We start from the raw sequence: 60,948 nt of genomic DNA on the forward strand, positions 1-60,948 counted from the left end.
CAAAACCATAAATATTTTGAAGCTCAAAAAGTGTGCATGCTAGGACAAATCAAGCATAGCCAACTCATTTTTTGTTTGAGAAAAATAGGCGCAGGTGCTTTCCACACATTGCTACAATTCCACTTACGCTCTCACTCACCACAAATTATTCATCTATCCAACCTAAGGTATCATCTTTGAATATGCTTTATTTTTCATTGAGAATGACTGGATTGACTGCATGGAAAGGAATCTCCGCCCTCACAGGAAGGGGCCGTGTTTTCGGCAGCTGCCAGGAAGAGCCTATTATAATGTGCTGTGGAGGGTTGAGGACGGTGTCAATGCCGAGTGCCATGGCACATTCCCTATACTCACGGCTGCGGAGCTGGCCGGGGGAGGCCAGGCTTGTTGTTCTAGTCCATATTAGTTGGAGAGTCTGAAAGTGATTTGCTCTAGGTTGTTATTCAACCCCGAGGTGAGAAGTACAGAGCTGCATTTTAAATGATCATTATCTCCTTCAAGGTCAATCAAAGATGACAAAAGAGTTGTCATGCACTACTTATTATTTACTGCTGTTGCTACTTAGACATACTATTATTGCAGCTCACCTCTGACAAAGATGGGGTCTATTATATCGAACAGAAGTGCAAGAGTCAGGGAGTATGTTGGCCCTGAAATACATAACAAAAATATGTATGCTTGTTAATGTATTTTTGGTATGTTTACATTTAATCAGTTATAATTTGACAGCCTCAAAAAATTGAAAAAAGAGAAATGGAAGCAAGCTACTTAGACAAACGAAAAGTGATCCTTTATGAATAGTCTATGATATGATTACTGGGTTTGTGTGTTGTGTATATGATCAAATTTGACATAATTTTCATATAGAATGCCAGTCCATCTTTTATATTAATTTACACAACTTCAAGAAGCAAGAAATAAACTGCCCAGTTGTCATTTCTCAACGTCAAGAGCTAAAAAAAAAGCTCAATAATAATGTACAGAAAACCCCAGCTGTTCTCTCCAAAGAGCCAGAGTTCTGTTTATTTACCAGTAGGGTGGCAACAAATATTTGTGGAATAAATTACTATATTCGGGACAAGGGCTTTGAACAGCTCATGAGGTAGTGTCTGAGAATGTAGAGTAAACATTTATTTGCCTAGCTATTTGAGGGTAGCCAGGATTCTAGCCAGTAACTCAGAGCGGCACAGAGGCCCCGCCTGATTACAGTGAGTAGGCACTCACTCTGTCTCTTTAGCGCTGTCTCTGTCTTTCTCTCTCATTTTGTCTCTGTCACTCTCTCTCTCTCTCTCTTACTCTCTCTCTCCCTCACTCTCTCCCTCTCTTGTGTCTTTCTGTCTCTCTCTCTCTTCCTACTCTTGTAGGTATGTTTTTTTACAACCTATGTGCTTATGTGAATCACAATCAGTAGATCAGCTATTACTAACTAATCTTATGTCTTATTAACCATTCATATATACGTGTTCCTATGTTAAACTATTTTGTTTTGATGACAGTCACATTTATATGATGTAGTATCCTGCCTGCCTATAATAACAAACACCTATTGGCTGTATATTATCTTTGTTTTTCTCCTTTCACTAATAACACCGTCCTCTGGCCTTCATGCCTCAGAGAAACTTTGCTAGTACCGCTGTCTGAACTGATCATTTTATGTTGAAGTGTTTGTTAAACTCTCTCTCCAATCTGTAGATACAGATTTATAAATACTTTATGAACCCAGAACTCAACTGAACTCAGTCATTCAGTTATGGAAGAGATGGACAGAACACTTTCTTTATCCCTCTCTCCCTCTCTCTTTCACACACACACACACACGCACGCACGCGCACGCGCATACACACACACACATAAACTCTCTCTCTCTGTGTCTCTCACTCTACTGCTCTTTCTTAGTCTGTCCTTCTCTTTATCTCTCTCTCTCACACACACACACACACACACACTCACTTACTCACTCTCTCTCTCACACACAAACAACTCACTCACTTTACTCACTCTCTCTCTCTCTCATTCTCTCTCTTTGCATGTGACTAATATGAGCAGTGCATAGTATTACAGCAAGGCTAGTTACAACTCAGATGCGTGACTGTTATAACACAGCACCATCAAGACAACTGACCTGACCTTAAATGTCTGCATATGTTTGTTTCTGACTTATGTTAATTTCTCTCCTTTCATTACGTAAATTGTTTGATTTAAGGGAATTCCAGAATGTGAGAAAGTAAACAGAACCCCGGTCCCTCTTGTTTCGAGACAACATGATCAACATCCCCGTGACTTCACACAACTGCCTTGGTCTAACCAATAATCCTTCTGGAACTAAATTAGCTAAATGAATCCAAGATTTGTTATTTTTGGATGCAATTAGCGTTTTCAGTGACTGTTCTTTATATCAACCCTGTATTTACATAAGTAAATCAATGGAATTATATGAAGCACACGATGGAGCTAATTGATTCATTGGGAAAATGGTGGGGTAGTGGATTCAGTTATTGAGCATGTTTTATTGTGTATTATCAATAACTCATTCACAACAGATCCGTAAGAGTGGATGGGAAATCTACAAAGTCAAATTGGAGCTTTGAAAGTCCCTATTCGAAAGAGAAACATGGATCTCGGGCTTGAGCCTAACAGGGTTTACTCAGCCTCGAAAAAAAGGCAACCTTCAATGAGGTATTTCAACAAACCCATAATCTATCTAATTGGGCAGGTATAATGAAAACCAGAGGTCCTTCTGCCCTGGGGAGCAGAGTTGCTCAACATGGCTTAATTTACTGTGGAACGCAACAACAGCCAGCCATCATGACATAAGGCACATTTCACATTTTCCTCTGCCAGTTGGTTTATTTCCATCAACTGTCCCTAGGCAACCATTGATAATAAATCGCAGAAAACCTTGCAATGGACAGGACAGAGAAATAAGTCAGAGTGTTGGTTGACACTTTTGTTTTGTTTTAGCTGATATTTGTTTTGCCAATCTGCACAATAACTTGACGTGACGTGATGATAAGATTGAGTTTTCAGCCTGGTCACGGTTTTATGGATTTACTGCTTCAAGGTACACACGCACTCACACCCTCACGCGCACATACGCACACACAAACACACACAAACACACACACAAGCAGACACACACACCTAACAGCTGACAACATGAAACCCAATGGCCATCATGTTACATTAATGCAATCCATAAAACCAAACGTAATTGTCAAACTTTTGTGGGTGCACACGTTATGAGTCACCTCACGAAAAATGTTTGGGATTTAAGTTGTATTTGTGACGGTTAATTCATTTTGACAGTTGGAAATGTTAAATCCTTGAGGGCTTAGCACACAGTCATGGCTAAGTAGGTTAAATAAAATGGAAGCTACTGTGATCAATTTCAGACAGATATCTCCATGTTGTGTTAACTGTTTGTTATTTCAACAGCCATTTAATGACCAGACTAACAGTTAGGTTTCTTTGGAATCAATGGCATGAGGTAGGCAAAAATTCAAAGTCAAATCAAACGTGTCAGTATAGTGAAGTCAAATCATGAATAGGGTTTTCATAAGAAAGCCATGACACAATAGAATAGTAACTATACTTCATAAGTGTTCCTGAGAGACATGATTCAGGTTTCACAGGGGCCAAACGTAGAAGAAATATTTACATATCAGAGCAAGTTTCCAGATGTCAATAACTCAAGTCTGGGGGGACTGAAAGAAACCCCAGTGATGAAACTATGCATTTGACACACCGAAAAAAATTCTGAAAATCAAGAACCCCAAAACGTTGTCCTTTAAACAGAGCAATATTGTTGTTTTCTGCCTTGTTAAAAGTGAAACAAAGCATGAAGTAATCAAATGTGATTTGCAGCATCTGAATTCTGTGCATTACTGGAAAGGCGCGGGGGTGCTCATGCAGCCATAAAGTAATTGCATACTGAACTGCAGTTAATCTAAAAATAGGCATGTATACTTCTTACAATTTAGGAGTAAAAGGTCATGGTTTCCTTTTCATGCTTTTATTTCATTTAAAAAGCTGACCCAAATGATAATAGTCTCCACAGAAGAGTAAATAGGGAGAATTCATCGAATGAGATTGTTTCCCCACATCTGTGTTATGCTTCCTTCGAGTGACAGATGAAGAGAGCCCCTGCGTCACGATGACAAAGACGCGTGGACGCTAAGATCCTTCTGACTCGATGTTTTCATTCGTCACAATGTTTTCCAACAGCGACGATTACGTTGAAACAAAGACTTGGTGTTTTTGTTTTGACTAAGGAAGGGGCGAGAGAATAAACATGTGTTTATTCCTAGAGGTTAAGAGAATGAGCAGGCCACCACATCCAGCCTGAGGTGAATGTCGACTGCCGGGAACCAATTGCTTAGTCAACATTTAAAATGCCGTTTTTAAGATGACACATTGGCGTAAACATCTTGGGGGAGGCCGGGGGGGGGGGGGGGGGGGGGGGGGGGACATCAATCAAACGAGCCAAGTGACCAGTAATATTATATTGTGGATAGGATTTATAATGATCGGCACAACCGTTCACATCCAGACCGTGGGCTACTGTCTTCACAGACTCAGAGTGGAAGGAGACACATCGAGATTTTGAAGCAAGTAGACCGTTTACTATAAAACCCCAACTGATGCATCATCTTTCTGGGTCATAAGGATCTTCTGTGTAGTGGAGTTGTAATCAGTTGTAAAAAGCCAAATGATACAGCCTGATGATGTGTCATTTCTCAAATTTAGCTCAAACCTACAGCCTGCATAGTGTATGCTTAAAGAGTCTCTCGTGAACGTCTAATGTGATTACCCTGAAAATCCTGCCACCCACATCACAGTGAGCAAAAGAGAGAGAGAGAGATCAAGAAAGAACAAAGAGCAAGAGAGAGAGGGAGAGATAAAAGAGCGCGAGCTAAAGAGCAAAGAGAGAAAAAGACAGAAAAATGGTCCATATCTTGAGGTACTTACTGAAGCTGGTGCTCAGTGCTAGGGCCCTGCTTGAGAAGCAGAACCAGTTGGCAGTTTGCTTTACTATGCAGATCCCTGAAGACGTTGCTTTCAGTAAAGTCATGTCTGAGACTGGTGTCCTCCATGGGGTTAGAATGCGATCTGTGGGGATGACTTTCATCACGTGACACTGGACAGAGAGGTCTGCCACTTTGTCAGATGAAAGGTGATCCCTTGTATGCCAGTGGATGACCTGTCACTAGCTGCTGTCGCTGATGTCACAGACAGCATGCCAGACAGAGACGAAACACTCATCGTGAACTCACTGTCACTGTGTCACCCAGTGACTCCCGTGGGTAGGCGTTTCATGACCTGAACCATGACATCACGCAGTCTGTGACACGTTTGCCTTTCACCGCCTGTCTTTTCGAATGACAGCTTTAAGTCAACATAATGACGATTATATTTTTTTTGTTTTTTTGCAAGCAGTATGTAAACATTTATGAGCAATGGGTGATTTGCTGGATTAATCCAATGCTGTTGTAGCAATGTCAGTGTGGACGAATACTCAGTGATGATTGTTTCTGAAGCAAGTTGCAAATGGTCCACACTGCCACACGAATCACCTTTAAATACCCGATGTTTGTCCTGAAGGTAGCCGCTTTACTGTACATGACAATGTGTTGCCATGACAGCCTCGAGCATACCTCATAGAGTTTGGTTTGTTTCAGTGAGTCAGTTGTGAAAATAAGTAGTTTGTGAATGGCCATTCCACTCATGACATACATGGCATATAATTTACTTGTCAGACATTGCATAATGTTACATGCAGTCACTCACTAACTGGGGAAGTATTTATATAGCTGAGGTTTTATGCTTTGAATATCAAATATATATGTACAGTTGACTGTACTTACCTGTGTTCATAAGGGCCCTGAAAGCTCTAGATGAAACGTGTGTCACCTCCACACTAGCTAATGTCTGCTGGCAAGACAAACATAGGAACATGTTTTTACTTAGAAGCGTTGAGGGCTTGTATGAACGTTTGTGGTTGCTGTCAAATCGTTCTTCTTATTCTCATTCATGAACCACTTTGATGTTGAGGGCCAAAAATGTGTCAAATGAATTTGCGTTTAGATTCAAATTTTATTTTTCGAAATCAGCTTCAGTGTAGATGCTCTGCAAGTTTGCCTTCACGGCAGATTGTGAATATCAAGCCTAAAACTTCAAACAGTTCTAAAGTACAAAATAATGAAATGTGCATGATAGTGATTATAGGACCCCGAATTTACAGTAGGACCTAAACTATGTATTGAATCTCAATGACCAATGTCTATCACACACACATACTTAGACACACACACACACAAACTTAGACACACACACTTAGACACACACACACACACACACACACACAGTAATCACTCCTCCGTGGAACATCTCAACCTATGAACATCTATCAACCCATTCTGTATCATTTAGAGACAAAACAAATACATCTTTTGAGCCAGAGTGGTGTGGACCAGGTTGTTGGACTCTGACACATGGCCTGGCCACCTGTGGGCAGGCTTCCCTCAGACACAGGAGGCCGTGCTGTGGTAGAGACTCACAGACGTCAGAGAGGAAGACTTCAGTCAGGTGGTAGCATCCAGATGAAATGAACGCCATTTTGTTATGTTCGGAGGGTAGCGAAAGGGACGAGGCTGGCAGGTTGACTCAGAAGTTTAAGGTTCAGTGGCTCTTGACTGAGACGTCTGCGCTGGTTGCACTTCCTTCTGATTTGAGGAACAAACAGTAGGCGTGTGGGGCCATGCAAGGTCTGATACACTTTCATTTGAAATAGTTGACATATTCTACATCATGTAAGTTGTAGTGAGTAGTATTATTGCTTGATTTTGTGGGGTTTAAACAGGAAGAAAAAATTAGACTGTCTTAACCTTCAAACTATTCTGGTTAGACCATGGGAAATGACCATGTCTGCTGGCAGATGTTGTTGAATTTCCACCCACTAAAAGTAATATGTGGAAATTTTGTAGACAGATTTAATTAATTCGGCATGAATGCATTCTTTAGGGCAGGCCAAATCCAATAGTAAGTACACAACCTTTTTCTATGAAATTGAGTTTGGTTGGAGAAGACAAAAATGTATTTCCTTTGCTTCCGTCTACAACCTGAATGTCTCTGAACGGGATCTGGTCAGAAAGGCGCTTATCAACCCTGCAAGTCTAAATATCCGAATCCTAACTCTATAATTGTGTCTCCCCTGGCTATGCTCAGAGAAGGGAAGAAGTAGCTTTAAAACCAGCTCACCATGGATACTTACTGGTACTTCACAATAAGGAGGCTGGACCACAACAACATCCCACGCTGAGAGTTGAAGAAATCCCCAGAGAACGAACACACCTTCGGAAGTCTCCTGCTGGATATATCTGGATCGTGCCCTTGAGTGATTGTTAACGTTCAGCTGATCATGAGACGTTGACACTTTGGAAGAAGAGTGTCATCTTCAGAAGACGTAACACTCGGCAATGTACAGTAGGTCAACACAAATGTAAGGTTTCTACACAGCAGGTTTCACCACCACAGCCCGTGCCCCTGCTTAGTTCTCCTGGTTTTCCCTGCACTGCCTGTTTTCTGTCTGTCTCCCTGGGTGTGCGTGTGTTTTTCTGGTCCTGGTCCTGGTCTTGTCTGTCTGTCTGTCTGTCTGTCTCTCTCTCTCTCTCTCTCTCTCTCTCTCTCTCTCTCTCTCTCTCTCTCTCTCTCTCTCTCTCTCTCCCCTCTGTCTCTCTTTCTCTCTCTCCTGGCTCCTTGCATCTCCTGTCTCTCATTTCAATCACCCAGCTGTTGTCCATGTGGGATCACCCTGCCCTGTACTAGCGCTTGCTCCCTATGTCAGTCCTCGTCGGTCGTTATTGAAGGTCATGTGAGCATTCCTGCTGTGTTCCTGTTCTGCCAAGTAAAGTCCATGCTCTTGTCCTCCTGCCTCTTTGTACTTTTTGGGGTCCGTCCCCTGCACTCACCCGTGACAGTAGGTAGTTTCTAGAAGGGGGTTTTGAGCCACTAGGTTTATTCCCTCTCCATTTTCTGGACGCAGACATGTTGGATATCACGTAAGCTTGTCTGGTCTCATGAGGTCATTTCTTTTCTTACTCGTGATTCAGCATTGGTTAGACACTCAATGTTGACTTAGTGTTGCCAGGAAATGTGTTTAGCATTCAAACAGTTACTTTTAAGGGATCCATTTAGTTATTTATTTATTTACACTCTGGAAAAACCATAACTTTGGTCTATATTCTGTATGGGAACATATTTAACACGTTTACTGCATTCAATGTCTTAACTTTGTTCACTGAAAAGTTAGTGTTTAAATGTGGCTCCCAAATGTACATGGTCTGGAATTCCATCCAGTCCACGCCTCCAAAGGTACCTCAGCGATGCCCTCCCCGCCCCCACTCCAGGGCAGTAAATAGGAGGCAGATGAGCCCTAAGCCCAAGCTGCTGGGAGGTGATGCAGGGGAGGGAACAGCCCAACGCTCTGGGACTTCCACCCCCCACCCCACCCCACCCCTACCCTTCCTCCCAGGAAGCGCAGGGAGCGCCTCTTGCTTGGGGTGTGACTCGTTCTTTTAACCGGGCTCGATGAGCTCACCAGGCACCCCGCCCACCCGGGGGCAGGGAGACGGGCGGTGACGGGGGCCCGGGCTGCACCCTGTGGGACACGGCGGTGACATACGAGCCCCCCTTTCAACTGGAGCCAAAGACGTCATCGGAAACGCCTCGGATGGGTCACGCAGCACCTATCTGTGTCTGTAACCTGGGAACGATTATTGTTCACCTCCAAGCCATGCTCTTTGCAGTGTTTGATCACTGGGGGATTGCCGGCCATCAAGTGGAGGAGAGAAGGTTTTAAGGACGCCCGAAGCGCCGAGGGCTTTGAGTGACGTCATCTTGTCGGAATTCAAATACTCTGTTTTCCTATTTCCAGTGGTCCACATGCATTGTGTTCGGCAGCAGTGTCGAGTATCCAAACATCAAAGGTGAACATGACCTGTCAGTTACGTGTGTGCAGCATCTCCCCTGGATTCACCCAGTGTGATTTTCTTAAAATATCAGACAAAACATCAGGCCACCGGAATCACTTCTCGGTGTTCAGATTCACAGAACACATCCACTTTTTGGTGTAATCAGCTAAACAGTTTTTCAAACCTCAGCTCCACACCCTGGCTGACAACTCATTACGGCGAGTGGAATCGTTTGACGGCATAGGGCTGCTCTAGCCACTCTGACAGACAGGTCCAATTTGGTGGAGAGCACTGGAGTCATTAGAAGTTGTCATGCGGTAACTGCACAACGATTCATTTTTGTTTTCATCGCTTAGCAACGCTCCGTGTGTGTGTGTGTGTGTGTGTGTGTGTGAGTGGCTGTAATCCTTTTTTTCCCTGCCTCTGGTTTTATGCAGCCCCGGTGTGCAACGAACGCTTCGCTTTAATGGGTACCCTGCTTCACGTGTAGCCTTTTAATGACTCTCATCCTTGCATCCATGTTCCTGTGGTGGGAGAGGAAAGCAGAGTGAGGATTAACGTTATTGAAATCGCATTCATGTGGCGGCCATGATGCCAATGGAATGCAGGATGGATTCCGTGTCAGCGACAGACTGGAAGGAGAAGGGGGTCGAGCTGCACATCATCGCCACCATTTCCAGGACGACCGTCCTTAAAGTCCTTCAGCCTCCCCCTCGTGTAATTGAGCGTGCGGCAAGACGCTCGCAGAGGAGGAGGGAGCTAATGAGGTCTTACATCGACGTTCAATTTAGACGACAAATGAACTCAGCCGTCTAATTAGCCTTAACAGGCCACTGACAGCTCAATAGTATCCGGTGCTGATCTGCTCTCTTCATCTGACAGACCGAGGGGGCCCGCGGGTTATTTTTTCTTCTCCCCTGTGAATGTTGACGTTAGACATCCATCTGTGTGACGTGCACTGTGTTGCTGTCTCTCTCCAGTGTGGTGGCAGCACCTGTAGACTGTCGTAAACGCAAGTTCAGTGGGATGGGGGGAGAGCCTCTGGCCTCCTCGTGGGTTGGAGGAGAAGAAAAAAGGTTCTTCCCTTTTCGAAATCGTGCACTGCCCTTGTAGCCGAGGGACTTTTCATCGGCTGTCCTCGCAGGCCACTGCTCGGTTAATTCATCTCATTGATAGCACACAGGTTGGTGGAGGACTTGTCACTCGCGGTGGCTGTCATTAGGTAGGTGGCCCCCTGGTGAAGTCTTCTGCTGGGGGTGTAGGGGGGTGACCGTAGCGTGTGCAGAGGGGGGTGAGTAAGACTGTGTCAGACCCCCTCCAGGCCTGGGGCCACATGGGCAGTCGTTTGGGGCCAGCTCACGAACACAGCAGGGCGGTCACCTCCATGGGAGACACACTTGCGCCACAAGTCTGAACGAGATTAGGGGGTAGGGTAGGGGTCAGATGGCTGAGCGATTAGGGAGTTGGGCTGTTAATCAGAAGGTTGCTGGTTCGATTCCCAGCCGTGCAAAATGATGATGTGTACTTGGGCAAGGCACTTCACCCTACTTGCCTCGGGGAGAATGTCCCTGTACTTGCAGTAAGTGGCTCTGGATAAGAGCGTCTGCTAAATGACTACATGTAATGTAAATGCAGCCCAAAAAAATGTTTCTTTCATGTTTTCCTCCTCGGTTGAGTTTCCCTCGACATGAGCAATCGACTCACGGCTGATCCGAATTGCTGCAATGATGATCAAATACCCCAGGTTTCATCCAAAGACAGCAAGAGAAAGAGAGGAATGGGGAAAGAGACTGCGAGCGAAAGAGAGAGAGAGAGCCCTGATTCATGCCATTAGGGTCTGGCTTGGTGGAAGACAAGCATAGCTGTTGTGCAGTGGCTCCAGCGTGAATCACCAGCCACGAGCGAGTTCTCACACAAGCCAGGACACATGAGGCAGTGGCAAACCCACATAAAGCAGGGAAAAGGTAGAGCGAGCTGAGCGGGGGTTCCTACGGTGTATCGTCTCGTTCTTTGGCACCCTTAGCTATGGAAGGCCAACCCTGCACGCCCACGCAAACACACCCAAACACATACACACACACACACACAAAGACCCACACAAAGACACGCACACATAATGGAATGATGCAGATGGCTTCCACCCCACTTCTGACACCTGCTGATTCACCAGCAGCACACTCACCTTAGTCATTTAGTACAAATAAACACGACGCACTGTGTGAGAGAGGGTGTGTGCGAGTCCTGATTTCTTCTTCTCTCTGGTCTCTCTGTCTTTCCCCTGTTCCCTTTCTTTCTATTTGGGCTGTCTGCAGGTCCGCTCAGTCAGGGCAGGTCTGGGTTCAGGTCTGACAGGTAAAATCCTTTTCTCATTATGCTTCATGGTTTATATTGACTTTAGCTGATTAGGTGAGGTTTTACTTCATATTGTGTGCCTAATGTTCACCGGAAATGAGTTTATTTTACAGTTGAAATATTAGGATTGCATTTTAATGAGATGTTAGATTGTGTGCTGGTGTCCAGATTGTCTGTCCCAATTGAGTGATATGTCATTTATTTATTTAATATATTGTTGGTTTGGTGTGACGTGTCACTAGCTTTGATAAGTGTTACATAGGAATTGGCATGTTGAGGTCAGGCACAGTTCTACCTTGAGATGTGAGGGCTTACATTAATGTTGAGGATGCTGTGATTTTGACATGGAACATGTGTTGTATCCTATGGTTTCTACTAAACAACAAAAAATGTATTTCAAGTCAAATATAACATTTACAACACTTGCATGGACAACAAACTATGAGTACCTGAATCTGCTATACAGTCTACAACTTTGAGTTTCTGAGGGGATTTAAAATGCATAAAATGGGTCTGGGGAAAAAAAATGATTTAGTCAGAGAAATGTCAGAGGACATGAAGGTCCTTGAGGCAGTTTTTGAACGCACCTTCAATATTCAACCCTACGGAGATGTGTGCATCCCAGTGTGCCTTCTGGCACTGGGATGCAGACCCTGCCTAATATCCCATGTAATTTCCAATGTGGAATGAGGAATTTTTAAATAAGCCCCACAGGTTGCTTAGCTGACAAAATCCATTTAAGCGTTCAGTGATAAGCACACGTTTTGGCATTCAGCAAACTGAAACAACATCAACACAAAGTGGACCAGACTGGAGTTTGTGTGACGTTAGGAGAAGCTTTCAGAGGTGTCCTTTATACGTACACCTATGTGTGCCTGTGTGTGTGTGTGTATGTGTGCCACAGAGGTATTTGAATGAAAAATCAGAGGATAAAAACAATTCATATCTCAAAAAAAAAATAGATCAAATGTCGACATACTTCATAGGAAGACATGCACTGCTATTACATCACAGTGTAGTGTGCAATCGTCTAATCTCTGATTAAAATATAATCTCAAGTTATGAAATGTCTATAATACTAGAATATTAAGTAAGTACAGCAGGGTGTACTTTTTGGGGGTTGTGTGGCTAATTGTCAAACCAGGTTGTCAGATAATCAACAAATGTTAGTAGTAAACCACCCTAAACGTTTTTTAAGTGAGTGTTCTGACTCAGTTAAAAGGGAAAATACACATTGGTTGTTGAGGAACATGATGATCTGTTAATTGCTTTTTCATGTGATGTGATCATACTGATTCAAGACTGGAATCAGTCATCATGAGACGGCATGAAAGGAGAAGGTCCTGAATGCTGTGTTTCTCTAAGTACATGAATCAATTGGAATACACTTCTTGATGCATTTGTTTGTGATGCTGATGAGGCAAACCTGGAGCTTGCGATCATGTTCATGCTACACATATCACAAGAATATCAGCTTTGTGGTTCATTCCGGTTCTTTCTAGGCTTTCTTTCTCTTTACTTCCCTGTCTCTTTCTCTCTTTCTCTCTCTCTATTTCTGTCTCTCTCGGTCTACTTTGTGAACATGCAGATAGCGAGACACACACACAAAGAATTGGCCAAATGTGCGCGCACGCACGCACGCACGCACGCACCCCAAACACACGAGCGCAGGGAAGTTTTCAGCTGTGTTTTTGTTTTGCCTCGCGCTTCCATGGCGATGTCCTTCTGAGAAGGGCAAGTCCTGTGAATGCTGTGCTTGGCACAACTTAACACTACTGGTTTTTTTTAAAAATAAGAAACGAAACATGACCATGGACCATCTCCCTCACTGAAAACAGACCCTCTGTTCTGCTGTTCACCCGGCTCTGTTGTCACATGCATGAGCGCCATTCCGTCTCTATGTCTTTTCGTTCCAGTCCTGGAGCTGGTCCTCAGCTGCCTGGCTGAAGCCCACAGCCATCTGACCATGGGAGGGTGTAGCAGTGTTGCTCAGAGGGGAAATGCTGGAGGTTGATTATTGGCATTGGTGGAGGTTTGTGATGACTCAGGTACTCCTCCCCCAGAGAGAGTGACTCACCACGTATCGTGAAGTGATATTTGCTCATTAGAAAGTGTTCTGTATGTACTCTCTCCGATGAACCTGAGAAAGAACCCACTAAAATGTCACAACACCGAGTGTGAGGTGCCATCTTGTTTTTGTTTTTCTTCAATCGCACACACCTTGAAGGTTACAACATGGGTGTGCTCGGAGCTAGAACTGGACCAAAGCGTGTGGCTATGCCCTCAATTTGATTTCCTGCCTTTAATCACAGAATCCCTTAAGAGGATAGGATCCTTGGTTGTCCATGTTTGTGAAGAAGTATGTGGTTGTTCATACGCAGTCTTGTTGAAGGTGGATACTGTGGAAAAATACGAGTCAAGTGATACGTTTGGATGTGCGTCTTCGAAAGCCAAAGCAGCCTTGCTGCTCTTGTAAATAGCTGATATACACTTATATTGTAACTCATACCTTATGTAGAGAGCACATATGTTAAAGGTACAATAGGTTAAATATTTCCAGGGAAAAAAAAGACTTTTTTATCCCGTTAACATGTTGTGCAAGCTAATGAGGCCCACCAGAGAGTTGTTTACTGTTGTTTAGAGTTGTCTAAGTATTGGCAACACAAACAGCTCAGTGCCAGTAGAATATCAATTTCAGATGAGCTGTCCGCTACCTCCCAACCAATAGGGTTCCAGCAAAGCTGTTTCAGCCAACCCCTGTCAGAGGCAGGTCTCCTTGCTTACGTTGTTTTGTGTAACCACTGTCAATCAAACTCAATCTGGAGGAAAGTGATGCAGTTCAGTCAAGAGTTGGGGGCATTTCTCAAATTAGAATGTATTTTAAGATTTTACCTATTGCAGCTTTAAACACATCAATTATTTGTCTATGTATACTGTACGTGGCGAGTGTAATATTTTATATCTAGGACATAGTATGGGCCTCTAAAGGTTCTTTGCGTTAAAAACAAGTGGGAAGATGCATTAGCCTCATACTGACCCTTCTTTCACACCAATTTTCTGCTCTCTGTGCAGTGGCCTACAGTCAGATAGCCTGGGCTAGCAGTAATTGAACTTTTAATGACTTGTTTACCATTCAATTTCGCTTGCCTTAGTTAAGCATGTCTTGAGGGGGTTTGTGGCGTTTCAACGGTTCATCAAAACAAGAAAAACACTTCCAAGAGTGGGTGTGTACTGAACAGTGATGTGTGTGTGTGTGTGTGTGTGTGCGTGTTTGTGTGTGTGTGTGTGCGTGCGTGCACGTGTATCCATGTGCTTGCTTCTTTGTGAGAGCTGAGGAAGAAAGTGAGAATTACACCCAATCATTCGCTTTCGTCTTTTGCAGTGCTTCACACGACCACAAACAATTCCCCACACTTATAGTTATGAGGTGTCTGCAGAACCCGGCGTAGTCAACTCTCCTGGTTTAAATGCATCTGCATTCAGCCTAATCACAAGCTGAACATGAGGTTAAAGCAGAGGGAAGTCTAAAACCCGTTTGACGGGATGTATCTGAAAGCTTCTCTTAGCCGTTGATCATACGCAGGCTCAGAAGCAATGCTGAGAGCTGATCACGCCACTGATCGCGCCAATTCTATCATCACTCCCATTTGTCAAGATGTATACGTACAAACATCATCAGGCCACAACATGCCTGAGGCAACATTTAAGATAGCTATTACGTTTGAAAGAAATCTTCAGAACCTTTTTGTGGGACGTTTTAATTTATAGCAGAAGCCATTCACCATGTAATTATAAGACAGAAACCTACTCTGATGGCTTCAATATGACAACTCACTTAGATTAGGGGGCAAAGTTTCAGATTCCCCTTTTGGAGCACACAGTATGCATTCTCATGTTATCAGCTTCTATTCGACAGTGTAAAATCATCCGTTTTTGTTTGGGAAAAATGTTCCCTTCTCTTCGACATTGTGCCCCAACTGTTAGTTCTCGCGTGGAATTGACTAGCAAGTGAACTCGCTTTGTATTCCATTATGTTTCATCTCATACTCCCTCCATTAGCCTCCACAGAACAGCTGAAAGTGCTTTGGCCCACGGTTACCTTGCATAGATCAAGCAGGAAGATATTACACATTACTCACACCAACGTTGCATTTATGCATATGGATAAACGAATTGTATTGTTTCCTTGTGGCTCAGTTGAATTCACATGCAAACCTTAAGTAGTGACAAAAACACGAAATACCATCGTCTTCCGTCGGATAAATCTTCGATTGCAAAAAGCCACGACGTAGAGTGGCTCTTAACTTTGGGAATGACAGAGGGAGAGGAAAAAGTGCTTCAACAACCAAATAATCAAATGCCCTGAGACAGGCAGCCACTGAGACAGCCAGCCTGTCTCTTCAGTGTGTCCAAGACTCTTCCCTCCTGATGGGTCTGGTCACATCAGGTCAAGGCTCAACATTGTGACCTGACATGTCTTCTCCGTGCAACAAGCCCTCAGGTGAATGCTTATGAATACCTAATGAACTGGTAAATGTATGCCTCCCCCCCCCCCCCCCCCGGATATAAAAATAAATAAATAAAATAAATAAATACATTTATGAGGGTTTTGTTGACTTGTGGTTAGATCTTTTTTCTTTGAATCTATTTATGTTGATCATTGACCGAAAACTAGTATTGGATTGATGTTGTTATATTGTATCAGGCTGTGTATTATGTTGGAAGGTATTTTTCCTAAATTACAACAGGTTCCAACTGTGGTTGACAGAGGGGTTTCTGAAGCAAGAGAAGAACAAAATAAATGGATCAGTAGACTTTCCAAGGGAGCCCCTAAGCATGTTCTTAAATCCCAGACAATTCAATATTGGAGGCTCTACTCCAAAACTGGAACAGAAACGGCAGTACACGGTCTAGCAAATCAAGCTTCTCCAAAGTTGCTGCTTAAGCTTCTTGTTCCAGAATCCAAAATCTCTTGCCAGTGCTGTGCCCACAGGAAAAAAAATAAGGTGGAATGGATTTCATTTGGAGGGCGTTGGATCAAAGTAACAAAACACTGAAAGTATTTTCCTCTCTGAATTCCCTCTGGTAAAAAGCTGAACAAACAGCAGTGACTAGATGGATGGATGAAGATGGAGGCACATCTATAAATATACATCTGTCTTCATGATTACAGTTTCAATCCAGGATTTAATCCTCTCCTTCAAATCTTCTCGATTCAAGGATTATTCTCTCAAAGGCTATTTTAGACTCTCTCTGGAAGCACGATAATGGCAGTGGATGTGTTCCTTCATTAATTTATGGATTAATTTTATTAAAATATTAACTATGTTCAGGAACAACAACTCATGTTTACAGGTAAACTTACAATCAGATGAGTTTGATCGAAACCTGCTCATCCTCACACATGACACTAGGAATGGTTGGATATACAGTTTTAATACAAACCGATTCGTCACGAGAGAATGCAGTGTACTTCACATACACAGACAGAGACGCACATACACCTACATTGAAAAATATTTTCTGGCAGTTCTGACCATATTCATTTACATTTCACAGATATACACTGGCATGTAATACCTTTCTAACTGTAAAATGTGTCTGGCCCGACACATTTAACAGATTACAAGAATTCAAAATAGGAATTTCATGATAATAATTGTACAACAATCATAATCCACAAGAATTGACATTTTAGGTAAAGCATGTAACAGGATTTCCACAAAAAAACGTTTGTTTTTGCATAAACAATGTATATACAAATTGTTGTAAATCTGTATCCAAATCTTTCTGTCTCCATCTCTGTCCCTCTCTGTTTTTTTGTCTTTCCCCCTCTATCTTTCTGTCTCTTAACCCCCTCTTCCCTTTTCTATCTTTCTCTGTCTCTTAATTTGGTCCTAGGTGTCCTCTGGTTCTGATCCTGAAATGCAGGAACTCTGAGCGGTGGTTTGGTTCTGAAAAGACAAACCTAATTCTTCCTCGTCTCCTGATGCCAGCTTTATTTTCAGCTTTCAGTTGGGACATTTGAATAAGCCTCATGCACACAAATCCAAAACGAGAATTTTTGATAAGCATGGATAGGATTAATTATAGAAAAATAAACCCCATTGCTAATGTCGAGTGTTAAAACCATTGCTAATGTAACTGACAGAGGCGTAATTCTGAGACCCATCCCAAGTAGAAAATAAAAACACTTCAGTAGAGATGATTAAGGATTCCTCCCCAGGGTTCTCTCTTGGTCCTACTAAGGATGCCATCACAACTTGAAAACTTTGTCTTAAGCTTTGGAAAAAATCTTTCTTATGAGACCCAACAGCACATCTTTGGTCTTGCTATCATACAGTAGGTGACTTGTATTCCCTAAGGGATTACTATAGGTTGGTGTTACAGCTGTTTGTTTGGCAATCAGAGTCTCTAACAAATGTAAAGATTGAAAAGAAACACGAAAGATTCAAGACAACTTGCACAGTATGTCCCTCCCTGCTCCACACAACCTCTGCTCTCATTATAATGGGGACCATATACATGGACTATTCCACAATAGCTCTACCCTCAGTGCGGATAACTAGCATGTCATACCAAGGTGTGAGAGATAGGGCAATTCTTTTGCCATGTAATGTCAACCACAATTTAAAGATCCAGGTGTGACGGTTGCTAACATCATGTGAGCTGCCACTCAGTGTCGGGATTGGTGAGGGTGCGGTGCTGTGAACAGGATGCTGATTGGTCGAGAGTGCCGGCCGGGCTCCGGGCGTCCAACGTAGAGCCAGAGGAGACTGGAGCTGTCTGTCTGAGTTGCCGTGCGCTGCTCTGGAGAGCACAAATATGCAATCAACACTGCTGCCCTTGAACACAATGCTCGGAATACAACAACATGTTCGACATACAGGCTTTTGTGCAAAGGTGTAATGAGAGGGTCAGTGTGAAAGATAACGTGCTGAACCTGGACTTTTGTGGGAGCTCTGCTAGATGCCATTCTTGTTTCTAATTGTTTATTTTCAAAATGCAAAATGCAATTGCAGAAGGAGCCATTTAACAAGCCGATTTCAAAACATTAAATCAGGGATTTGATTTAACCACTCGATATTATTGCTCCAGAATTTAGCCAGTATTTACTTTATTTTACTGTCTTTGCCAGTTGCAAAAGCTTATCAACAGAACATAAACTGGAGAATGGCCAAAATGGTTCACGTCTTTGCAGTGATGGATTCAACAGAGCAAAAACAAAAAAAAAAGAGTTATTTGCATTGTCCAAAACCAATGCATAAGCTGGGTATGATTTGACATGAAAGTGCTTGTTGACGGTGAAGGGCTTTTGCCCCCGGCTGATGCGGAACCTCTTAAATGGTCATCAGATGCCACCATATGCAACAAATTAGATGAGAATTATGGACAAGCAGTCATTGTTGTTCAGCACTAAATGGAAATTGATCTAATTCTTGGAGTAAAAAATGGCAGGAATGCTATTACAGCAATGCATTACTTGTTGTTGACCTTCAATTCTGTATATGGACTCAACTGAATTGATCCAAATACAAACAAAAGGTTACATTTCTTACTTCAGTATTGATACAAAGTCATTAATTACCATAGTACGAGATGTTCTAATAAAGAAATAATAGTTTTGACAGAGATCTAGCTGTTTAGTGGGCATTCAGCTGTGTGTAACAAATGTCATCGTTGGAATGTTGTGAAGAGAAACGCCATACAAACAAAGACTCACTGTTCCCATCCCTTCTCCTACAATGACATCACACTGAGGGACCACGCCTGGACGGCAACACAAAGTTGTCCCGCTACTTTTTTGTTGTTGTCATTCCCCCCCAAACTTTTTCTTCAGTCTGTTTACCCTATTTCCTCACTTATTTTAGGACATCACGTGCACATCTGTCAGTCTGCGAGGATGTTATATAATGTGCATATTTGCAGTCATTTGAAATGATGCTTTGATTCTCTCCCTCCCCGTGTGCCCGCGTCAGGGGCTTGACAGGTGCAGGCAGACTATGTCAGACTATGTCAGAGCCCATTTGCCTGTGATGTGGTGACTTGTTTACGGAGAGCGAGCTCAGGGCTCGCAAGGGCTGCTCCGCTCCTCCACAGAAGAGAGCATTCACCCTGGACCAATCAAAAGAGTTTCTGCCCACACAAAGACAGGGGTCAATAAGCCGTGCATTTATATTTACCACAATTTTCGGAGCACTGAGGGATACTGATGATTTATTTACCTGAACGGGATTTCCAAAAACAACTTATTTTTTGTTTAATGAAAAAAGGTAGGTTTATATATATATACGGTATATATGTATTTAAATATATATATATATATATATATATATATATATATATTTATATATGTATATATATATATATATGTATATATACTGATGTGCAAAAAAGGATTATATTCACAATAAAATCATTATAATCACTCTATTACGTATCTACTAAGCATCTATCAATGTATCCATGTTCTATATCTATCTTTGCATCCAATCTATTTATCCATCTATCTTATTATCTATCTATTAGCATGGCTATATCCCACCCTCATTTCTATTTGCCCCTCTTGTGCTGTGTGAAGCTTGCACTAATTCTATGCATGTTCTTTATTCAAATGGGTCTCCCTTGAATCTTGCCCCCAGGCAGCCTGGGAGGAGGCCTCCTGGGGAGGATCTCTCGACACCAGGCGCCCCTCATGGAGCTGCTGTCGGGCTCTCACTCTGTGGTAGGAGGTGGGAGCTTCTGATCAAACATCCCAGAAGAATCTTTTGCTCCCAGACGTCAACATGTCTGTGCCACATCAATCTGTTTGGGAAGACTTTGACAAAAAAACCTTGAAGTTTGACGGAACAGCGCCTTTACTTTGGAAACTGCCCACGTCCTCGACACGTTTTTCTACTTGGCCGTGGCGGTTCTGTAAGGTGGGGGCAACGGGGGGAATTGATAATTACGCACTTTGTGTTGGTGACTGACTGGGTGACATGAAAACACAGCTGATGCCACCTACAGCACAGAGAGCTAACACTCTGCGACCTCTCCAACGATGAGAAAGTGTCTCTGCACGGCGACATGAGGTGCGAGGAAAAGTTCAGAGTCTTCTTCCATGAGCATAGTGCACACTTGGTTGCATGGGGAAGGGAAACTTTCACTTCCTGGCGAGTACCGTACTGAGGCCTTGTCGAGGAGGACAGGAGGGGGTAAACTGGAATGCTCGGGTATTCCGGTTCCTGAAGAAAGAAGAAAGCAATATTTCCTGTAGATATTTCGAGGGTTTACAACCGAGAAAAAGAGCCTTTCTTATTTTTGCTCGTTTTTTCCAATCCTTGCCGTTGTTAACGAGCACCTCATGCTTCTCAGTTCCCATGAGGTCCCTTGAAGGACCTGATGGTGCTCTCATTATGTATGGGTCCCTCGTATTAGCAACGGGATCTGCCCTGAGCCATGCAGAAACCCAGTGTACATAAGGTGACCCCAATGTGTTGTTGATATATGTCTATTTTAGATCTGCTTGTAACACGCTCCACAACTTCAAATTCACGTTGCGAAAATCCTGAACATAGACGTGTGTGTTTTCATTTGTGTTTCTTGCCCGTACATTTCTTACCCCGACATCAGTGGAAGACAACAGATTATCCAACCACGTGTAATGGAACAGTGCAAAGAATGGTGTGTTGCGATTAGAGGAAATTCAAATTAGATTAAAAAAAAAATTGATACGGTTTGATATCTTGTCTTCTGTGCCACAAATCCCAAAAAGACCACCACTCGACACCATCTCCTTAGTACGTCAACTTGTCTTAGCAGATGTCACTGTTGCCCGGGAGACCAGTGTCACATCAGTACTAGTTGAATCAGTGATAAATATTGCTCATCGCGCCATTCCTCCTGAAGGGATGTGCGGTTCTATAATTACATCTCTGAACCTTTTGCTGATCAACTTTAGGGGCCATGGCATTTGCCATTCACAGTTTATAGTTTCCTAATTTGTGGTAATTGCTGACTCATGTTGGAATGTTGGATGTATTTACTGGGATTATAATAGTTGCTTATCAATTATTTCAAGGGAAGATTTAAATAAAAACCATTGTTTTTATCTAAATGAGTCTATTTAGTCTTATTTACACACTACAGCAGAATAGTATGCTGTTTGTTATGTTTTAAATGTAATTCAGTTTAATAAGATGAATATCTCTGCTGACCCGGATGAGACCTGCCTTAATTTCTGGAGCTTTCCATTCAAATTCCAGCTAAGCATATTGCCCACAGCTGTTTTTCCTTTTGATGTTTGATAGAGGATGTATTACCGTGTATATAAATATCCAATGATAAACAGGAGACAACATACATAGAGTTGTTTCCACATCATCATTATCTCTCGTTCGGTTATCCAACCTAAAAGGAACCATTTCAATATGAAGACTTATCCTTTGATGTTTCAGATTTTTACAATGATATCCAAGCCTACAAAATATCTATCTAGTCTGTCTTTGCTTTTTAAAAGACGGATACAAAGAACACGACGGCATTGCAGTGAGTCATTTAGTGTGATACACCTGTTCAGTGCACATGTGTTTTCCAACTCCCAATTGTTCATCCATTCATCCATCCATTCACACATGAATCTAATTCATTAATCCATTCATTCATCCATCCATTCACACATGAATCCATTTATTCATCCATTCATCCACTCATTCATCCATCCATTCACACATGAATCCACTCATTCATCCATTCATCCATCCATTCACACATGAATCCATTCATCCATTCATCCATCCATTCACACGTGAATCCATTCACACATGAATTCATCCATTCACACATTCATCCATTCATCCATTCATCCATTCATCCATTCACCCATTCATCCATTTATCCATTCATCCATTCATCCATGTATCCATTCATCCATTCATCCATCCATTCACACAAGAATCCATCCATTCATCCATTCATCCATCCATTCATCTATCCATTCATCCATCCATTCATCCATCCATTCACACATGAATCCATTCATACATGAATCCATTCACACATGAATCCAAGCCACTTCTCAATCCATGGAGGGGTAGTTACCACCATGCTGGTTACCACTACATATTTCCTCAGCCTGCCTGCTTGCCTGCCTGCCAGAGCTCCAATCCCTGGTCTCCGGACCAGAGACCCTGGTGACTGCAGCACCATGGACAGCAGCTAATCAGTTGGCACAGTCTCACACTCCCAGTGTATTGCTAAAGGACTCTTCTCCGCGGCTCGGCACAGCATAGCGAGGCGCTTAGATACAAATATAACCTTTGAAATTGGCCATGGATAATTCACGAGGATCTTCACTGAACGGCTGAAAACAGTGGCGAAGTGAAACTAGAGCTATCTACTGCCGGGTTCAAAAACATAATTTTGCCACAGATTACTGGTACGGAATCGAAACAAAGTTTGCAAAGTTCTTCTCACACTGGTGTCAAATGTTGCTTGGTGTGATTGGTGCATCATGCCCATAAGAGACTGATAACAATGACAGCCCCGCGCTCCCAGTCTATCTCCCACAACACAGTTACTGTAATACTCAAGACCTATAAATGATCTTATTATGAGCTTACAGTTGCCTACAGTGACGCAAACCATGCTCGGCTAATCCCCATTATGGTTATCAAGTGGAGATGGCCATCTGCAGTCTCCTCTGGAGTGTCTGCCCTTGACGACCTAAATGAGTTCACATGATGACGTTCACGTCTGATAGACCTCATGCCATGCCACTGTCATCGTTCGCCACGTTCAGATACTTAGGTTCCCATGAAAGACACCAGAGAGTCCAGCGTCAGATGCTTGCGGGTGTGACTGTCAGTCAGCGGGAGAAGCCGAAAACACTTGGCCACAGCTGTGGGGTATGGATGGGAAGATGAAAAGGTTGCATTTCATGACCGATGGAATTTGATCAGCTTCGTAAACCAGAAAGTGGACCGCATGCGTGTACGGCGGCTGTGGTCTGCATCGCTTCCAATTTGACCCGAATGAAACATTTACATTTAGCCATTTAGCAGACGCTCTTATCCAGAGCGACTTACAGTAAATACAGGGACATTCCTCCCGAGACAAGTAGGGTGAAGTGCCTTGCCCAAGGACACAACGTCATTTGGCACGGCGGGGAATCGATCTGGCAACCTTCTGATTACGAGCACAACTCCCTCACCGCTCAGCCATCTGACTCCCCTGGCGGTCGGGGTGTTTTTCTAACCACCTCTGGAGCTGCAGTGGCCACAGGGGCAGCTCTTGACCCTCACGCACGTACTGTGAGATCGAGGTCTTTGGGGACCTCCAAAACTAACCAGTTGTTTCTGACTTATCCGAAACAAACACAGAAGTTGTTATGACTCAATCCTGCCAACCTCAGACAGAACAGAAGCCCACTGATTCCACCGTCTCTCCCACGGCGCGCTTGAGCTTGATAATGTATCCGAATACAAATGTTATTTCTGATGTACTGTTTCTGTTTTGACAGATTCTTTCTTCCGCCAGAAATGTCTTATTGATGGACAGGTCTCTGGCACAGTGGAGCAATGTACAGGGAGAAACACGGGGTAACATCCATTCAGCAACTGCTCAAACTCAGGCCACATGCTCCTCCTCCACTTGCTATCACAAAAAGCTTTTTCTTTGTGGGTAATTACCTTCTTAATAGAGAATAGGATTTTTCCATGCCTCATGTGAGGTTAAAGATTGTGTTGAATCTCTGACTGCATATTTAGCTTTGCCCTCCTCCAGGCGTGGCTATTGCCAGCGTGTGTCAGGATCATTAGGAAAGAAGAGAGCAGATCAGAGAGAGGTTCACTGGCTGCTTCTGGCTGGCTGCTTCTGGCTGGCTGCTGGGTGCCCTCTGTCTGTTTGGGCAGGCCTCCAGCTGTGGAGCAGAGGCGGGGCCGCTGTTTTAAAAGAGGGATGCGAGATGCTTCAGGACATGCCTGAAATTACATTAAGTTCACGTTGCCCAGGCCTCTGGCTGTCCTCGCTGGCCCCATTAGAAAAATAAAGGCACTTCTCAAGATTGAACTACTGGCTCTGACAATGGGGGAGGCGAGAACGCGTTTGGGGGGGGGAAGGCTCACTCCAAATGTGAAGTTTGATGTTTCGACGAATCACGGTGAATGGAGACGCAGGTGTGAGCGCTCGGTTGCCCCGCCGCCCTTTTTGCACGTTAAAAAAGCTTTCGCTTTTAGTCACATCAGGAGTCTGAAAGCTCATCTTTTCCCGAATGTCGGCGTTGTTGTTGCGCTTGCAAACGTAAGCTCCGAAAAAGACGGGTGCTTCTCAAAATGGATCGAGATGGGATTTTCTCGACTGAACAGGAGGACAAATCAAATGGAAATGTTTCTTTTGAGGTATTTCAAAGGGAACGCCAAGCTAAGGCGCAAAACAGAATGCACTCAGAGCCTTTGTAATACATGCATGTGGCCACACAATGGGAAATAACTCGTTCTCCCACAGCCACACCTGAAATGTGACTGTATGAAACGACTGTGTCAACTGACAGTTGGAAGTAGGCGCCTGTTGACAATAAAAGGAATAAAGAGGATAATAAAGAACTCAGCAAACCTGATCTCACCCCTGAAACAGTTCACGAGGATGGCCAGTGCAGGGTTCACCTCTGGCAGCTCCTGCTCTGCTATCTTGCAGTGTTTAAAACGATAAAAAATAGGATATTTCATCACTCATGTCACCGTGTCAGTAATGTCATTCTAGAATGGAGGAGAACTAGGCCAGCTGTATGAACACTGGACTGTGTCTAATCCCTCTAAAACTGAGAAAGGGAGTCACTGAGGTGTGGAGGAGAACAGTGGAATTATAACTGAACACATCGTGTAAATGTGTCCACTGCAACAAAGAAATAACCGTTTCTACGCAAATATAGATAATCAACCTCTGGCGAAAATGGTTTGCACACACTTCAGTACATTTCCATATCTTGTTCTGTATTCATGCAGATATACAGTGCCCTCCAAAAGTATTGGAACAGTGAGGCCAATTCCTTTATTTTTTCTGTAGACTGAAAACATTTGGGCTTGACATCAAACGATGAATGTGAAACCAGAGATCAACGTTTCAGCTTTTATTTCCAGGTATTTACATCAGGATCTGATGCACAAATTAGAAAATATCACCTTTTTGTTCGAACCCACCCATTTGTCACGTGAGCAAAAGTATTGGAACATATGACTGACAGGTGTGTTTTGTTGCCCAGGTGTGTCCTATTACATACATTATTCAATCAATAAATACCACTGAATGTCTACACTCAGGTTCAGATTGGGTAAGATAGGTTTTGTCTATTCAGACTGTATTCAGAGGTGAAAACAACATGAAAACCGGAGCGCTGTCTTTGGGTGAAAAACAAGCAATTGTGAGTCTTAGAGAAGATGGAAAATCAATCAGAGCCATTGCAGAAACATTGGCCATAGCCAGTACAACCATTTGGAATGTCCTGAAGAAGAAGAAAACTACTGGTGTACTAAGTAACAGACGTCGAACAGGTAGATCAAGGAAAACATCAGCAGTTGATGACAGAAACATTGTGAGAGCTGTAAAGAAAGACCCTAAAACAACTGTTAGTGAGATCAGCAACAACCTCCAGATGGCAGGAGTGAAGGTATCACTATCTACTGTTCGCAGAAGACTTCATGAACAAAAGTACAAGGGCTACACCAGAAGATGCAAACCACTCATTAGCAAGAAGAATAGGAAGGCCAGGCTGGAATTTGCCAAAAAGTACAGAGATGAACCTCAAAAATTCTGGGACAAAGTTTTATGGACTGATGAGACAAAGATTAACTTTTACCAAAGTGATGGAAAGGCTAAAGTTTGGAGAAAGAAAGGAACTGCTCATGATCCCAAACACACAAGCTCATCTGTGAAACACGGTGGAGGTAATGTCATGGCTTGGGCTTGCATGGCTTCTTCTAGGACGGGCTCATTAATCTTCATTGAGGATGTAACACATGATGGCAGCAGCAAAATGAACTCGGAAGTCTACAGAAACATTTTGTCTGCCAATTTAAGGAAAGATGCAACCAAACTGATTGGCAGAGCCTTCATCATGCAGCAAGATAACGACCCAAAACACACTGCCAAAACAACAAAGGAGTTCATCAGGGGCAAGAAATGGAAGGTATTAGACTGGCCAAGTCAATCTCCAGACTTAAACCCTATAGAGCATGCATTTTACCTGCTTAAGAGGAGACTGAAGGGAGGAACCCCACAAAACCAACAACAACTGAAAGAGGCTGCAGTGAAAGCCTGGGAAAGCATCAAAAAGGAAGAATGCAAAAGTTTGGTGACGTCAATGGGTCACAGACTTGCTGCAGTTATTGAAAGCAAAGGATTTGCAACTAAATATTAAGTCTTATTCACTTAAATATGTTTTAAGTATATCTGTTCCAATACTTTTGCTCACATGACAAATGGGTGGATTCAAACAAAATGTGATATTTTCTCAGTTGTGCATCAGATCCTGATGTAAATACCTGGAAATAAAAGCTGAAACGTTGATCTCTGGTCTCACGTTCATTATTTGATGTCAAGCCCAAATGTTTTCAGTCTACAGCAAAAATAAAGGAATTCGCCTCACTGTTCCAATACTTTTGGAGGGCACTGTATGCTCCTGGAGTCGGCCCAGTCATGCATGTGGAACGTGTGGGTGTATAGGAGTTGATTGTCTGCGCTCTTTTTGATGGGAGAGAATGCATTCCACCAATGACGAACCAACCAGCCATACCTAGCTACTGTTTGTGCATGCGGGGTTAGACTTGTGTCAAACGTGTGTGTTGAACTGACCCAAAGCCCTGTCATCCATACCATGGCAACAGCTTTTGGGGTTTTCTTCCAATGTTTTGCTGAACCAAGCTTTGACGTAGGATCAATTCGAAAGGCAAAGAATCAATGGGAAAATAATCTTTACTTCACAGACAGAAATTAGCAAACATACAATGTGTATAAAAGCCAAAATGGCCTGTCCTCTCTCCTGTTTAGATCTTGGTCTAGCAGCCAGCACAGCAGTTTAGATTATAACATAACCTCTTGCTCTTGCTAATTGAATAAAACATTTCCCCTGGTACCATTTTATCCAATCGCAGTTTTGCAGTAATGTACCCTTTGGCATAGAACTCAAAGAGGGCAGGGCTTGAAATTTGAAGCAAAAGGTTAATGCAAATAAGCATGGCTGCGAGGCTGATGAGGCTGCTACTCATGCAAAGCACAGAGGAGACCTGGCACAGAGAGCTGGCCGCCAGGCTGCTTCCAGGCCTGAAAGGTGTGAGTGCGAGGAGGTGACCTTGGAAAAACATGGACGGATGCCTTCAGAATACACCAGCCTGTTCATCCACCTTTGTTCACACAAACGCATTTATCTGTCTTTCTTCTTCTTCTGGTGAAGCCAAACGTGTACCTGTGGAGTGTTCTCCTCCTTCCGGAAACCTTCAGAGGGTGTCTGAGCTTTTTGGGATGTCACATGACATGATCCCTCCGTCAAGATTGAGGAGCCTTGACTCACGAGAGATTCATGTTTGATCCCAGCATCTGTTTGTAACAACACTAGCAAAATGTGAATGTCATCTCTGGCCCAGGGGAAGCAGTGAGCTTGCGACCCAGATCACAAATAATATCTTGCTTTTTTTCAGTCGGTCACATGAGAAAACTACCTGAGAGGGACTACACAAAGACATGATGTCGTAAAATACTTATGACGTTGGTGAAAATGGCACGCCACACTATTTCCTTCATCCTCAAATAAAAATGTTCCAAGCACAATAAGCTCGAAACAGTTGGACAATTGAAGTTATGTGTAACACTAAAAAGCTTGACTTTGAATATGCTGTGTATACTGTGCATGTTGTATTTATACTGATAGACACTGTAGATGGATGGATGGATGGATGGATGGATGGATAGGTGGATAGATGGATAGATGGATAGGTGGATAGATGGATAGATGGATAGATGGATAGATGGATAGGTGGATAGATGGATAGATGGATAGATGGATGGATGGATATTTCAGATTCAGGATGTAGAGTGTTCATTTGAACTATTTTTGTCCCCATAGCTTACAAGAGTTCAAATTGTACTTAAAAGCCAAGAGCGGAGCTTGACGCATACATAGAAATGGTTTTGAGGGGTAGTTCCCTTGGAAACAGACTGACGTACTTGTGCAGATGCCGATACATATGCAATGCAATAAAACAGGATGCAATGTGGTTTTGGTTTACTTTGTGAAAACGTTAAACTGGTGAGCAAGAACATGAAGGATTTCAAAGATTTTCTTTCTGGCATGAGGGAGTCCCAAGCAGCGTGATGATCACACAGTGCCAACAGAACCAGGCCTTATCAATCACAGGCGTGGGTTAGGCTCATTATAGTCGAACCATAGGGAGCCCTGGCCATGGTGAAGTCCATTCAGGGAGAGCTCAATCAGTTCTCAGCTGCAGTGTCAAAGCTTCCCTGTCTAATTTCAAGGTAATTTCATTTTGTAAATTGAAGTCTTTCTTTTCTCAAGGACTTATTCATTGTGAAGGCAGGTGGAGGATTTAATATAGGAGGGGTTCTCCAGCAGTTGTTTGTCCCAGATAAGCATCTGATCCAGGGTGCTAGAACACTCATTAGACAAATTGTAGGAGTGGTGATTGGAGTGGAGCACTATGGTGTGTTCTGCACCGGCCATCCCACTGGTGACTCAGTGCCTGTCCTGCCCACCTAGGGTGAGTCAGGCTCCCACTCGCTGCCCCGGCTCGTCCAATCACGGTGAGGCTGCCCAGGAGCCTGCGTCAGAGTCGCGTTGATGGAGGAGAGCGGAGCTGCCCTCACGCTGACACACAAGCTGAAAAGGAGGGAGGAGGGAGGGTGCACAAGGAGGAAAGGGAGAGGAGAGGGAGGGAGGGAGGGAGTGGGAGGGAGGGAGGGAGGGAGGGAGGGAGGGAGGGAGGGAGGGAGGGAGGGAGGGAGGGAGGGAGGGAGGGAGGGAGGGAGGGAGGGAGGGGGAGGGGGAGGGAGGGAGGGGGAGGGGGAGGGGGAGGGAGGGAGGCAGAAAAAACTGGTAACTGGACATACAGTGCCCTCCAAAAGTATTGGAACAGTGAGGCGAATTCCTTTATTTTTGCTGTAGACTGAAAACATTTGGGCTTGACATCAAATAATGAACGTGAGACCAGAGATCAACGTTTCAGCTTTTATTTCCAGGTATTTACATCAGGATCTGATGCACAACTAAGAAAATATCACATTTTGTTTGAATCCACCCATTTGTCATGTGAGCAAAAGTATTGGAACAGATATACTTAAAACATATTTAAGTGAATAAGACTTAATATTTAGTTGCAAATCCTTTGCTTTCAATAACTGCAGCAAGTCTGTGACCCATTGACGTCACCAAACTTTTGCATTCTTCCTTTTTGATGCTTTCCCAGGCTTTCACTGTAGCCTCTTTCAGTTGTTGTTTGTTTTGTGGGGTTCCTCCCTTCAGTCTCCTCTTAAGCAGGTAAAATGCATGCTCTATAGGGTTTAAGTCTGGAGATTGACTTGGCCAGTCTAATACCTTCCATTTCTTGCCCCTGATGAACTCCTTTGTTGTTTTGGCAGTGTGTTTTGGGTCGTTATCTTGCTGCATGATGAAGGCTCTGCCAATCAGTTTGGTTGCATCTTTCCTTAAATTGGCAGACAAAATGTTTCTGTAGACTTCCGAGTTCATTTTGCTGCTGCCATCATGTGTTACATCCTCAATGAAGATTAATGAGCCCGTCCTAGAAGAAGCCATGCAAGCCCAAGCCATGACATTACCTCCACCGTGTTTCACAGATGAGCTTGTGTGTTTGGGATCATGAGCAGTTCCTTTCTTTCTCCAAACTTTAGCCTTTCCATCACTTTGGTAAAAGTTAATCTTTGTCTCATCAGTCCATAAAACTTTGTCCCAGAATTTTTGAGGTTCATCTCTGTACTTTTTGGCAAATTCCAGCCTGGCCTTCCTATTCTTCTTGCTAATGAGTGGTTTGCATCTTCTGGTGTAGCCCTTGTACTTTTGTTCATGAAGTCTTCTGCGAACAGTAGATAGTGATACCTTCACTCCTGCCATCTGGAGGTTGTTGCTGATCTCACTAACAGTTGTTTTAGGTTCTTTCTTTACAGCTCTCACAATGTTTCTGTCATCAACTGCTGATGTTTTCCTTGGTCTACCTGTTCGACGTCTGTTACTTAGTACACCAGTAGTTTTCTTCTTCTTCAGGACATTCCAAATGGTTGTACTGGCTATGGCCAATGTTTCTGCAATGGCTCTGATTGATTTTCCATCTTCTCTAAGACTCACAATTGCTTGTTTTTCACCCAAAGACAGCGCTCCGGTTTTCATGTTGTTTTCACCTCTGAATACAGTCTGCATAGACAAAACCTATCTTACCCAATCTGAACCTGAGTGTAGACATTCAGTGGTATTTATTGATTGAATAATGTATGTAATAGGACACACCTGGGCAACAAAACACACCTGTCAGTCATATGTTCCAATACTTTTGCTCACGTGACAAATGGGTGGGTTTGAACAAAAAGGTGATATTTTCTAATTTGTGCATCAGATCCTGATGTAAATACCTGGAAATAAAAGCTGAAACGTTGATCTCTGGTTTCACATTCATCGTTTGATGTCAAGCCCAAATGTTTTCAGTCTACAGCAAAAATAAAGGAATTGGCCTCACTGTTCCAATACTTTTGGAGGGCACTGTATATGATGCATATATATATATATGTCACATCAGGTTTTGTTGTTATACATGAAGATGTAAGACAGGGCCAAGATGTGTAGACCAGTCCAAAGTCAGTTTTAATGGGTGACGGCGGTTCAACGACTGTCTCTCGGCGAAAACCCCACTGCCATACTACACACATCATATTCACCAACATGGAACAGGAGGCTCTATTGAATCAGTGTTCAAAAGTGTAACTGTCACACACATCAGACATGCTAAGGAAGGGCATTCCCTACTTCACACAAAACTTTTCTTGGTGCTGTCTCCATCATCCCAGCCACCACCTTTGGGTCTGTCTTTATGGAGGTGAGCGGTAATTATGATGACATTTTCTCTGCTAATAAGGTCGGGATGATAAGTCAGGATTTGGGGGGGCCAGAGAGCTGAACCGTATTGCCAGAGACAAAGTGTTCTTTTAGCTGAGTTAATATTTTCTGCCCAAAAAATTACCAAATAATTTTCGGAGACGTGACTGAACCTTGTAGTTCCTCTCTAATGACTAGGGGCGAATCTAGGTTCCCACTTTTGGGGGGGCTAAGCCCCTAGATAAAACCTGTCATTTTTCCTGTGACCCAGCAAAACTAGGGGGGTCTGGGGGCATGTTCCCCCAGAACAAAGTTTTGAAAATATCCTTTTAAATAGTGTCCTCTAGTGGGTTTTAGGAAGAGAAATGAACACATTTAGATTTAAAATATGTTTAAAAAAATTATAAATCTATATATTTTTATCATAATATTTTTTTGGGGGGGCTACTGAAACTTTTGGGGGGGGCTCCAGCACCCCCCCCCCCCCCCCCCCCCCCCAAATAGGGCTAGATACGCCCATGCTGATGACATTAAACGGAATTGGTTTTTCGTTTTCGGCTAGTAGTAACATTTGGGTCTTTGCCTCACAGAGCCTCCCCTTCATTTGGCGTGGCACAGTGAAGGGGTTTGGATTGCACATTAGGATGTGCTCTATTTGTTCTCCGGAAAAATTTAAATGAGGCCCCTCTCCTATCTGCAACATCTGCCGAGCCTTTGATCGGGCTCTGCACCACCTTACAGGTCATCTCCTGCTTGCAAGGGACCATAAGAAGCTTGAAACCTTGTGGTGAGTAAAGCGGCCTCGTATAAATAGAGATAGAGCCTTCTGGAGTATTTGTCACAGTTACCCCCCAAAAAAACCTCCTTACTGGTGGTGCTGGAGTTAAAACCGTTGATCTCAGATTTGCGTGCGCTTCATTGAGCCGTTTGAGGAGGAGGCTAGGTTTCCAGTCAATAAGCAATTGACCTTCCAACCACTGTATGAACATATTTAATCACAATGAAAATCATTGTTGTGGATAATGAATTATTATGCAAAATTTAACTCGGTGAGGGAGGCACTGGGAGGAAGGGGGGGGAAGGGAGCTAAGGGGGGAGGAGGCAACTCCGGGGAGAGTTTGCACTGAGAGTGGATGACGCCTGTGCGAACATTGGAATGACTGTCCCCGAGGATGCTTGCTGACCACTCAACTCGTAGTGATGTACTCGTGCAGAGTATTGTGGAACTTATTGTACAGCTAAACTGATCGGAGATGCTTTCCTGTGCCCTTGGATTATTTCCAGAGAGAGTGCTGTCATGTTCCAAAGCATGTCCTTCAGTAGAGTCCTCACAACGCAAACTGCAAGCTTTCAAATGGTTCTCGACAATAAATAAGCACACACTACACAGTAGTTCCCTAGCAAGACACAGTATGCTGTGATTTAATACCGTCAAATATATATGTACTTATAAAGGGACATTTCCTTCATATTTCTCTGCAGGTCTCTGAGGAATGCATGTGATTTGCAAGCAGAAACGATCCCCCTTGTTTATTATACCAATTAGCCTAGCTAAAAGTTGAGTGATTAGCCACATGGGATGGAAGAGAGAACAGAACAAGATGTTAAGTCACGAGACAAGTGGCGGTGACAACCACCGGCGGTGGGTCTGTTCTGCCTCCTTGTTCTGCTACTTTAGTCACTATTCAAATGCCTTCCACTTCAACACGAGCGGGGAGACAGATGGGAAAATGCGGCACAGTGAGAAGAACACAAATAATCTATGGCACTTTGGCACTGACTGTAATAAGTGAACCATGTCATCTATGGGCTAACCAAGCCAAGACGACATAATCCCCTTTTGCACAGCACGACACTTCAAGAAAGTATTCAGACGCAGGAGGGGGGAGAGAGAACTGAGAGGCATGAATCTGATCCATCTTTCACCGGGAGATCTGTCTCAGTGCCTGGGTATGAATCATATGTGGGCAGCCCTCACCGCTCATTCCGTATGTTGAATAACTCAAGTGTTTTCGGGCCCAGAAGGGAGGTATGGCTCAGCTGTCGTTTGTGTGCGTGTGTGTGTGTGTGTGCGTGCGTGTGTTTATGTGTGCGTGTGTGTGAGAGAGAGAGAACGAGAGAGAGAAAGGAAAGGGAGAGAGCAAGAAAGGGAACGTGAAGGACAGAGAGAAATGGAACAAGAGTGGTGCGACGCGAGTTGAAAGCTAACACACTAAAACGACCTGAAGTGGTTGGAAGTGGTCGGGCCGAGGGTTGGGGCCCGGAAGAAAAAGACGTGAAAAGAGAACGCCCGAGAAGAACAGAGAAGACGCTCAGCCCTTTCCGAGCAGGGGATTTGAAGTATCTGAAGCAGACACAAATCCAGAGGAGAGACCACCACTCAGCATGCAGAGTGATTGAGAGGCGGAGAGGTGTCAGAAACTCGCGGGCACAGAACCTGGGGAAAAAAAATTAAAATGGACAGGTTGATGAAACCGGGGCGGCACAACAACTGCAGTGGGCAAAGCATTTAGACACATTTTGGCTCTCTGAATGAAATGATACTATAATGCAAATGAATCCATATCGTACTACTGATCTCTTGACAAATTTGATTTCCGCTGACATAAATGCATGACAAAAATCCGAGCATGATCATGTTGCATTCTCGCATGTATATTCCCCTGTGAGGTTTCAAGAACATCGTCTTGTTTACGAAAGCAAACCCACTGACCCCGGTGACCTGCATGCTCAGTCTCCACATGTTAACTTTGAACTGCTTGAGTAGAGGACCTCGAGTCTAAAAAGTCGAGGGAGTTTTTCTGCTTTATTAGGACATTTCTTCATGGCCAGTAACCCTGCGGAGGCCACCAACTATGCCAAAGCGTACTTGAGCCACACGGAGAAAGAAAGAGAGAGAGAGTGAGCGAGAAGCAGGGAGAAAGAAAGGGTTAGACAGAGGGAGGGAGAGACCTGGAGCCGTGCTGACACACAGCTCATCCAGCAGCGAGGCAGCATGTCTTCACTGGCTCTAAAGCCTTGGGGTGAGGCCTCCACTAAGTCAGGCAAGTTGAAGGGGTTAGGCCTCCGAATCATTGGCCTCTCCCTCCCCCTCGCTCCTCCAGCTTTAGGCACGACTTGAGGGAGTCAGGAGAAGGACTCCCATGAACATGCCCAAATCGTGCCTGTTTGGTGGAAGTAACCTCTCTATCCTGGGGGGCTGAAAGGGGTCTTTTTTGTTTTCATTGGCAATGTGTTGAGCTAATCATCTTCTCCTTGAGAGCTAGTTAAAACCATATGTCTTTGATCTGTCTTTGCTCTCTATTTGTTTTGGATAGGATCTTGGTGGACAAAAGGGTTTCTACGGAGATGAAGTCAGACAGGACTGTCATCAATTAAACCACATCGCTAAGAGTGTGTTACAAGATTTTATCTGGTGACATACAGGGTTGGTCAAGTCACCCTTTTCATTTGTTTTCAGTCTGAATTCTATAGAAAGGAGCTTATTGTTTTACATCCAAAAATACATTTTTTTTTGATGAGCGTGGAGAGCGTGGCCACGTAAATGCTAGGTGATAATCAAATTAAAATGTGTTATTCCAGCCTTCAGTGTGGTTATTCCATCTGTATGGTCATGTTAGACCTGTAGAGGACAAAAAACGACAAATATCATAACCTCCCTATAGTATGGGAGTCAAGACAATTATGGAAGAATAAAGAGGTTTTCTAGATTGGGATGTGTGTTTCCTCTGGAGGAAAATGACTTCATTGAATGTTAATTCAATTTACGAAATTGTATATTTAGAACATTCCTTATAGCGTATGACATTAACAAAAGAGGGGTAAGCTTGAAGATGAGTAAGGCGGAGGATAAATGTTTTTGTCATCTGTCAGAAGAACAAGTTCGGAGGAATGAGGGGGATTAGTGAAGAAGGGCCTTGCATGTCAGTTCAACATTAAAGAGAAAAAGTTGAAGACAGTAAGAATGAAACAGGAAATGCACGCGGAAGGAAAGATCACAGTTCCAGATCTGGTCTACACATCCTCATCCTTTGTGTATAATGGTGCTGAAGGGGCCCTAAGTAGCCCTAACTTCCTCATCTTGATCAGTCCATGAAATGTACCTGTTTCTGCTGTCACGGTCAAAAGCAAGTTCAATTCAATATCACATGTTGATGTGTTGCGGAATTCCTCTCTTAATCAAACACTCTCTTTGTGTACTCGTGTGCACGTTCAGCACAGAGGAGCAGCGCACAATAAGGTATTGTCCCCCCAGCACCTCGTCCCTGACTCTGACGCTGGAAAAACACTGGGGACCGACCCCCGGTGCCAGAGTGTTCCAGAGTGTTCCACAGCGTGGGCAGTCGTGGTCGGCTGAATTAACCACCTTTGGCTCTGGAAGAGAAAGCTGAGGGAGCCTTCTGGATGCTTTGCTCTCACACGGTAGGCTGGATCCAGACCCACGCCCTGGCCCAGATGGACAGCAGGGCGTGAGAACAGCCTGTCCAAAGAAAGCCAACCCCCTCTTTTTGGGTGTACCCTTTTTATTCACAGAGTGCCAACCGTGTCTGGAACGTGCGGTTCCATCCCTTCAAATGACAACGTTGATTTACGGGCGGCCGTTGACAGCGTCGCCCAGTCAATCCTACAGGTTGTTGGTCTCCGTGCGAGGCTGGACAGAGAAGCGGGTGACCGTGGATTCGATGTGACCTTTAAAGTATCACCATAGCAGGTTAGAGGGGGCTGGTGTTTGCCTCAGATATGTCTCACTGTCTGTCTCCTCCTACACACCATCCAACCAGAGCCGAGGTTGAACGCGATGTAGATGCATGCTGCTGAGCTGGGAGTCTGCATCGTGGAGAACCGTGGGTTGCCAGGCAGGCTTGCCGTGTAGTGAACTCACTGGTACAATGGGAAAAGGACACAGACATGATGTGGGGCTCTGATGGAAGCAGTCTGACCTCACTAAATCTGCCTCTCTTCCTCTCTCTTCCTCTCTCCCTCTCTCTTTCTCTCTCCCTCTCTCTCTCTCCCTCTCTCCCTCTCTCTCTCTCTCTCTCTCTCTCATCTGAAGTCTCCAGTCAGAGTTCATCTGTTAACTACTTGTCCCGGGGCATCCATAGAGCCCAGTAAAAAAGGGCTGGTCTGACAGGCTCCAACTGAAAGACAACGTCTGTGCTTGTTTGTTTGTGTGTGTGCGTGTGTCTTCCCCCAGTCAGGCAAACAGTGACATCCTCTACTCCCTCATACACCAGTATCTACCCCACAGTACGGATGTTTTTCTGTTTATCGCAAAACGCCAAGATGAACAAGTCACTTTGCATTTCGAATCAACATGTTGGCAAGGGCCCATAACCTTGAGGGGAAGCGAGAGATCTGAGACAACGTGAGGGGCTCAGATTTGGCCGTAGACTCCGAACATGTATGTCAAGGCCTCGCAGCCGAGACCACTGACATTTAAGCTTGTAAACGCTACTTATCAGATGGAGTTGATATGATTGAAATAGACAAGTGATTAAGGGACTATCAGGAACATGACGGACAAGGCGGGACAGGACAAACGCGATATCAGAACCTCTGAAGATTGAATGTACAAAGGAACGAGACACCTGATTGGAGGTTGTTTCACAATGCATGTGGGAGTACGGCTATGACTGATCCATCTCGTGAAGGACCTCACGTAGGAAGATGCCAATTACTGCTCTCTTTGACGTCGTAAGGCACATGTTTGGACCGGAGTCGTTTTCACTGACATTCTGTTGCCGGGTGACTAACTCCCCATGCCTTCTGATGCAGGGCATAGCAAATTATGAGTCACATACTTATCACTGTAATAATACAATGTTGTCGGGTTTTTTACGTTGACGTTTTCTACTTGTTGCAAAACCGGTATATGCAAAAATACACATGCTCATTTAATACTTCTCCAGATATCATTGAGAGTGATGTCACTTGTAATATTTCTGTTAGGGGACAGGGTCACAGGGAAAATAAAGAGGTCAACAAACTGGCACTACATACCACAAAACCTGATGGATAAAACGTATCTAACTCATTACCCTAGACACATATGGCAAGTATTGGTCTGTAGTGCCACCTGGTGGTCATGGAAGTGTTGCAGTACGGCATTCACGAGAGTCAGAGTCATTGTACTTCTATTCACAGACACAAAACAAGAAAATAAAAAGTATCTACAACGTAGCCATTATTAAGAAGCTTTAACACTTTCTGAGTTTACCCAGATGGGAAAAAAACGTTCTCAGGAGTTAAATTGAATTTGAATATCAAAAGGAACTGCAATAGAATAAGTGAAAATACTGTTTAGGCTGCTTAAATCGTAATGGTTTCTTTCGCAAAAAATACCTACCATCCTAAAGCAACACTACTGCTTTAATGACATAAAACGACAGGAGCTAATCTGACCTGCCCTTGAAAATCTCGAGGGGTGTGGAGGGTTGAGCCATGATATATAACACTCCCTTCAGATGGGATCATGTAGCTGTGTGGGACTGCGTGGAGCCTAGACTAGCATGATCCTTACAAGCAAATTCTCTCCTCATCACTTCACGTTCCATAACAATGCTGTAGGCAAAGAAAAACAACCAATATTGAATTGTATGTAATATCTTCACCTTTACTGTTCTTACAATATTCCAGTGATTATAAACAGATTGCATGTTATTACATTTCTTTATATTTTAGAGACAAGGACATCTTTCCTGGACTTAGTCTCCCTTGTTTTGGTCAGAAGCCCATGTCTGTGTCACGTTCTTAATAGGTGAGAAAAAAAAGAATATGATTTGGCCCTGCTCCCAAATCACTCCTCCTGCTGTGGGAACTGGTGCTAGAGGGGGGGGGGGGGGGGGGGGGGGTGCCACTTAGCTTGCACCTTTTAAATGGCTCCTCTGACTCGTTGTATGTTCATAGAGGGTTAGGGTGCTAGGCTTGATTTAGGATTGGGCAAAAAGTCGGATTACCTCTGCCATGACATGGACACAAACCATACGCCTGAGGTTTAAACATTGAATCTGCACAAAGATCAAGCAGAGGAAGCTAAAGAGGGAACAGAAAGTAAGAACAGGAAGCAAAAGTTTGGTTCAAACGTTTGGTTCAAGCAAACACTTTGGGTCTCCCGGAGTCCTAAAACAAGGGTAATAACTAGCAATTACATTTTTTAAACACATTTTGAGGAAATTGTTGTATGGGTGCACAGTTGCGTAAGATCAAAATATATTTGTTATCCATTAGACAAATGTCTTCCTTTTCCTTGTTTAACTACTCAGTAATCAATCCCACAATCGTCATGAACACATATCAAAGGAGACCCTTTAGAATTGACTGGTATTCCTATGAGAGGGATTGTGGTAAGTGCCCTGCTTACAGCCAGGAATGTGCATTCAATTCAGTCCAGTGGTATTGAGGGTATATTTCAGACAAAACATAAACACAATCCAATAATTTAATTCCCTTTTGTACAGACTCCAGTTTCTTCATTTATTACAGGCTATAACTTGACACACTTTAATTAGTATTCCAAACCCATATGAGATCATTCCAGCCAGTGCCATGATAGTAGGCAGCAGGGTCGGATTGAGGCCTAGGTAGCCCTAAAGTCACAGTGTTTCTGCCCTATTCTGAGACTTGGAGCCTTGGTAGTCCTTGATGATCCTTGACCTGATATGAGTTGAGGGAGGGGGGGGCGGGTCTCAGCCAGCTAGTCTCTGAGTCACCACCTCCCGGTACATGATCGAGATGTAGATAAAGAGCAGGAGGATGACAAAGAAGTCGTCCATGAAGCCCAGCAGACCAAACAGAGCCTCGGGGACGAAATCCAGCGGGGAGACGAGGTATGTCAGCGCACCCACCAGACACAGCAGGATGCGGATGCGGAACATCCAGAAGAGTCCGCCCATGGAGAACATCTCCCGGAAGGCGTGACGAAGCAGCGTGGGCACGTCCCTTAGACGCTCCATAATCTGGGGACAAAAAGGATACGAGTATGACGCCGCGCAAGTCTTGGAAGTCCATTAAAACACCACATGAAAACACAAGCTGATATGATGTCTCATAGTGAAAAAGAAGCCCAGCAATCCCTGTGTTAAAAAAGACTACCCGCAATGCTTTGTGGCTATCTTGTTGTTATTATCAGTGACCTATGCACTTTGTAAAGCTCTCTCTTGGAAGTCGCTTTGGATAAAAGCGTCTGCTAAATGAACACATATAATGTAAATGTAATGAATAAATGAAAAGAAAAGGACATTGAAAAAAAAAAAGAACTGCAGCAGAGATCAAGACTGAGCCCGGAGCCTTGAACATGGAGACTCGGGACTCACAGATCTGGGCTGTCCGGAGAACCTGCGGTTGTAGTCGTTGACGTCCTGCATGATGAGGGTGGGCTCTGCCTCCCCATCCTGGACCTGCTGGGCAGAGGCTTGCTCGTTGAAGAGAGGGAAAACCAACGTCACCTGGGGAAAGGAGTGTAACCTGATGTGAAATGAAACCCACGGTGCCTTAGTGGAACCAAGCCAATAAAGTCAGAGCAATATAGCCAAATTATACATAAAAGTATGTGGGGGAGAGTCGTAGATATAGCCTATTTGTCAGGGAGTCAGATGGCTGAGCGGTGAGGGGGTTGGGCTAGTAATCAGAAGGTTGCCGGATCGATTCCCCGCCGCGCCACATGATGTTGTGTCCTTGGGCAAGGCACTTTACCCTACTTGCCTCGGGGGGAATGTCCCTGTACTTACTGTAAGTCGCTCTGGATAAGAGCGTCTGCTAAATGACTAAATGTAAATGTAATGTATTTGGAGCCTTACTATTTGTCTGCAGATGGGACAGTGGATTGCCCCCAGCCAAGTCCCATACCTCCAGTATGCAATAATACACGCACCTAAATAAACGACACAACGCTCAAATTGAACACAAGGGCTTTCAGTACGTATTTCCATGCCACACACAGTCAATTTGTGCACGTGTTTTGGCATTTAGTCTTCGATAAGAACTTACCACAGAAGAGGTGACCGCAGTTGGTTTCTACGGGCAGCACGGCCTGCTGTAAACACACTGGGCAGGACATATCAGTGTAGTACTGAGGCCTGGGTTCTGGGGGGGATTCCTGTTGGAGGAAGAAACTATTCAGCCCACAATACCAGGCAGAAGCTAGTCTAGCCCTGTAAGAACCCTTGTTGTGAAATTACGTCACTTTTAGCTCTCTCTTAGTGCTTTTTGGGGGGTTTGTTTCTTTGAAAGACCACATTTATCCAATGGCATTGCAAGGAAAGACAATGCCATTGGCTATGTAAATGTGGTGTTTAAAAAAAATCATATTTGCAAATATGTTTTTTGGAGAGCTAAAAGTGATGTTGTAATTTTAAACTGGGTCTTACAGGGCTAGAGTACATTAGGAGCTACTAACACACATCTGTTGAGGTTAAACTGGTTCCAAATAATGTACAACCGACAAACTCATTCATTGGCAAAAGCAATGGTCATTCAATCAAATGGTACATCTGGCACATACACTACCTGCTCGGATTGGAGCTGCTGGCGAACGGCGCGCACATGCTCCTGGTTCTCTGGGTGGATGTCCTGCTGCTCATTTCTATGAAGACGGGCGGCCAATTAGATATTTATTCTATCAAACTATTGAGATACAGCTTTTTGCTTATGCTCAGATGTGACCAGTGTAACAGACAGTTAAGGTTACATGAATATGAAGTGAAACGTGTGTATTAGTTACCTGCAAAGCAGTGTCAGAAGACCACACAAAAACGTAACACTAAGAACGACCACAAAGAGCACAGGGTTGCTGACACCTTCGATGAGTGAATCTTCATCTTGTACAAGGTAGTTCCCGTCCCCACACTCGTTTTCATCCATAACACTTACTCATATCCTACAACACTGCATACATTAAAGAATTGGGATAAGATAGGGTCATGTGTGTCCAAAAGAATCTTTAGGAGGTTGCCTCTGCGTCATTCTATATATGGCTAGGGGAAAGTCCCGCAAATACTGCTAGCTAGCTAGCTAGCACAACTAACGTCGCTGAATTATGATCTATTGCTTTACAAACTAACAAGTAGATAGCGAGTACAAACACCGAAGACAAGTGTAACAAGCTAGCTATGTACATTTTCAACCTGAAAGTCTCACCATCACGACTGCGAAATTGAAATTAGTGCCACACTTCCGCATTCTCAAAGTGGTCCTACTTCAGACTTTTGTTACGTCATCCGATTGAGTCCACTTTATTGCTTGTAGCAATGTTTACTCTATGCAAACACTGTATAACTAATACATTTTAGCACGTATCTGCTGGTGATTATAACGGTTAATGATTATAACATTGTTCTTTATTAATTAGGAATGATATAGATCCCTCAGGTTCGAGCTGCCTTTCTGGTCCTGCGGGATGGCAACCAGGAGTGTTGCCAGGTTTGGTAAAACTTCAAGAGGGATGAATGTTTTGGACAAAATGTTTTAGTCCATCAAAGTCATTGGACTAAATACATGTAATTAACTAAATACAATAGAAGGTCTTAAATGTAGTATTGGTCTCAAGCCAAGTCTAAATAAAAAAACACACTATACCAGGGGAAAACTAAATAAACTAAAATACGTAGTCATACAATTAGCTCTTATAGGTCACATTTCAATTGGTCCTGGTTGATCCCAGTATAAAGGAATGAGTGGTTATATCTCCCCTAAACTACCCCCGAAACTCCATACACACTATAACCACGCCCCCGGCTATTCCTGTCTAGAAATTCGAGTGTGAAATTCGGTCTCAGGGTGTAGACACCTTCATTGGGGGATTGTATGAACAAAACCTGGCAACCCTTCTGGAAAAACTGAGGTTAGAAGGGAGACAGACCGGTGGTTTTTTGTGTCTCCACGTCTCCGTTTTGTGGAAACAGTTATACGACGCTGTTATTGATTTAGATATATTTATATGTTTAAAACCGTGATTGGACCGCATCTGTCCTGTCAGACACAGATTAGCCGGCGTAATTCTTTATTTTGGTGCCTGGCAAACGCGTTGATCAGACACCAAGGCAGAAGTGTTGTTGTTGGATTCTGAACCATTTCTACCGTATTGGGCTAGCTAGCTAGCTGTCCATCTTCGGATAAATAGCTAGGTATCAGCGTTGATTTGTAACATTACGATGACTACTTTGGAGTCAGTGGACCGAGTTGAATTGTGCGAGAGCCTCCTGACATGGGTATGTATGGCATATTCGCTGATATGATTTTCCTTAAGGCGTTTAGCTTGGTTGCTAACGCAAACAGACTAGACGTTAGCAGCAGTTCATGTACATCGAACATGATTAGCTCAGCCTTACTGTGTACTGTGTAGCATCAATATGACTCATAATCCTTTAGTCTGTGTTTGCTATCCAACCAGTCATACTCACAACTAACGTCACATCTAACGAATGTTCAAGTCATAATTACTAGTCATGTCTGAGTTGGGAATGGGGCACCCATGTTGACCTTTCCGGTTCTCTTTCTCTTTAAATCCGTCTTAAATCCTTGAGATTGTGAAAACGGAATGAGGTTTGGAATTATCTCCTCTCCAACACATTTATCACATCCTACCTGACAGCGATTGCTACCTGGGACTGGGTGCTTGAAAGTTAATAGGATGACAGTGTTTCTTCCTGTGTGTCAGTAGCAGTGTAGTGTTGACTCTCTCTCTATATATATATGTATATATATTGCCTACGCAATCTAACTCTACACATAGCCTAAAACAGGACATTGGTCCTACTCTCTAACTGCACTTATTTCATAAAATGTCAAATGTGTATTTTAATATAACATCAAGTACAGTCATCTCACATGAGCCAGCGATGCTGTCTCTTCTATTAACACGGTCTCGGTCATGTTTAGCTGGAAGGTTGATTGTTCCCTTTCCCATCTGTTTCCTCACATTCTGACGAGTAGGCAGGCCTATGTGGGTGTGGATTTCCTTTTTTTCTCTGTCATGATGAACAATGTTGGACAACTGGAAAACTCTTGTGTGTGTCTCATCAGGGCAGAGAAGTTGGGGAATTAGATTCAGCCCATTTCTCATTAAGCCAAGGCTATTTGCTGATGAAGAAACCAAGCTTGAGTTGATTATATGTGCAACAATCCATACACATTGTGAAATGTTATTGCTACAAAATGCATTTCATTCTTCAGCATAAGAGTCCTAGGCAAGGGTCACAAGAGCTTGCCGAAATAAACCGCCTCAGAATGATTACGGGATTAATTAGGATTTTGATCCGAGTAGCTTGTATTATTACAGAGGGCTGTTGGACCTTGAACCATAGCATATCTATCATTGTACTGAATCCCAGATCCCCACACAGTTTCCCAAAGTAAGCACTTGTTAACATCCTTGCCAGGCCACAATGGGCGTCGAGTTGGCGGAAGTCAGCCCAGCACACCGTTTGGGATCAAGCATGTGAGTCCACATTCCAGGCGAGCTGCAAAAAGGCCGAAGAACGGTGATGCTGGGATCGAGCGGCTTCCGTTCCGGCTTTTGTTTATGTGCCGAGGCGAGTTTGCTGAGTGGCCGGGTGTTGGGTCTGCTCAGGTGTCCCTGGCTTCTCTCTGCCCAGGACAGAGCAGTGTCACGGGGTAGGGTTTCCCAACCCAGCTCGTCAGAGCTAAACTTAAAGCCCCATCATAGCAACGTATCTAGGTGAACAGGGCACGCTGCCCTTCCCTCTGTGTGTCGACAGTGTCGTTTTGTGCTAAAACACAATATGCTAGTCAGATCAAGCTTCGATCATGGGGCCTAATGATGTATTATGTCATACCTTAAACAATAAGATATGCATTGAGGTGCTGAAGTTTAGCATGTTCCTTCTTTATGATGTTATAGGGACAGAAACTGTTCAGCTTTGTTGCTTAGTAAGCTGAAGACTCCTTCATTTATGGCCGACAACACACACGTGCATGCGCACACACACACACACACACACACACACACACACACACACACACACACACACTCTCACCCCTGGCCCATCAAAAAGGAACTGCATGTTGTATCGGTGTACTGCTGCCCTGTATGGGAGGTTGCGGAAAGGATAGGCCTGTATCTCACACCACCGGCCTTGACGATTATCTGCTCACAATTAGGCCTGGGCTTAGCATAACTCACAAGCAGATCTTCATACTGATGATTCATGCAGTAATTGATTTAGTTTTCTTCCACGATTCACATAGGCTCACCGGTTTTCTTCCTGTTAAACTTTAGTCAAGCCAACAGTGTCAGGGCAGTTGAAAAAATAAATCATTTTTTATCTAACTCTCAGAGCGATGGGTTTCCGCTGTAGCATACTGTGGGTTAGATATAACCTGTTCTCTGCAACATTTCAGCACGCTAAGCATAGCTGAGCAAATTCCCCACACCAAACGTCCCCAAATTTCACCTCAGTTTTGTGTTGTCAACGTGCGTCATATCACGAAACGACATCGATCGGCAGACAATGCAGGGACGAAACAACAACAATGCGTTGATTGTCTCCGCATCTTGGGAAGGAAGAGAAATGCCTGTGCTGAACTGAGGCAAACAGGAGGCGACTTGGCCTATATTTACAAGATGCCTTCCCACCCTATTGTAACTGCGGTGAAATGGAGCGGACCAAAAAAAATCCACCAAAGGGGTGGATGAAAGGCAGGGAGGACAGCTAGGCCCAGCAGCATCAGAGTCTCAGGGGATGACTGCCCGCTTCCAGGGGCGTACCAGCAGCATCGTGCCTTAAAAGCAAGCTCTCCTGGTCAGTAACGGATGCCCATAGCTTCAATAGTGTTGCCTATGGGCCCCTGTCTGTAGGAAACGGCACATCTGGGGGAGTAGTCTGGTATAATGTAATAACCCGCCTGTCGGTCATAACAATGGATTTTGATTAGCAGATACTTGGGATTGGAACCGACGACCTCTTGATCTGCAGTGAAAGGCTCGGACCTGCCACTGAGCTCCACGTATCTCCCTCTGTCGATGACCGTTTTGGACGGTCTTATTAGGTCTACTTAAGTGAAGACTGTTATGGTCTTGGGTTCTACCGCTTAAGACAAACATGTGAGTTGGCAGACTAGCCAGGGTGACAGCATGATGGACGGCGTACTGCCTGACATGCCAGTTAAAGTCTGCGTGTTGTAATATGAGCCACAAAACTAAGAGATGACCCAACCGGGTTCCAGACCATCCAGAACATTCTGATATTGTCCTTTCAGCCATGTGAGGAGCTGCAAACTGGGGACATCTGCGAGTGTGTGTGTGTGCGTGCACGTGCTGTTGTTTTGAGTTGTCTTGTTACCCACTCAGCAGCACTGTATCCAACAAAGCTTTCTCTCACTTCACTCTGTTCTGAACCCTTGGCTGGATGTAAGCCCAAGTGTCAGTGTGTGTGTGTGTGTTTGAATGTTCAGCATACCCACACCCTCTCCCTTCTAACCGTGGTTACGTAACAGTCTGTATTGTTTTGGTCCAACCTCTTTTGGCTCTGGGCCCATGCTGGGGGCTGAATGGCTGGCTTGCCAGTTTTGTGGCATAGCTGTCAGATCGGAGATGGAATATTTCTGGCTCTGCAGCAGTTGAACAGCTGTGGGGGGAATGGAATGGCCCGGCGCGTCTGAGGTAGAGACCGTTCAGACTGAAAGAAAGCAGACCTGTTAGGCTACCATTCTCTCGTCACCCGTGACCCTCGCCGTCTGTTTTGGGTACACCGCTGGCATTATCCTTCACCAATGTGTGTTTCATGCCAATGCGACACGTTTCATTTTTATTTCCATGTACTCGAAACAACCTTTAGGCTTGCCCTTTTAGTCCTTGACAAAGTGCTGGTTGAAGAGGCCCGTGGTCTGTGTGTTGTCGACACACACGGAACTCTCATGTGACCTGCACCGAAGGTGCCTCACAGGCATTTGGTTTTCACAGCGCTGTTCGTCTAAAAAACAAAGCCCATTTAGTTGGCCCAATGCTCCATATGGTCCTGGTCTATGCTGGAAGATGTGCAGCTGGTTTCCAGAGCGCGCCGTTCCATAGGAAAGCTGTAGAAGGCTAGAGTCCCGTCCTGATTGGTCTGGACAGCTGTACACCTGACAGACATGCATCTAATGAAGCCCTAGGATGATAAACGACATCACGTCTTTTCACGGGATTATCCCGTCCCCGAGGAAATTGAGTTATCTGACCTGACATTGGTCTGTGTACCTCCCTAATTAATAAGCCTACTACTGTATAGGGCTAGGGTTCTGAACAGGGACGTCCCAGACCAACTCCTTGCGGTGGCAGTTTGCCGTTCATAAACAAGAAAATTGATCAGTGACCAGAATTTGGTTGTGTGAATGTCTCGTCTTTATGAAAAGCCTCACTTTTGGCCTTTCAGTAAAGTCGTTATTGTGCGTGTGCGTGTCTAAGATCCTCCTCATGCGGGCCATATCGCGTCCCCCTATTTACAGTGTTCACTCAAGGTAGAGGGCGGGGGCTGTTTCTGAGGCCTACAATCACACCTGCAGCCGGACTTGACTGACATCATGCACTGCATCTCTGTCACACACGTCAAGCATTCCTCTGGTCAGTTCACACATGCCACTCAAAATGTTTTGCGTCAGAACTTGTCAGACCAGCCTACTTCTTGAGGGAGAATGGACAATTCTCCCTCAGGGACAATAGGTGTGGGGGTGGGCGAGGCGGGGGGATTAAACTGAGGGCATGGTGACATCTAGTAGAACAGCAGAAGTCGCTGGACTTCTGCCAAAGGCGCATAGCTTGCAAAGTATTTGGGTTAAAGTACCAGTGGGAAGAAGCTTCCAGACTCTTCAACTGACATGTCATTGCAACTTTGGCGATGTTCCCTGTGGGAAGGTCCTCTGGCGAAAAGGACATTGTGGGAATGGACGTTAGCGATCCTAAATCCCGTTTTCATCGCCTTCTCCTCTCCAGGTCCAGACGTTTGGCGTGGAGGCACCATGCAAGACAGTGGACGACCTCACCAGTGGGGTCGTCATGGCCCAAGCCCTCCAGAAAATGTGAGTCTCAAACCACAAGTCCCCACGAGCAGAGTTCAGTCCGATGACACTTGCCTTTTTCAAACTATCCCACGAGTTTCTTTCAGTAGCAATTCCTCTTTTATTGCCTCTACTCATATGCTGTGTGAAAAACGGGACCACAAAGTAAGGCCTTCCTGTCCAATGTGTGGTGTTGTGTTGTCATTCCTCACAAGCCCCCCCCCCAACCCTAACTCTCGTTTCAGAGACCTGGTGTACTTCAGTGACAGCTGGATCGCTAGGATCAAGCCTGATGTCGGGGATAACTGGAGGTTGAAGGTTTGGGACCCTGTTCTTCAGTGGTTACGCTCAAGGTTTTCTAGCGTTGATGTTTGGGAAAACCTTGACTAGGTCTAACGCTCAAATTTCCCCCCTTTTTTTTTTACCACACCATTCAGATCAGCAATTTGAAGAAGATACTGAAAGGCATCTTAGACTACAACCAAGAGGTAAAAGAGGATCATTTACAATCTCAGAATCTCAATGGGTTCCTGGTTTCCACCCCCATCTTTTTGACCCATCCCCCAACACTGAGGGTTTTGGGAGTGTTTGTGTGGGTGCGCTAACGGCAGCCTTCCTCATGCAGATCCTGGGTCAGCAGATCAATGACTTCACCCTGCCCGACGTCAATCTGATCGGCGAGCACAGCGACGCCGCAGAGCTGGGCCGGATGCTGCAGCTCATCCTCGGCTGTGCCGTCAATTGCGAACAGAAACAAGGTAACGTCCTCCACGTCGTCCACGTCGTCCACGTCGTCCACGTCTAGCAGGGTGTGAAATAGGCAGCAGCCGCCAGACAAATGCTGGTCAGATATGCTTCACTCGCTTTGCTTCACTCGTTTTCTACTGAGGGGCTCTTGTGAATCGATTCGAAATGAAGTCAATTGAATTCATGGCATACCATAACGGTCTCTCTGCCCTTGCAGAATACATCCAGACCATAATGATGATGGAGGAATCGGTGCAGCACGTCGTCATGACTGCCATTCAAGAGGTAGACTGCGAACCCCCGAATCCCGAAGTGTTTTCCCGAATCCCGACGTGTGGAACGTTCTGGAAGGGAGTAACGGCGAAACGTTTCTCTGTCCAACGCTAACCATCCCAATTTCTTTTCCCTCAGCTGATGAGCAAAGAGACTCCAGTCATGGGAGGGAACGACTCCTACGTTGAACTGGACAGACAGGTAAGACTCACCTCCTCCCTTCACAGAGAGCCGTTTCTCTCGGATACACCCCAGATTCCCACCTCTCAGAGTTACTACAACTGTTCGAGTCTAGCTCTGCAAGTTTCATCTTGTGTTCCCAGCTCAAAAAGACCGCGGAGGAGCTCAGCGACGCTCTCTCCACCAAGGAGGAGATAGCCCAGCGATGCCACGAGCTGGACATGCAGGTTGGTGTGTCGCACGGCTGCGCGTCTCTTCATCTCAGTCCCCCCCCCCCCCACCCCCCGAACCAAACCCCAGACAGAAGACATCACCTTTGATTCTTGACAATATATCTTTTCAGTATCGCATTTTGAGTTGTCTTGTAGAACTCAGCCTTCGTGACTTTTAACAGAAGTTGACAGGCTGCAAACTGTATTCCGCATTTGTTTGTTTTCCTGTCCATTTTGATCATTGACTCCCCCCCCCCCCCCCCCCCCCCCCCCCCCCCCCCCCGGACGAGATTGAAACCTCACATTCTTTTGCCTTGCTTTGAAGGCGTGCCATGTTCAAGAGGAGCGAGATAGACTGAGGTTAGAGTATGTTGAACTTGAGGAGAGGGTAAATGGACCTTTTTATTTTTCTCTTCTCTCAGTCCTTGCTGTTTGCTGTGTGAAAGCCCTGGGTTGTTTTGGTTTTTGAGTCTGCTTAACAGCATCTTCTGTGGAATCCAGGCCTCCTTTCACTTTGGCGTGCGAGGGTGTGCGTGTGTGTTTGCGTGTGCGCATAAGCTACCCTGTCTACCTTAGTGCTGCGTGTCACAACCACACCCCAGACTAATGCCCAACCCCCTACCCGCCCCCATGTTAACCCTCCAGTGTGTGTCACCATGGCGTCCCATGGCAACAGCAGGCCGGCAGTGCTTGACTGTGGGCTCCTGGGCTGCAGCAAGCGAGGCAACCGCCTCCTAAGGAGAAAAGCTTTGTAGAAACATCATGGAGCCAGACTCATGACTCGGCAATAATCCTGTAGTCTGCCGTGGAGTGGAAAATTACAGGGGATGTTTGTGTTTGTCATGGGTTCATGACGAAAAAGGCCACCCTGGGTCTTCCATTGTAGAAATGACGGCAGGAAAGCCGGTCTTATCTTCTAAACCTCCCAGGGGGGGGCCGAGGCTCCGTCGTCTCTTTTATCCAAAAGACCAGAGCCTGTTGAAGTATGAGAAACACTCATTTAAGTGTGGGGAGAAACACTCATTTAAGTGTGGGGAGGAAAAAACATCTCGCGGTTTTGCGGCGAATCGCGCCGCTCCGCCTTTTCAGCGCGATGAAGCCCCACACCTCAGTCAGATATTTGCCGACATGACTGTTTCTCAACTCGAAACACAGTTGCCGCTTCGCTTTTGTGTGGAGTTTGGTCTTACCCCTTCTTGTTGAAAAGGCCACATAAATCGCATGTAGCCCTGTTGGCATTGTAAGTTTGTTGGTTTGCCTTTGCGACAAGTTTGCGTGTGCTTGCCATTTCCCCCCGAATGAAACCAATTAAAACCTTTTGTATAAGATGTCTTGGGAGCAAAGTGATGTGTGCTGTGAAGGAAATCATCCTGTTTGGCCCAGTTAAATATTGAAACTGTGTTCAACTAGCCTAAAGTCAATGTCATAACGACAAAGAAAGCATTCTCGTCGTCAACAGTAAGCCCCAAAACGATACGGATAGTAGCATTTTCGGAAAAGTTACTTTGGCCCCATTTTGATCTCCTCTCTCCTTGGGAGAGTTGCATGACCCCCCCCCCCCCTCACATCTGAGGGGGCCCCCCGAGATTCCAGCGTCTCCTAGTTCGTTCCTCATTCCCCCTCCTCTGCCCCCAACGCCCTCCCCCCCCACTCCCGCGCCCCCCCCAGGTGGCAGCCCTGCAGGAGGAGAAAGGCAGCCTGCTGGCCGAGAACCAGATCCTTATGGAGCGGCTCAACCAGTCTGACTCCATCGAGGACCTGAACAGCCCCGCCGGCCGCCGGCACCTGCAGCTGCAGACCCAGCTGGAGCAGCTCCAGGAGGAGACCTTCAGGTGAGCCATGGAGGGGCACGTGATGGACCCTTACCCAGCCAGGGTGGACCCAGGGTGGACCCTGGCTGGGTGAGGGACAGGGGGAGGAGAGGGTATGGAGCAGGAAGGGGAGGCAAAGCAAGGATTTGTGTGTGTGTGTGTTTGGGAGCCCGGGGAAGTGATCATGGGGATGGACGGGGAGAAACGAACAAGGATTCCCCTCGTTGAGGCCACGGAGGGCTCGAACCTGCAACTCACTGCGCCGTGAACAACAACAGGCTTTCTGTACGGGGGCCAAAACCAGCTTGACCTCCTCCCCCCCCCCTTAGCTCCCACAGATCGATTACCTCGCCGTGTTCTCCACGCCTGGCGCTGTTCTGCTTAGGAACCTGTCCGCAGGTCACATGCAGAGTGTTTAGATACAGACACGGCCAACTTTGGGAGGCTGCCACGGGCGCTAGAGTTGCCACAAAAGAGCAAGCACCACAACTCACAGTGGCGGGGGCTAATCGTTAGCAAGCTATCGATTTCCTCTCTCTTCCGCCGGGGCTCACTAAAGGCCCGAATGCTCCACAGATTAAAGGGCTATAAAAACAACCCCGCGAGGCCTTTTTAATTGCGCGCAGCACAACATTCAGGTAAAGCATGGGGTCTGCTGGTAGGGTCTAGGACCCCCTTCCCTTCCCTCTCGGGATCACCCATTGGTTCTACTTCTGACCCCTTATCATCGGGACACAGTCGATCACGGTCGCCAGGCACCCGTATTGGTTACTCACCGCGGCAAGGTTGTGTGTGTGTGTTCCCTGAGTAGCCAATCCCTGCACCACTTCCTGGAACCTCCCCTCCACAGATCCCCTTTGGAAGGACTCTCTCTCGGGCAGTTAAGTGTTTCAGTCGTTGGCGTCTCGCGCGCGCGGACTAACGTGTGCGTCTCGCGGCCGGGGGCAGGTTGGAGGCGGCGAAGGACGACTTCCGCATCCGCTGCGAGGAGCTGGACAAGGAGCTGACGGAGCTGCGGGGTCAGAACGAGGAGCTGACCGCCCTGGCCGACGAAGCCCAGTCCCTCAAGGACGAGATGGACGTCCTCAGGTCAGACTCACCTCCCCACACGCTACCCCTCCCTCTCTGTCTCTGTCTCTCTCTCTCTCTGTCTCTCTCTGTCTCTGTCTCTCTCTGTCTCTCTCTGTCTCTCTCTCTCATATTTATCTCTTTCATACCAATCAATCTTTCATATCTATCTCTTTCTCTGTTTGTTTGTCTCATTTTCCGGCTTCTCACTGATGAATCGAACTATACCTAAGGTGCGCGTGTGTGTGTGTGCGCGTGTGATCCACAGACACTCGTCCGACAAGGTGTCCAAGCTGGAGGGCATGGTGGACTCGTACAAGAAGAAGCTGGAGGACCTGGGCGACCTGAGGCGGCAGGTGAAGCTGCTGGAGGAGAAGAACACGGTGTACATGCAGAACACGGTCAGCCTGGAGGAAGAGCTGCGCAAGGCCGGCGCGGTGCGCAGCCAGCTGGAGACCTACAAGAGACAGGTACACGCGCGCACACGCACTTGTTATACAGGCTAACGCAGCGTCGTTTCGTTTTTTTGACGTACCCGGGCTTTTGTCCAAAAGGTGGTCGAGCTTCAGAACAAACTGTCGGAGGAGTCCAAAAAAGCGGACAAGATGGAGTTTGAGTACAAACGGCTAAAGGAGAAGGTGGACTCGCTCCAAAAAGAAAAAGACGTACGTGCCCGAAGGGGGTTATTTTCTGATTTGATATACCTTTCAGGGTTAGAAAAAATGGGAAAAGGGGAGGATTTCTCCTCTGCTTTACTACTTCCTGTTGTTGGGTGGTAGACGTTGTGCTAAAGCAGTCATCGATCTTGAAGAGTCCTGCGTTGATGAGGATTGAGGCAAATAGTTGTTTACGTGGAGGCGACTGTGTTTGGAGCGCTCAGTTTTTTTCGCCTCTCTCCCAACAGACGTTGTTTTTCACAGAATTACCCACAAATTGGAAACGTACTACTTGGCTGTGACCACATGAAAAAGTGTGTGTTTAGTCCTCCATCTCACTCACTCACTCCCCTTCCATCCATCCTCTCTCCCTCTCTCCTGTAGCGTATGAGGACGGAGAGAGACTCCCTGAAGGAGACTATCGAGGAGCTGCGTTGTGTCCAGGCTCAGGAAGGACAGCTCACCTCAGGTGAAACTCATCTCTTGTCTACCCTTGAAGTTATTTTTCCCTCATTTTGCGCGGCTAGGCTACACCACAAGAACACTTAACCAGTCATACCCTCCTGTGAACCAGTTCACCAAGGTTGTCTGGTTATTTAAGGCAAAAACAAAAAAAACGGGTTGTTTTTGTTCTCGCTGCCTCCTGCTGGCCTTGCGTCTCCAGGGGAGTTGTTCAAATGCGTGCCTCCGGCCTGTGTCAGTAACCAGTGTTTACCTCTAACTACGACCCCCTGTTTTTCCCTCCAGGCCTGGTTCCACTTGGAAGTAACGAGGGCTCTGATTCGCTGGCGTCAGAGATCGTCACTCCGGAGATAAGGTAGGACCTCTTAACCCCCCCCACCCCCCCCGTCCAGTTCCCCCAGACATTCCACAGCCCCCAGAGAGCTCCTGCTTTCGTGCCGGTGAAAGCCATGCCTATTTGTGGATAAAGATGAGCACAGCTCAGTGGAGGAGCATTCAACTGCAGATAAAAAAAAAAAACGATTGCAGAGTCAAAACCCCAAAACATTTTCACAGTATAATTGTTTTTCCCTTCCCACAATTCACCACGGTGCGTGTTCGCTCTGTGTTCCACCCGGAGCGGCTCGCGTTGGACAGCTGGTTGTCGTGTTCTCGCTTGCCGGTATTCCCGTGGTTCATTCAAGCTCCCTTCTCATGCGTGTTATCACCGTGGCTGGAGTTTGCAAGAGATGAGCTTAATTTCCTCTTTAAAGACTGATAAGGACATCTTAGCCTCCTCAGCCCTCAACACTCCCCCTCCCCCCCACCCCCTCCCCGACACACACACGCACTCCAGAGAAGGGCTTTTGCGATGTGTTTATGAAGTGTTCTTCTCAGGGGGACGACGACGATTGCATCAGTCGCGAGACCAGTTCAAAGCCGCTCGTCCCCGTACCCCCGGCCAATCAGGCTCCTTCTCCCCGGCTCCTTTCTTGCCTCAGCCAGTCAGAGTTTTTTTTTTTTTTTTTTTTTCTTGGGCCTCTCTCCCAGTCGCATACCTCGCAGGCTCTTTCCTGCTGGGGGCCGAGCTGTGCTCCCGGCTGTGGAGTCGTCACGTTACATAACGCCCAGACTCCAGATGCTGGAGTTGCATCAGCCGACCCGCCGCTCCAGTGGCTTTCCAAGATTTTCGTTTGGTGGGCTAGCGTAGCTTAGCCTCGTCTGGAAACACTTAGAAGAGCCCCGAGCTCGCCCACAGCTGGTCGGCCCCGCCCAGTACTTGCTGTACTAAACACCTCCTTTGTGACTGCTCCTCTTCGAGGAGCTGCCAAACGACCTCCTCTCCTGTGAACTGTGGCGCTGTGGTTTGCTCCTAAAATGGCTTCATGTGGTGCCGTGTTCGAGCTACCTTGGTGGGAGAATTCCTTTCCGAACAATGTTACAGAGAAACATGCTTTTTCCATGGGGCTCAAACGGTTCAAAACTTGATGCGATCCCGTGACTTTGAACGTCTGACCTCGGGTCTTAGCTGTCACGGTAGAGCGCCATCACCGAGGCGGCCACAAGCTAGCAGGGTCGGACAGGATTAGTCAGGGTCCCCCCCTTACCAGCCCAGATGGAAGCTAACAGAGACTTAACATCCGCCGACTAGCAAGCTCGAAGCTAACATGCTAACCATGCTAACGGCCCATCCTCTGTGTTGTCCCAAGGGAGAGACTCATCCGCCTGCAACATGAAAACAAGATGCTGAAGCTGGCCCAGGAGGGCTCGGACAACGAGAAGATCGCCCTGCTGCAGAGCCTGCTGGAGGACGCCAACAGCAGGAAGAACGAGCTGGAGACGGAGAACAGGTGTGTTCTGGAGCGCCAGCGCCGGACACTACCACACCGCGCACCGGAGCTGTGCCATGGGCCCGCACACGTCACGTGACGTCCTCGATACGAGCGCCCTACGCTTCCATCGACACGCTCGAAACAAGCGCTGACACACCGTACACATGCCACTTCACGCTCCCGGGCGCTGTGGTTGGACCATCCTCCCCCACACGCCACACGCATCAACGCAGAACGCTAGGCGGTCGGCTAGAGCTTAACATACTTCGTCAAGCTGTGTGACCATGTGACCGAGCCCCCCCCCCCCCCCTGCGTGTGTTTCAGGCTGGTGAACCAGAGGCTGATGGAGGGTCAGAGCCAGGTGGAGGAGCTGCAGAAGTCCCTCCAGGAACAAGGCTCCAAGGCGGACAACGTGAGTACTGGACCTGGGGGGGGGGGGAGCGGGGGGGGGGGGGGGGGGGGGGGGGAGGACCACCTGGCTCCCTGTCTGTAGTACCACCGCTGACCACCGTGTGGAGTGTCTCCTTTCTATAGACTGGGTTGTAGGATCGTTTTATCTTGAAACCTCCTCCGGATGAGTGTTTTGACCTCTTCCGGATGAGTATTCGAGCCAGAAATCCTGACATTATTGTTTGGCCCTCCCATCTCCCCGCTCCATCATACATTGACGACCACCGAATGAATGGCTTCTTGTTGTGTCGTACTAACCCATTCTAACACTGTCATGTTGTGGTGGTGTGTGTTTTTGTTTTCTTTGTGTTGTTGTTCTCGTGTGTGGTGTCATTTCTGTTTTTAGCTCTGGAGAGGCTGTGCTAGTTCTGCCTGGCCTGTATGGTGGTTACAGGCCATGTGCATAGACAACTCCTGATTGGACAGGGCCTCTCGCGACGATGACCTCAACAGGAGGGGTGTGTCTGCGCTTGTGTGTCCAAGAGGAAGAGCGTGTGTGTGTGTGTGTGTGTGAGATCATGTTACCGGAGTGCCTGTCATCTCCTGCCCCATGTGTCTTGTCCTAATGCATGACACAACTCATCCAAATCAACGCTCCTTGTCTCTGTGTTGGCTGTGGGTTCCTGGTTGTGTTCGTTCATTAAACCCCTTCTCGTTTTCTTTTTGAAATTCTGCCTCCCCTCTCAGACTATTGTAAGTATGGCTTGGTGATCCACTCGTGGCTTACTGCATTTACTGTCCCCCCCCCCCCCAAGTACCTCTTAAAATGAAATCTTACATTTTGGGAACAGTTTCCAGTTGATGGTTGTCCTCTTAATTAGTGGCGAATCATTGCTACGAATCGAACATAACTTTTTGGGTATTGGTGGTGTGGATTCTTGGTCTGTGACATCTTGCCGGTCGCAGATTACTTTCAAACCCTGCTTTGCTTTAGTTGATGAGTGATTATCTCCATGAATCTGTCCATTCTATTAAAAAGTGAAATGATCTGTAAATTCGATGAACGAATCGATTTTTGTTTTGTTTTTGTACAGCCCGTGACTAAATCGTTACAGAATTATGAATTGGGGGAAAAAAACTCTGGAATGTTTTACCATGACATTCCGTTATTCAACTGTATATATTTATGCAGAATCACATAGGCAGCATTTGAAACATTCTCTGCTCAGTGATGCCCCCTATTGGATAGGTTGAGGAGAGCATGAATATTACAGTTGAAATACTGCTCGGCTAAATTCTGTAAGGTGCGTAAGGGACAGTCTGTGGTGATGATGTCCATTCTCCAGCCAACAGAACTGTAGCAAACCTATACTATCAATCTGTCACAGCAATCTCCTTTCTAAAAACATCGCTTTTTGCTCTCTTTTTCCCCAGTCGATCATTCTGAAGAAGAACTATGAAGAGCACATGTAAGTTACCTATCCACATACGACTCCCAACGTAGATTCTGCAACGTGTTTCCGTTTCGAAGTTCGCCCCCGATCCGATAAATAAAATGGCCTTTTTGTTGTTTTCCCCCTTCCAAGGGGGAGACTGAGGGAGGCCAAAGCTGAACTGCAGAAGAAGACGGCCTACATCGACGACCTGGAGCCCAAGTACACCTCCAGCTGTGAGTCGCCCGTCGCCCCCCCCCCGCGCCTCCCGTCGCTCCTCCCCCCCCTCGCTCGCCCACCCTGACATCTGCCTCTCTCTCCCCCCCCAGCTCAACGAGTGGACGAATTGGAAGAGGCGCTCAAAAAGAAAGACGAGGACATGAAACTGATGGAGGAGCGCTACAAGAAGTATCTGGAGAAGGCCAAGAGCGTACGTATCGAAACCCACCCCTCCCCCTGGGGCCTAGTCTTTCGTCACACCGCTACGTTGTGTTCTACGACGAACCACGCCATTTTGTTATGGCGTCTCTCTCTGTGGGCTAACGTGGCGCGGGCTCTTGCAGGTCATCCGGACCCTGGATCCCAAACAGAACCAGGGCTCGGCCCCTGAGGTCCAGGCGCTGAAGAACCAGCTGCAGGAGAGGGAGAGGATGCTGCACTCTCTCGAGGTACTGTGCGGAGGAAAAACCCCCTGCCCTTCCATGACAGGCAGACATGGGAGTTCCCGACCCCTCCGATGTCTATCGAGTCCGTCTTTGTGCATATGAAAATCTCCCTGCCCGCTGATCGTCTGGCGGCTGCTCGTCTCCGTGGTAACATGTCAAGGTTAAGGGTCGCGATGGTGGTGATTGTCATATTCAAGGGGCTCTTCTTCTGTCTCCTCACAGAAAGAGTTTGACAAGACCAAGACCCAGCGAGACCAGGAGGAGAAGCTGATCGTCTCTGCCTGGTACAACATGGTAAGTGGCGCCTCCCCCGCTCCGGTTGGGTTCAAGGTCGGGTCTGCCCACCAGAGGGCGCTGTGCACAAAGCGTGGCTCTCAACAGAATCAAAAAACCAGACACGAAGACGTTATTAAGACTACAAAGAAGATGGCCTTTTTATAAGATGAGATACACATATTCGGTATTAAGATACCACATTTGTTTGAGAAGGCTGTCCCTTTATTTTCGCTTGGATTTACCGCCGTTGTTTTTGAACGACAACATACCACAGGGTACAACTTGTCACACGCTGACTGTGCTTTGGCATGTGTGCAGGGTATGGCCATTCAGAAGAAGGCAGCAGAGGACCGGCTGGCCAGCACAGGCTCCGGACAGTCCTTCCTGGCCCGCCAAAGGCAGGCCACCAGCACCCGCCGCACCTACCCAGGACACGTCCAGCCTGCCACAGCCAGGTAGACGCGGCAGGACCCCCCCCTCCCCGACCCCCGACCCTTAACCTCCATCCCCCGTCGCCCTCCGACCCTTCCAACCAGGCACGGCGTCGACGACCCTGCGGTAACGCAGCTCCGACACGAGGGTGTCCCAGACAGCCAGCTGCTGCTGCTCTTCTCTTGCCTGCCTGCCTCTCAAACTTTGCTACCTTGGCTTTTTACGCACATTTGACTCTCCCTTTTATTTTTTTCGGTAAATGATTTTAAATCCACCACTTTTATTGGATTTGATCAAGCAGCCCCTGCAATTGGCTTTTTTTTTTTTTTTTTTTTTTTTCTTATTTTTTTTTTTTGGGGGGGGGATTTTCCTCAAGGATGTAGCCCACTTAGATATGCAGTTCCCCAAAAAGTAAATGGCAAGAGTTTTGCTTTTGTACGTTTTTTCTTTTAATTTTTTTCCCCCATCCATTGTTTATACAAACTGAGGTTATTTTCATATCTTCATCTGCCCGAGTTTTCCCCGAGTGATTTCGAGTTACGGAGTGCTCTGTGTGGTAGGTGCTGTATGGATCCAGTTTGTCAAGTGTTGAGACGGGTTTGGCCTCGTTGGGGGTCTTTAATTAAGGGACGGGGACTTTTTACCAGTGTGAGATTTGAAAAAAAATATCGATCTACTATATATATTTCTAACCTTCTCCTCTCCCTCCTACATCAGCGAGTGGTCCTGAGAAACGGCTAGTATGTCAGTGTGCTGTCTTGTCTGTTCTAGAACGTGTATCATTTAGACTAGTCTCAACATGTCTATGCAGTTGCTTTGGGCCAGACGGTGCTGCATAATGGCCACAATACAGTGTTTTTAAATCACCAACTATATCGAGTATAGCTTGGTCATCGTATGGTTAACAGTGAGGACCGAGTCACTTGATCAGCATCGGGCGGGTCTGTCATAACGATGTTGTTCAGGAAGGCTTAAATGAACCACTGCTGCTATTGGTGGGTGGACAATAGACAAGTCCCTCTGATTGCGGGGGCCTCCTCGGAGTAGCAATCAAGATGTACAGATGGAGGGTTCACCTGTGGCCCAGTGCAGGGGTCGTCGCGCTGACGACATTATTGTCAAACTGTCTGAATACGTACAGGCGTGGTCTATCAGGGTATGTTCGAAAGGAGGTATACGTGACTTGACATACAAATAATCTGAAATGGTTTTCCTTCCTGTGTCCTCGTGAGTGTATATATATATACCATTCTTTTATAATTAGACAAACCCGTCGACGAAACCTGCTTTATTTTGACATGTCAACACTCTCCCATGTTCTGTCATTTAAAATGGTAAGAGCTGCGGCGGAGTCACAGTGAGAATCCTACTGTGCCCTGCTCAGCTGTAAACCAGAGCCAGGCCAAGTGGGCCACCGACAGAGGAGGGTCACTCCTGTCCTTGTGGAACAATGATTCCCACTCTGACTCCCCCCTTCCCCTCTGTTCTCGTGTCCGTCTCTCTTCTCCTCTCTCCGCTCGTTTCCACAGTGACCTGATTGCATGACCGCCGCCGACTGGGTAGACCGCTGCATGATCCGCCATTTGCATGACTTTGCGTTGAGCTCGGCCCTGCAAATAACCCACCATCGACATCAACACTAACCTGTAGCATGGCCCAGGCTGAGCTACCCCTAACATGCCCTCCCCCCCCACCCCAGGAGGAGGTGAGCCCCCTTCCCACGACGCCTGACAGCCCCCCCCCCCCCCCCCCCACCCTTGCTCCTCTCACTGACTCGCTTGCTTGGGCTTCTAAACCTCTGCAAACGCCTCAATCGCTTGGTTCCAGACACGGCTTCAACCGGTGAGAGGAGGGGGGCTAATATGGAGCCTGCGTTACTCCGCGTCTTGAAAGACTTTGGCAACGATCGAATGACTAGCAATACAGGCAGATGTGTACACCCGGTCAGAGTGTTGAGTCCAAAGTTTAAATAGTCTCAATGCTCAGCTGGGCATGACATGATAACCTTCTGTGTCCTGTGCTTACAGAGGAAAACAAGAACTGAAAGTAACACTTGTTTTAATTTTTTGGACATTTTATTCCTAATCACATTGTGTATAGAGTTCACCTTTATCACATTCTTTTATTTGATGAAATTGTGTCTCTGAAGACTGTTTTATGCGTCTTGCGTGTCCTTATTTTATAAACCCTGCTGAACAAATTTGGTCAGACAAAATGTGGTCTCGTAATGACAAGGTTAGCAGGGAAAGAGGGGGAAGGCTGCCTTGTAGCCAGGCCTTCAAATACTAGCTTTATATTCACCTTTTATTTAAACATGCAGTATTGGTTTTATGAAATGTATTATTAATTTAACTTTCATGGTACTGAACCAGACTGGACAGCCTGTCTCCTACCTGTCTAAAATCTGTTGCTTGATTGATTCCTCCAAAACCTTTTTCTTTTCCTCCTGCAAAGAGCTCAGAGCTCACAGGGTAAGATGATGTTCATATATTTGGCTGGCGTCACCAACGGCATGTTGACATGGACTCTTTCCCCCCCCCCCCTCCATGTTTATGATGAACATGTTCAAAGTGCTTTTTACCTCAAGTGTTAGTCTAAAGGAAATGCAGAGATAGGAGGAGGTCAGGGGACAAGTGGGGCGACACCACTGTGCCCCCATGCTGCTTCTTGTTCATCCCCACACCATCCCAACATATGTGTCCGTATTATGCAACTGATGAACTTGTGTGTGTGTGTGACTCTTACTTGTGTGTGTGAAAGACTGCTCATCTTCAGCCATGTGGTGATACATAGGACACGACATAGGACGAGACGGGGGATACCTCCTCAGATACCCTGGCCTGTCGAGGTCATTTGTAACGTCTCGAAAACAAAAGAGCTCGCTTCGAAAACCACTCGCCATTAAACCTGAGGATGGAGCCGTCGATAGAGATGGGGGGGGGCAACCTGGTCTTTTGTTACCGTCCATACAAGCGGATCGGCTCTCAACTGTCTGTCGCCACAGAAGACAAACTTGCATTTGAGTGACACGACGAGCAATGGAGTCGGTTGGTTTCGGTTTCTTCAGCAGGTTTCATGATTGCTGTATTTTTTATTCATAGGAATACTTATTTTACATTAACGGAAGTATCAAAT

General features: G+C 45.7%; 3 protein-coding genes across 5 annotated transcripts in view; 1 reads left to right on the forward strand and 2 right to left on the reverse strand.

Annotated features, from left to right (window-relative positions):
• june (JunE proto-oncogene, AP-1 transcription factor subunit) overlaps nt 1–177 on the reverse strand; it is a 5,452-nt gene extending 5,275 nt beyond the window's left edge. Inside the window, exon 1 of the mRNA XM_047014943.1 lies at nt 1–177. This exon is cut by the window's left edge and continues 776 nt beyond it. The gene's annotated coding sequence lies outside the window, so the exon portion shown is untranslated.
• A 37,817-nt stretch (nt 178–37,994) lies between these two features.
• On the reverse strand, nt 37,995–41,808 carry rnf170 (ring finger protein 170). 2 transcript variants are annotated; one of them, XM_047014817.1, is made up of 7 exons: nt 41,542–41,808; nt 41,126–41,289; nt 40,912–40,987; nt 40,393–40,501; nt 40,203–40,276; nt 39,720–39,851; nt 37,995–39,362 (listed from the first exon to the last, which is right to left on the reverse strand). In XM_047014817.1, the coding sequence occupies exons 2-7, from the start codon at nt 41,263–41,265 to the stop codon at nt 39,093–39,095; spliced, it is 801 nt and encodes a 266-aa protein (XP_046870773.1). In that variant the 5' UTR covers nt 41,266–41,289; nt 41,542–41,808; the 3' UTR covers nt 37,995–39,092. The 2 variants fall into 2 exon arrangements, with proteins under 2 accessions (XP_046870773.1, XP_046870772.1); XM_047014816.1 differs by having other exon boundaries at nt 41,126–41,808.
• A 400-nt stretch (nt 41,809–42,208) lies between these two features.
• hook3 (hook microtubule-tethering protein 3) lies at nt 42,209–60,688 on the forward strand. Of its 2 annotated transcripts, XM_047014826.1 has the most exons (24): nt 42,209–42,611; nt 47,333–47,418; nt 47,643–47,715; nt 47,835–47,885; nt 48,023–48,155; nt 48,362–48,429; nt 48,556–48,618; nt 48,741–48,824; nt 49,135–49,197; nt 50,478–50,641; nt 51,569–51,709; nt 51,957–52,158; nt 52,243–52,353; nt 52,729–52,813; nt 53,092–53,161; nt 54,495–54,635; nt 54,942–55,029; nt 56,442–56,476; nt 56,594–56,676; nt 56,770–56,870; nt 57,004–57,108; nt 57,328–57,399; nt 57,700–57,836; nt 59,343–60,688. In XM_047014826.1, exons 1-24 carry the CDS (start codon nt 42,555–42,557, stop codon nt 59,356–59,358), a joined length of 2,229 nt encoding a protein of 742 aa, XP_046870782.1. In that variant the 5' UTR covers nt 42,209–42,554; the 3' UTR covers nt 59,359–60,688. The 2 variants fall into 2 exon arrangements, with proteins under 2 accessions (XP_046870782.1, XP_046870784.1); XM_047014828.1 differs by lacking the exon at nt 49,135–49,197.
• Nucleotides 60,689–60,948: the final 260 nt, after the last annotated feature.

Source organism: Hypomesus transpacificus, unplaced genomic scaffold (genome assembly GCF_021917145.1).
Source record: "Hypomesus transpacificus isolate Combined female unplaced genomic scaffold, fHypTra1 scaffold_27, whole genome shotgun sequence".
NCBI classification, from domain to species: Eukaryota; Metazoa; Chordata; class Actinopteri; order Osmeriformes; family Osmeridae; genus Hypomesus; species Hypomesus transpacificus.

Bases quoted from the DNA above. Each gene is read 5' to 3' on its own strand.
- rnf170 (XM_047014817.1), bottom strand. From the start codon at position 41,265: ATGGATGAAAACGAGTGTGGGGACGGGAACTACCTTGTACAAGATGAA. The intron at 40,502-40,911 runs GTAGTGTATGTG...TTCCTCCAACAG, and splicing joins AGCAGCTCCAATCCGAGCAG to GAATCCCCCCCAGAACCCAG. The intron at 40,277-40,392 runs GTAAGTTCTTAT...TCGTTTATTTAG, and splicing joins CTGCGGTCACCTCTTCTGTG to GTGCGTGTATTATTGCATAC.
- hook3 (XM_047014826.1), top strand. From the start codon at position 42,555: ATGACTACTTTGGAGTCAGTGGACCGAGTTGAATTGTGCGAGAGCCTC. The intron at 51,710-51,956 runs GTCAGACTCACC...TGTGATCCACAG, and splicing joins GACGAGATGGACGTCCTCAG to ACACTCGTCCGACAAGGTGT. The intron at 57,109-57,327 runs GTACTGTGCGGA...GTCTCCTCACAG, and splicing joins GGATGCTGCACTCTCTCGAG to AAAGAGTTTGACAAGACCAA.